This window comes from Gymnoscopelus braueri (genome assembly GCF_963280865.1).
Source record: "Gymnoscopelus braueri genome assembly, chromosome: 18".
NCBI classification, from domain to species: Eukaryota; Metazoa; Chordata; class Actinopteri; order Myctophiformes; family Myctophidae; genus Gymnoscopelus; species Gymnoscopelus braueri.
Window position 1 is genome coordinate 46662914 of NC_137618.1, and position 72089 is coordinate 46735002.

The 72089-nt window shown below is 41.1% G+C and overlaps 2 protein-coding genes across 2 annotated transcripts in view; both read left to right on the plus strand.

Annotated features, from left to right (window-relative positions):
• Positions 1-2415: 2415 nt before the first annotated feature.
• On the plus strand, positions 2416-38023 carry LOC308105683 (methyl-CpG-binding domain protein 5-like). The gene is made up of 11 exons (XM_080456560.1): positions 2416-2517; positions 11393-11786; positions 13154-13673; positions 19619-19721; positions 21201-21360; positions 22716-24908; positions 27981-28201; positions 29349-30449; positions 33917-33993; positions 34738-34813; positions 37601-38023. Exons 3-11 carry the CDS (start codon positions 13561-13563, stop codon positions 37652-37654), a joined length of 4098 nt encoding a protein of 1365 aa, XP_080312686.1. The 5' UTR covers positions 2416-2517; positions 11393-11786; positions 13154-13560; the 3' UTR covers positions 37655-38023.
• Positions 38024-45761: 7738 nt separating this feature from the next.
• Positions 45762-72089, plus strand: part of epc2 (enhancer of polycomb homolog 2) — a 35509-nt gene continuing 9181 nt past the window's right edge. The window contains exons 1-10 of the mRNA XM_080412634.1: positions 45762-46158; positions 51337-51496; positions 57316-57461; positions 58421-58627; positions 60699-60847; positions 63409-63538; positions 64147-64359; positions 66725-66808; positions 67020-67168; positions 69350-69699. Coding sequence (XP_080268760.1) covers positions 46006-46158; positions 51337-51496; positions 57316-57461; positions 58421-58627; positions 60699-60847; positions 63409-63538; positions 64147-64359; positions 66725-66808; positions 67020-67168; positions 69350-69699 — 1741 coding nt within the window. The 5' untranslated portion in view covers positions 45762-46005. The remainder of the gene's footprint in view (positions 46159-51336; positions 51497-57315; positions 57462-58420; positions 58628-60698; positions 60848-63408; positions 63539-64146; positions 64360-66724; positions 66809-67019; positions 67169-69349; positions 69700-72089) is intronic.

Genomic DNA, 72089 nt, shown 5'->3' on the forward strand with positions numbered 1-72089 from the left:
GTTAATGACCAACTCCCGTGAGAACTCCAAATATGACTGTTTGTCGTCTTTTCTGTTGTTTCTAAAGTGCTGACGGTAGCTCTCCGGCACCCTTTCATACACTTTAAGAACAGCAGATTTAACAGTGGCATAATTTAAACTTTCCATTACCGATAATGCCGAATACGCCTCCTGTGCCTTCCCAGTAAGCACGCACTGCAGCATTACAGTCCGGTCTGCATCAGGCCAACCTCTTGAATTAGCCAATCTTTCGAAAAGTGAAAAAAAAGTCTCTGGCTCCTTCTCACTAAACTTTGTCATCAAGCGCAAACTGCTCACCAAATCAAACGATCGCTTTCCTGAAGCTACACTTCCATCTCCTTCCAACAGCTTCTGGTCCAATTTACCCTCCTTGACAAGTTCTACCTTCTCTCTCTGCAGAAGAATTCTCATTTTTTCCATCTCAATTCTCTCTCGCTCTACTTCAACTCTTTCTTTTTCAATTCTAAGCTGCTGTCTGACCCTCTCCATCTCTAACTGAACAAGCATCAGTTCTTTTTGTTCCAAAAAAGACAGATTTTGGGTTGGTGGCGGCACCGCCGCACCGTCCTCCCCTGTTTCATTACCTGGCAAGATCCCAATATCTTCCAAGCCAGCACTTAATACTACCTTAATTGTCTGTAATTTCCGTCTCCTGTCCCCAATGTCAATTTTGTAATGGTCAGAAATTTCTAGGAGCTGCTCCTTTGTACAGCTTTCCAAAAAATCTTCTGACGGTGTCGCAACAAATTCATCAATTTGAGCCATTTTAATTATCACTTGAATGTGTATATAGACACGTTAAATGAAACACTGGTACAAACTGTAACCGACTAAACAGGAGCGTCCCCTAGCTGCCTAATCCAATCTTATATAACTCACCCCTAGCTCTTCATGAGGTGTTGCGGGGGTACTTACGCACTAATTATACGCAGGAGACAACGTAACCAGTTGATAATTATGCCGTCAGCCACGTACCGTGCTCCCGAGACAACTGCTACTACCGCGTTCACCCCAACATTACAAAAACACAAAAAACAAAATCCACGAAAGTTTAAAAACTAAACGTGGCTTATGCCTAACATGGGACAAACAGTAGCCTAGCTCCTATGTGAATATTCAATTACCAGTGTACCAGTGTGTCAAAAACTTAGCCCACATACATTCAAATAACTCCATGCTCAACGAAAAAATACGGGGAATCAAAAAATGTAACTATAACGAAACGTTTAACAAAACACCGCACGCACTGAAAACACTTTGAAACCGCTTTACACAAAGAAAAAGGGAATCCCGAGTTAGGCCCTCCCAAACCACATTTGATTGGTCCAACTTTACATTACGTCACGGGGAATACCCCACTTACTTCAAGACCGGCTTTCAAAAAACACTCAGTAACTGCGCGCAACAAAAAACTTTAACTTAACTTTAAAGTTTGACAATACTCACTTAAGTTCGGAACGAGCCCCCATTTGTCACAGTTTGGCTCTAGGCCGTGACAAGCATTGGGACGGAGACCACGATGAAGTTGTAAATCAAATACATATTTATTAAACAAAAGCTACTAACAATAAACTCAGGAGGAATGAACAGAACATACGGATCCTATGGAGTGTGAAGTCAGTAATCAGTAGTGTAGATGTGGATGTGTGGAGCATGGTGTGGTGCGAGGTGTGTGGATGGAAAGAAAGAACATAATCAAAATGGTAAGGGCATGGAGAGTAGAGTTGGAGCTGGTGGAGATAGGTCTGCTTCTCTCAGGCTTCTCCTAGAGACTGGCCAGGGTGGGGCTTTTATAGCCTCCTGGAGGCACCGGGCCCAGGTGCTCTCCAATGAGCAATCAGCTCCACCCTGCTCCCCTATAGGGCAAGAGTTAGTGCAAGCATCACCCCCACAACCACCCAGACTAATATATGGGGCATCACAGTTGTTTGTTTGGTCTTGTTTCTAAAGTGTATTTGTTTATTTGGGGTTGTTTCTAAAGTGTAGTTGTTTATTTGGGCTTGTTGCTAAAGTGTAGTTGTTTGTTTGGTCTTGTTTCTAAAGTGTATTTGTTTATTTGGGATTGTTTCTAAAGAGTAGTTGTTTATTTGGGCTTGTTTCTAAAGTGTAGTTGTTTATTTGGGCTTGTTTCTAAAGTGTAGTTGTTTATTTGGGCTTGTTTCTAAAGTGTAGTTGTTTATTTGGTCTTGTTTCTAAAGTAAATGAATATGTATTTGTGCCAGGGATCTACAAGCTCATAACGCGTCACATCGCTACGCGTTGAGAGCTTGTAGATCTACTATTTTCAATTAGCAAGGGGGCGGGCTCATGTAGCCATAGTCGCTTCTTTTGGGCTTGTTTTCATACACCTGGCTGCTTATTTCTCCCGCAATATCTGGCAACACTGCAGCCAAGGCAGGAGAAGGAGGAGAAGAAGGCTTTTGGGATTTGGGAAGAGAAGAGAAGCCACAGAGAACCAACCAAGCCTCTGGTGACGGGTTTTATCCTTAAATACTGGTCAGTATCCTGACAAATACACCTTTGACACACATTTATGTCCCTCTTTTAGGAGTTAAATCAACATTAGAAGCATGATTTCACCTGCCAGGGGCTGATTTGTACTGCTTCTATTACCTCTGGTCTGCAGCTGAGCTGTTAGCCTGGCTGCTATCATGTTAGCTTTGGGGTTTGGACTATATGTCTGTCTGCTCCAAATGCCCTCAAATTAAAACACCTTATGTGTGTGTTTTTTGTAGGGCTTAATACATGTGTAAAAACATGTAATTTGTTTTTACATTCATCGTTTCCGCGTTGCTATATTATCTTGTCAAATGCTTTTCCCCGAAACGCAAATATAAGGCGTTGTTGATGTATTTTTTTTTTGTTGTTTGTTTGTGCCTTATTCCCTGTTTGCTACTATTAGCCCTCTATAGTCCTGTTACTGTACAATCTGTCTGAGGAGCAGCCTCCTGGAGAGGAGGCTTTAAAAAAATACAATTATATATATATATATATATATATTACTATAGTCCTGTACAGTCTATATATTAATATGACTATAGTCCTGTACATTCTATATATTAATATGACTATAGTCCTGTACATTCTATATATTAATATGACTATAGTCCTGTACAGTCTATATATTAATATGACTATAGTCCTGTACAGTCTATATATTAATATGACTATAGTCCTGTACAGTCTATATATTAATATGACTATAGTCCTGTACAGTCTATATATTAATATGACTATAGTCCTGTACAGTCTATATATTAATATGACTATAGTCCTGTACAGTCTATATATTAATATGACTATAGTCCTGTACAGTCTATATATTAATATTACTATAGTCCTGTACAGTCTATATATTAATATGACTATAGTCCTGTACAGTCTATATATTAATATGACTATAGTCCTGTACAGTCTATATATTAATATGACTATAGTCCTGTACAGTCTATATATTAATATGACTATAGTCCTGTACATTCTATATATTAATATGACTATAGTCCTGTACATTCTATATATTAATATGACTATAGTCCTGTACAGTCTATATATTAATATGACTATAGTCCTGTACAGTCTATATATTAATGACTATAGTCCTGTACAGTCTATATATTATGACTATAGTCCTGTACAGTCTATATATTAATATGACTATAGTCCTGTACATTCTATATATTAATATGACTATAGTCCTGTACAGTCTATATATTAATATTACTATAGTCCTGTACAGTCTATATATTAATATGACTATAGTCCTGTACAGTCTATATATTAATGACTATAGTCCTGTACAGTCTATATATTATGACTATAGTCCTGTACAGTCTATATATTAATATGACTATAGTCCTGTACATTCTATATATTAATATTACTATAGTCCTGTACATTCTATATATTAATATGACTATAGTCCTGTACAGTCTATATATTACTATAGTCCTGTACATTCTATATATTAATATTACTATAGTCCTGTACAATGTGTCTGAGGAGCAGCCTCCTGGAGAGGAGGCTTAAAAAAAATACAATAATATATATATATATATATATATATATATATATATATATATATATATATATATTAATATAGTCCTGTACAGTCTATATATTAATATTACTATAGTCCTGTACAGTCTATATATTAATATTACTATAGTCCTGTACAGTCATTAATATTACTATAGTCATATACATTCTATATATTAATATTACTATAGTCCTGTACAATCTATCTGAGGAGCAGTCTCCTGGAGAGGAGGCAAAATTTATATATAGAGGGCTATTTTATATTACATATATTACTATAGTCCTGTAGACTGTGAGGAGCAGCCTCCTGGAGAAGGCTATTTTATGTTACACACACACACACACACACACACACACACACACACACACACACACACACACACACACACACACACACACACACACACACACACACACACACACACACACACACACACACACACACACACACACACACACACACACACACACACACACACACACACACACACACACACACACACACACACACACACACACACACTCTCTCTCTCTCTCTATACTCTCTCTATAGTATGTGAGGAGCAGCCTCCTGGAGATGGGGCTATTTTATAAATATATATTACTATAGCCCTAATATTCCTGTAGAGTCTGAGGCTATTTCCTGGAGCACTACAGCTCATATTATGGATTGTGTTGGAAACCGACTGGGCTGTGGGGGAAAAAAGCCACATTCTATGTTCATATGTGTTTTGTTGCAGATGTTACCCTGGCAAGTTTTCAGATGTATTGTATGCGAGCAGCACAGTTGGGCTGATATAACTAAAGATAACTGTTTATAAACAAATGCCAAGGAACTTTCTGTTCCAGAGAGTCAAAACCTGCATTGTGCTTTCATCCCCTAAACACACACACACACACACACACACACACACACACACACACACACACACACACACACACACACACAGCCACAATCTAGTAACATTATATTATACGTCGTTGAGGGTCGATTCTGCAAAATGTCTTCTAAATCCTAACAGTATTCTGAAAAACGTAAAGTATTCCGTTTCTATATCAGTGCCAGTGGTGCTCAAACTTTTTCATGTCAAGGACCCCCAAAATTATATTTATTTGGCCGCCGACCCCCATCTCAAATATTTTGTTCCAGGGACCCCCAGAAGCAAAGATTTGAGTTACAAATGTTCGCTTAAAAGATATATATATATTCAAAGATTTGCACATTTTCTAGATTTTTCAAAAATAGCAGTGATGATGCTTTTTAAGCTAAAATCCAAAAATGACACGGATGCGTTCCAGGTCTTAATGGGTTAATGTTACTGTGTCAGTCTAGGGGTAAACCTATTATGAATGGCTCTTCTTGATATCGTGTGGTACTGATGAGGCCCTCCCAGTGTCACAAATAAAGACCTCGTCTGAATGTTCTGAATGTTCTTCTAGTTTGTCTGGGGCTTCTGGTCCGACGTGCGGCCCGCCACCATGGGCATACATAACTTCTGACAGCCACATGAAATATAAGCCCAGATTTACGAGTCGGAGAGAACAGAATCTTTGCTGCACTGGCTGCTCCCTCAAATAGAAAAAAAAAATACGTGGTGACTTGTGTGTTGATATTCTGAGTGTTCCCATTCTAGGCAATTATGTTTTCTAATCTAGTTAAAAGGTTTTCATAGTATTACCTCACCTGCTTTTCTTTCCTTGGCATCAAAAGGCACAGCCCATACCTATGCTGACTAAGCAACACACTTTGTTATCAATATGTAAAGTTAATTTAGCTTTCATAAGATTGTATGATGCTGTTATAGCCAGAGTTGTAGTTTTAGATCCTGGTTTGATCTGTCTTTAGTTTCAGATCTAAGAGCGGCTGTAGGTTATTGGACAGAGAGGCTTGTCTGGTAATCGGAAGGTCAGTGGTTCAACCCCCTGGTCTGCCTGCTGTACGTGTGGAAGTGTCCATGAGCAAGACGCTTAACCCATTTACCCATCCGGGAACGCATCTGTGTCATTTTAGATTTCTTTGGCTATTCGAAAATAGCAGATCTACAAGCTCATATCGCAGCACTGAGTGCCGCGCTACAAGCTTGTAGATCTATTGCTATTTAATTATTATAAAAAATTTAAAAAGCAAATCTTTTAATAAATATATATATATATATATATATATATATATATATATATATTTTTTTTTTAAGCAAACATTTATATATATTTATTTAAGCAAACATTTGTAACTCAAAACTTTGCTTCTTGGGATTCTACAAATGTCTTTTAAAAACGTAATTTTTTTTAAACGTATGTTGCTATAATCAGTGGTTCTCAAACGTTTACATGTCAAGGGCCCCCAAAATTATATGTATTTGGCCGCGGACCCCCATCTCAAAATATTTAGTTCCAGGGACCCCCCAGAAGCAAAGATTTGAGTTCAAAATGTTCGCTTAAAAAATATATTCAATGATTTGAACACATTTTCACGATTAAAAAAAAATAGCATATCTACAAGCTCATAGCGCGGCGAGCTTGTAGATCTGCTATTTTTGAATAGCCAAATAAATCTTAAAATGACACAGATGCGTTCCCGGTCTTAATAGAATAATACCCTCCCAGCCCTCATCTGTGTAGGGTTGGAATCCGGAATCCAACATTTGGAACCGTTTCCACTAGAACCGGGTTCTATCACACTGTCAGAGCTGGTTGTGTGGGACTTCACGTCTGCTATACAATTACAATACCGGTGGTTCTCAAACCTTTTAATTTGAAGGACCAACCATAACTCTTGAGAGTGTACAAATGTAACGGGGTCCATTTGGTTCCATTTGTACTCTGTCAGAGTTACAGACCTGTAACTCTGTTGTAAATCCTAAAGGATCCCAACTCTAGCGACCATCTGAGCAGCCGTCAGCTGGTTGAAGCTGAAACAGAATTTTCCCCGCAAGGGTATTACATAATCGTCTAATCGTAATTATTTGAGATAATCACATTTATTTTGCATAATCGGCAACATTTAAAGTAGTAGAAATAGCAGATCTACAAGCTTACAACGTGTCACAAAGTGACGCGTTGTAATATTTGTATGTTTTTCAAAGTATAACATATGACAGTCATTTCTTTGTATATTTAAGTTATTTGTCAAATAAGTTTTGATTACGAAGGCTAAAAAGCCAAACAGAAATTACGTTTTTATTCGTTACGTTCCGATGTTCGATGTCAAAAACGCAATGAAATCGTTAATCACAATTGACAATTAATCGTCAACTTAAATCTGTGTAATCGTGACAGCCCTACGCAAGGATTAATAAAGGTATGCCCTTCTTGTGTGTGTGGGGGGGGGGGGTCTGTTTTGTTTGTGGCCGTTATTTCGTCATTTCTGGACATTTTCTGTCTCTTGGCATTTATTAGTCCGTCAAATTTCTCGCCTCTGGCACGAAAGTCGTTGTTTGTTCAGCGTCACAAACGGAGATGTTGCCCTCATTGTCTAGAAACCATATTCATTTACAAAAATATTTTGGTGCTGGCTGTTGAATCTACTACTACCTATCCTCTCCACCCTCCTTTGGGACCCACAGCTACCTTGCATCCAAGACAGCCTGTCCTATTTTTCAACTCGGCCCGTTTGGCTCCAGGCTCCATGGTGCACCACCACTACTACTGGTGAAAGGGGCTGGAGAGAGAGACTCTCCCTGCTCTTTTGTGGCTGAGATATTGTGTTATGGTAGAGAGGGTGTTGCGTCATACAAAATGTGCCCTCCTTTGGCTTAAAGCCATATAAACTGATGACGACGACGAGGGAATAATCACTGTTACGTATTGGTAATGGAAAAGGGTGTAAAAAAAAATAAACAAACGGATAAGCCATTTTGTTTAGCCGTTATAGATTATAGATTTGAGCTATAACTATTATTTTTATACTTAGGCTATTAAAAAATAGCAGATCTACAAGCTCATAGCGCGGCAGCTTGTAGATCCGTTGTTCTGCTATTTTATGAAAAAAGTTGAAAATTTGTGCAAATCTTTGAATACATTTTTGAAACAACATTTGTAGCTATAATCTTTGATTCTGGGGGGTCCCTGGAACAACATACTTTGATGGGGATCGGCGGCCAAAAACATAATTTTGGGGGTCCTTGACAAGAAAATGTTTGAGCAGTGCGCACCGCTGATATACTGTAGCAACAATAGTTGCCAAACTTGCCATATCAGAAAAATTAAGACATTTGTCGAGACAGTTGACAGTTACAAATGTTCGCTTTAAAAATATATATATTCAAAGATTTGCAAAAATGTTCATGATCACGAATTTCACAAAGCTCACTGCCGCGCTATGAGCTTGTAGATCTGCCATTTTTGAATAGCCAAAGAAATCTAAAATGACAGATGCGTTCCCGGATTGAATGGGTTAATTTATTTATATTGCCTTTTTTTTGTATTACTGTTAGCATTCCTGGTTGACATTTACCTTTTTGGTACCTTTTTGGCAATATTATTCAGCAATAATCTGTTAATGACAATCAATCAGGAATTGATCCATTTAGCAAACGCCAATCTATCAACAAGCACAGTGAGCGTCTGTTGAAGGACAATATTCCTGGTGTATTTATATTGTGTCACATTTTGCCATGTATGACTCATCCTCCATAAGACTGGAGGAAATGCACAGCGAGTATGATTCACAATGTAATGCTATAATAATGCAATAGCAAGAGTGAGTGCCACACTGCCTTCTGCAGACCAGTATAGGTAAGGGTTTGGATCCGGAATCGGAGGAACCGGATCCAACGCAGAGGAACCGGAATCGGTCCGTTTCCATCACATTTGGAACCGTATCCAGAACCGGTTTTATCACACTGTCAGAGCTGGTTATGTGGACGTCACGTCTGAAATACAATTACAATATCGGTGGTTCTCAAACTTCATAATTTGAAGGACCAACCATGACTCAGAGTGTACAAATGGACCCTTTTAGGAATCGTAACAGGGAACCGTTAACTCTTTGACTGCCACGAAATAAACACATCGTTTGCCACGCCACTGCCAGCGATATTCGAGTGTTTTTTTACTAACCTTTGAAAAATCATGGAATATTTTCCGTGATCCGCTTCATTACAATGCTTTTTAACTCAAATCAAAAAATGACACAGATGCGTTCCAGGTCTTAATGGGTTAATATCCGGGACCCCCAAAATGTATATATTAGCCACGGAAGATTTTGTCCCAAGGTCCCCCATTTGTCCCACAATTTGTTTTGTCATTTTTTTTCAAAAATGGCCGATTGACAAGCTCACAAGCTTGTAGATAGTAATTGTTCAGCTATTTTCAAATAGACGAACAATAAAATAGGTTCAAAACTGTTCCTCATTTTGCTGGGGGACCCCCTGGAACTTCCTCCCCCGGACCCCCACTTTTGAGAACCCGGCGGCCTAGATATACAGGAGCATCCCACTGTCCCCGGGGATTTTTTTTGTAAAGAATCAAGATATAGGAGAATCCTCCCACCCGGGGAATTCATGTGGTCTTCAAAGTATTTCAGTCTATATAATTGTTGTCGGGCAGAAACCTCTTATCTCCATTTTCGTAAATGAACGCCCTACGTTTTTCAGGCCAAGGACCACCTAGCTGAGAGAGAGATGAAGCAGGGGACCCCCTCTATATTGTGTTTCAGATTAACATTTTTTTTTTTACTTGGTCTGCTCTTTTTTCCCCTCTACAACTATACCTCTTTGCCAAAAATAGCCGATCAACGCCTCGCACCGAAACACAATTTTATACATTATAGAGGGGGGTCCCTGCTTCATCCCTCTCTCAGCCAGGGGGTCCTTGGTCTAAAAAACGTTGAAGACCCCTGTAGGCCTGTCACAATTATTACATAATCGTCTAATCGCAATTATTTTATATAATCGCAATTATTTTTGCATAATCGATTCGCTATGAGCTTGTAGATCTGCTATTTTTGAATCGCCCATAGAAACCTAAAAACGACACAGATGGGTTCCCGGATTGAGTGGGTTCATCCATGTTAAAAAAAAGTCAAAAATAGTGGAAATAGCAGATCTATAAGCTCACACGTTTTGAGCTTATAGATCCTGATCGCCTATGTCCACTATTAATGTTTTTAAGTATAAAGTAATTAAATATGTGTTATTTGTCATATCTGCCCTGTGCAACTTTTGTTTCCAAAAGCTTAAAAGCCAAACAGAAATGTAACTTTTGTAAATGTAAAATGTAACGACCGAAACACAAATTAAATCGTTAATCGCAATTATTTGAGTGATAATTAATCGTCAACTTAAATTAGTAATCGTGACAGCCCTAGACCCCTGGCTCACACATATTTTCCATTCCTCCTCGTGTGCCACTGTTTGTGAAGTCACGATGGCACCAGCAGCACTCTAAAAGGCACGGTCCTAGCTTCATTGTGAATGAAGACCGCTCGGGGGCTTAGTCATACCTTAGTCACCGCCACAGCAAAAAGAAGAAGGCCTGTCTATCATCCATCCCCCCCATCCCCCATTTTAATCTAGCACTTGGCTTGGCCAGTGCCTTTATGATGAGATCACCAGTGGCAACAAGATGGTAATATTCTGCTGTGTATTTCTTTATTGCATGTCTGTCAGAGCCACTACAATGTCAGAGCCGGCATCTTTTGGAGCACCTGCTGTTTTTTTTTTCTTCTGCTTTTTAGCTTCTTTTATTTTGCTTTATCAGTCAGGCAAGACTCTACATCTTAAAGGACAACTTAGTTTTTTTTACAACTAAGGTTTATGTTTTAGCTTGTAATTAAAGTGAATAAAAGATGGGTGTTAATTTTTTTTCATTTACTGCTTTCTATAGTTTTAGCAATTTTCGCGATCTTTTTTTACAGTGGGCGGGCGGCATTCGGGCAGGTGGCTAAATATGTATTTTTTTCCACAATAACCCGGCGATTTCTTTATTATTATTTACAGTAGCTCTTCTAGCCCCCAATAACTCACATCTGGCCATCAAAGACCACGGGACCTTTTTTATTGTGTAAAAATAAAGACATATTTAGCCTATATAGACATATTTAGGCACCTGCCCGAATGCCCCCGCCCACTGTAAAAAATATCACAAATTGCTTAAACTATAGAAAGCAGTAAATGAAAAAAAATTAACACTCATGTTTTATTTGCTTTTATTACAATCTAAAACATAAACCTTGGTTGTAAAAAAAACAAAGTTGTCCTTTAAATCTTCTGCCATTTCTGACAGAGATAGGAAGAGGTGAAGATTCTGTAAAAAAACACATTTTCTCTTTTTAGGATTGAAATGTTATATTACAAGTAATGTTAATTGCCGTTTTCTCTGTCTCATTTCACAGAAGTGAACTTGGAACGGGATGCGATGGTTTCCTTCCTTATCATCTAGAAGACCACTGTGTGGGGGTGATGTCATGCCGCCTGAATCAGAGACGACGTCACCTAAACAGTAGAGCGACGCTTGATGTTGTTGTTGCCTCCTGTCCTGTAGTCCCATTTCATTAGTGACCAGACCCATCGGCACATCACTGACTCGGGGCCTATAACCGATCGCTGTCCTTGGGATTGGTTAGCAGCCCGTCCTGGGCCGCCCTGCCCTGCCCTGTCCCCTCCTCTCCAACGCCATCTCCAACATGAGAACTTTAATGTCAGCAGGATGGCCATGATGGTGGACATCACTACTGGAGTTCCACTGTGAGGCTAGTCTCCTCCTGTGGACGGCGGAGCAGATGACAGGTACATGGATGAACCCACTCAATCCGGGAACCCATCTGCGTCGTTTTAGGTTTCTTTGGCTATTCAAAAATCTTGAATATTTTTGCAAATCTTTGAATATATATATATATATTTGTTAAACGAACATTTGTAACTCAAATCTTTGCTTCTGGGGGGTCCCTGGAACAAAACATTTTGAGATGGGGGGGGGGGGGGGGGGGGGGATTCGCGGCCAAATACATGTCTAAAAATGTTTTCTAAATCCTAATAGTGTGTTGCTATATCAGTGGTGCTCCAACTTTTCCATGTCAAGGACCGCCACAATGATATGTATTTGGCCGCGGACCCCCATCTCAAAATTTGTTGTTCCAGGGACCCCCCAGAAGCACAGATCGGAGTTAAAATGTTCGTTTTAAAACATATATATATATATATATAAGTTCTCAGTCGCCACGACTGATTTCAGCCATTTGTATTCCATAGAAGCCAGCATAGCATGTCTTCTATGGAAGCACGTCGCGTACCGAAAAGCAGATCTACAAGCTCACAACACGTCGCGCTGCAACATGTTGTGAGCTTATAGATATTTTCGGTTGTTAGTCATTTGAAAGATTAGACTATTAGTTATTTTAACTCTCTCAGTGCCAATGAAATAAAAAAATATGTTCATACTGTGCCAGCAATCTTTTTTTTTCTACAAAATTCTACAAAATATCTTCTAAATCCTAACAGTTTTCAGAAAGAAAGTAAAAAAAAGGTGCTTAGGAAGAGAGATACAGCCTTTTTCAGTTATAAGTTAAACAAAGAGTGGATGGAGCTGCAAATCTTCAGATAATGATATCTTTTTTTAAAATATTTTTTTACTCCTTTTTTTTTTTACTTTTCGTTCTGGCACTGAGGGCATTCAGAAAAAACTCGGGATAACTCGGGGCTTGGCACTGAGAGAGTTAAGATTATAAAGAGTATTTTAACTCATTGAGTGCCATTGATGTGTTCACGTGTTTTACCGCTATGGCGCAACGTGCCAATGACGTGTTTGACGTGTTTTTGAAAACAAATGTAAAAAACAAAATATATATATATACATATATATTTCTTATTATTTTTTTATTTTTTTTCAAAACGTTCAGAACCCAAGATATCATCATTTGAAGATTTGCTGCTCCATCCACTCCTTGTTTAACTTATAACTGGAAAAGGCTGTATCTCGCTTCCTAAGCACTTTCTTTTTACTTTGAAAAAGATAAAACAAAATAATAATGCCTCAAATCTGTGATTTCTTCAACTGGCTGTAGAACAGCAGCAACATAAGGTTTAGAATGATGGATAGAATGATACCTAAAAACATCATCAATAAACTGATTATATTTTCGCTTTATTCCACGCAGGTGCAGAATGGTGGGGGTCGGAATCGTATTCACAAACACAAGCTGTTAACGTCACAACAAGCACCCCCCCACCCACCTACCCGCCCACCCTCCCTCCCTCCCTGTGTTACCCGTGGATTTTTAGGATATAAAGCCACAGTATAAACGGTAAAACAACGAGCTTTTTCAGGCCGCGTCATGCCTGAAGTTCCCGATGGATTTCAGCACACGCACGAGAGCGCACGACAATTTACCTACCGACCGCCGTCACCACCCCCACCACCATCATCATCATCATCTCTTGGTTGGTCAGTTGGTGGCTGATCGGGGCCAGGATGACACGCAGGCAGAGCGGCTGCTAGTCTGACAGACTTGTGGTGATAATTCTGGCAAGGCGGAGTGTGTTGGGACCTTGGTGGAAGGACAGAATGGACAGAACTATGAAGTACATGGGCCACTGTCCAGATGACATGATGCCATCGGCGGAGGTCCCGATAGGCTGGCAACGGAGGATCCACCAGGGCGGGGTGGTCTATATCAGGTAAGAGTTTTTCTCTGGGGGAAACGGGACTTTGCTTTTCTCAACTGTTCATGTTTCAACAGTTTGGATGCGATTTTCTTTTAACCCATTAAGACCTGAGGCCGATTCTACAAAATATCTTCTAAATCCTAACCGTTTTCAGAAATAAATTATGTTTCTATACATCCACACGGCATAGTGTCATCAGTGGGTTGTACCTAGGGGGGCGGAGTTGCACTCGGGGGAAAACACAGATTTCCCCCAGCTGGTATAGACGGAGGGATGTGGGGTTTTCAAACTCATATGCTGTAAAAGTATACTGATCTAAAAGCAGGCGTCATGGCTTGCCAGATCACAGGCACAGAACCTTGTTGCCACTCGACAAGGAATGCTACATTAGCAAATTAAACAAGAGTCCAATTGGAATGTTGTCCTGACTGAACAGAGGATCCAACACAACACAATGGCCCGAGGTTATCGGATTGAATCACCTGGTAAGAGACACTATTACATTTTCTATAGATATGATCAATTAAACTTATCATAATATCAAAAAGCAAAAGCCATTCATTCATCAATGATGTTTATAGAACACGTTTTAGTGAATTCCAAGTACAGGAGACATCGACGCCATTACAGTTTGTAAACACAACATGCAGCGATTTACACACAAAACAAGCCAAACCCTAGACTATCCTTGTTTAAAAACCTACAGAAAACACAATTTTTAATCTGGCAATGAACACGGAGCTAAAGCAGTGTGTAAATCCTGCATGATATTAAATGACGCACTTCGCCAAATGGTAATGGAGTCGGTACGTGCCTTTCACAAAACAGTCTCTAAACTGTACTTCAAATTCACTATACACATTATTGATGACTTAATGGCTGTTGGGTTTTGATATTATGGTAAGTTTAATTGATCATATCTTGTAATAGTGTCTCTACCAGGCGATTAAACACAGTGCATATGTAAACATGTTTTGTAACAAGGAGCGAGACAAGAGGTAACCAGAAGACTCGCACCAAAACACGCTCGCCCCCATTTTTCTCACCGACCAGCGGTTCTTTTATTCTTGTAATTGTTTTACGGTTTGAAATAAGGGTTAGGCATAGTTTTACTGAGGTTCAGTTTAGGAATAAGGTTATGTTTAGCAGTTTAGGCATAGTTTTACTGAGTTTAGGAATACCAGGTGAATACCGGCGGGTTTTCCCCGGGGCGACTGTGTTTTGGGGCGAGTGTTTTGATATTCAGACGGAGCTGGAAAGAGGGAAACAGATCTCCGGTCTCAGTGGTGCTTGTGCTGAAACTTGACTAATGCAATAAGATATAAGGATAATCTGATAAACCACATGAACCCCAGTTTACGTATTCTGGGGGGAACATAAACCAAACATTGCCAATCTAGCTCACAGTTACAACGCGTTCCGACGCGCTGTGAGCTCATAGATTGTCAATGTTTGGTCTTTTTAGTCACATATATCTTAATAATAAGTCAACTTTTCCGGGGGCGAGTGGACGATTGTGTTCCAGCTGTCTGTGTCCTTCTGATGGATTTTTCTTGGCTGACAATGTCTCTATCGTCCATAAAATAGCTCTGAAAGTGATCCAAACGATCGTGTATGATGTAACTCTATGAGGCAGATCGTTCTGTTTTCCCCCGGGACAAAATCGAATGGGCGTTCCTGGGCGTTCCCGTCTATCTCCGTGTGTATCTATATCAGTAGGCTGCACTAGCCTTCCTGATTTCATGTATAGAGGGGTGGGTTTAAAATCAGCACGGAGAGAATGCGCCTGATTCCATTGGTTCACCGATCTGTCCGTCAGCCCCCGCCCCGTCAACACAACATTACGAGCGACGCCCACTGCACTCTGGTTGGTTGGGGAAATGAAACACTTCCTATACCGGGTACACCGACGCGCTGGTCCAGGCTTTTATTTTTTAGCAAAACTAAACAATAAAAGCCTGGAGATCGAGGCTACTATATCAGTGGTTCTCAGACTATTTCATGTCAAGGACCCCCAAAATGATATGCATATTATTAAGATTTGAGTTAAATACATTTCACTTTAAAAAAAAAAATATATGCAAAGATTTGCACAAATTGTTCAAGATTTTAAAAAAAATAGCCGCTCGATCTGAGGAGTCGGACCCCCTAAAATAATGGGGACCCTCGATTTGGGAACATCTGCAGTAAACCACTTGAACCCTAGCGTACCTATTTCGGGGGAGAACATTCGGTGAAAATAGCAGATGTACAAGTTGTGAGCTTGTAGATCGGCTATTTTCGACGAAGATATTTAGTGGACAGCAAAAAGTGGAAGGGGCCTTATTATATTATATAGCCAGTCAACTAAGTAGATGATTTAAGTGGTTATCTGTGCTGTGAAACTTCCCACTGTATCATTTCCATCTGTTCTACACTTTAATTGGCCTTTATCCTTACCGGTCAGTTCAGTTTGATAGTTCTGTCATGTAGAGACCAGTCAGACCACATGGATTAACCCATTAAGACCGGGAACGCATCTGTGTCATTTTAGATTCTAGCTATAACCATTATTTTATACTTTGGCTATTCAAAACTAGTATACAAGCTCATAGTGCCGCACTATGATTCTTGTAGATCTGCTATTTTTTAAATACTTGAACATTTTGTGAAAATCTATGAATTTCTTATTTTTTTATGCGAGCATTTGTAACTCAAATCTTTGCTTCTGGGGGCGTTCCTCGAACTAAATATTTTGAGACTAGGGTCAGCGACCAAATGCATATCATTTTGGGGGTCCTTGACATGAAAAGGTTTGAGAACAACTGATATAGCAACATACGTTTTTCAGAAAACTGTTAGGATTTAGAAGACATTTGTAGATGTGTTCCCGTATTGAATGGGTTAAAGTTCTCAGTCGCCACGACTGATTTCAGTCATTTGGATTGGTTAGAAGCCAGCAGGTCTTCTATGGAATCATGTAGATAGGCTATTTTTGGTCTCTTTGTTTCTTTTAGTTTAGAGCATTTGAAGTGGTCAAACTATCAATATGTTCAGAAGCATCTTCCATAAAATCTTAATAGTCAGATATTTCATATAAAAGGAAAGCCTCAATCTGTGATTTCTTCACCTGTTTGGCAGTATGAAAAACTTGTTGTTTGGCTTTTATGCCTTTATTGATAGGATAGTAGGTTGACAGGAAATGGGTAGAGAGATGTGGGGTGACATGCAGCAAAGGCCGTCTGGATCGGGACTCGAACCTGTGACGCGCTGTCAGGCTACTTTGGAGCCTAGGTGCCTGGACCGCTACGCCAGCAGTCTGGGCCCAGCAGGAACAATATTACTAAAAGATCATAATTTGTGCAAATCTTTGTGGGAAAAAAATATTTATATATATATATATATACACACATACATACATACATACATACATACATATACACACACATACATACATACGTACGTATGTATATATATATGTGTATATATATATATATATATATGTGTGTGTGTTTTAAAGCGAACATTTGTAACTCCGATCTGTGCTTCTGGGGGTCCCTGGAACAACATATTTTGAGATGGTGGTCCTTGACATGGAAAAGTTGGAGCACCACAGCCACCACTGATATAGCAACATACTGTTAGGATTTAGATTTTTTTTATTTATTTGTATTTGGCTGCGGACCCCCGTCTAAAAAATGTTTTGTTGCAGGGACCCCCCAGAAGCAAAGATTTGAGTTACAAATGTTCACTTTAAAAATGTATATAGGTCTATTCGAAGATTTGCACAAATCTTCAAGTTTAAAAAAAATTGCAGATATACACTATTTTTTAATAGCCAAATAAATCTAAAATGACACAAATGTGTTTCCGTATTGAATGGGTTAATATCTAAGCAGAACACAGAGTGACATTGCACGGCCTGGCTTTGATGAGAGCAAAACCTGAACACATGAAGCATTCCATTTCCATGTAGAGAAAATTGAGTCGTTTATCTGAAACCGTGATTGTTAGTTTAATATGGGCCATGATGGTGATAGATGTATCCCAGTAATATGTTAAGTCTAAACAATGCACATTTATATTTATCTCAGGATGATCTAAATGATGTAACCTATTTGTAAACGTGGTTATCATTTATGGATGTACTACTGTAATGATCATGTACCCAAAACCCCACCGAAGCAGTGCTAAGACTGTACCTGGCAGAGTTCCCATCAGCGTTGATGACCAATCTAGACTGAGATCATCAGTTTGGGGGTCGCTGTACAAAGAAAATGGGACTATAATTGACTTTTCTCCCATCAGAGAGCATCTTCTACAGTATGTATTACCTTAGACAAGCCCTGTCTGGCTCAAAGCCCAGCAGCATCTTCACTGTCTTCAGAGCGTGGCCAAACCTCGCTGAGCCAGCTGTGTGTGTGTTTCACGTCCTGGCCAGACTCAGACAGTCCGGGAACGCATCTCTGTCATTTAAGATTTTTTGGCTATTCAAAAATAGCAGATATACAAGCTCATAGTGTGGCGCTATGAGCTTGTAGATCTGCTATTTTTGAAAAATCATGTACATTTGTGCAAATATCTGAATACATATATTTTTAAAGCAAACATTTGTAACAGTCAAATGTCTCAACAAATGTCTTAATTTTTCTGAAAAACTATTGTTGCTATATCAGTGGTGCTCAAACTTTTTCTTGTCAAGGACCCCCAAAATTATGTTTTTGGCCGCCGATCCCCATCAAAATATGTTGCTCCAGGGACCGCCCAGAAGCAAAGATTATAGTTAAAAATGTTGTTTCAAAAAAATATATGTATTCAAAGATTTGCACAAATGTTCAATATTTTTCAAAAATAGCCGATCTACAAGCTCGTAGCGCGGCACTTGGTGCCGCGCTACGAGCTTGTAGATCTGCTATTTTTGAATAGCCAAAGTATAAAAATAATGCTTACAGTACATCTAAAATGACACAGATGCGTTCCCGGATTGAATGGGTTAAAAAAATCGAGGCTTACTGTCTGATTCTAATGTTCCCTGGTCATAGTAAATAGCATTTTAACCTATTTAGACCTGAGGCCGATTCTAATGCCTTCTAAATCCTGTTTTCTGAAAAAAAACTAAATCTATATAACTAAATCTAAAACGACACAGATTTGACCCGGATTTAATGGGTTCAATCCAAATACATATAATTTGGGGTGGTCCTTGACATGAAAAGTTTGAGCACCACTGATTTCAGAAAACTTTTAGGATTTAGAAGACATTCGTAGAATCCCCCCAGAAGCAACGATTTGAGTTACAAACGTTTGCTTTAAAAAATATATATATATATATTCAAGATTTGCACAAATTTAAGATTTGTCAAAAATTAGCAGATCTACAAGCTCATAGCACGGCACTCGGTGCCGCGCTGCGAGCTTGTAGATCTGCTATTTTTGAATAGCCAATAGTGATGAGCGGGCCGACCCGTAACCCGCGGGTCCCGCGGGTCAACGGGTGGTCGAGTCAGGATTTCAGAGGCAATTATGCGGGCTGCGGGTGAGCGGGTCAGCCACTCTCACAGGCAAAAAAAAAAAAAAAAAACTATTTTGAACAACATGCTTGTTTATTTAGCCCATGACAATGTTGTGCTACTGTAGACATTTAAAGCGACTTTGGGCACTTAAAAGAGCGCTATATAATATATATATATATATTCCCACCGCGGGTTGCGGGGCGGGTTGAGCCATAGATTTATATATGGGTTCGCGGGGCGGGTTGAGGCGGGTTGGGTTCCGTGGCGGGTTGGGGCGGGTCATGAAACAACCCGACCCGCACATCACTAATAGCCAAAGAAATCAAAAAATGACACAGATTCTGTCCCGGTCTAAATAGGTTGAAGTTAGTTAGTTAGTGTGAAATAGAACATGATGTAATAGCCCTGATGGTTGTGTGTTGCCCCAAGTGTTCATTCTGTGTTCCCTGCCCTCTCTGCCCACAGCCCCAGTGGATCGGTGCTAGCCTGTCTCGAACAGGCCAAGAGTTACCTGTTAACCGACGGCACCTGCAAGTGTGGCCTGGAGTGTCCGCTCATCCTCCATAAGGTCAGTCTTGTCATTTTGTCCACCGTGCTGCACAGGGATCCGTCACAAACGGGAGTTGTTGTACCGATCGATACCAGTATCGGAAAAGCTGCCGATATACTGCCTAAAATGCTGGTATCGGCGAGTGTGTCAGTCATGTGATTTATTAGCCTGGGATCAGTGGTGTAAAGTAACTAAGTACATTTACTCAAGTACTGTACTTAAGTACAGTTTTGAGGATTTTTACTTTACTGGAGTATTTCTCATTTTCAATACTTTTACTTATACTCCTCTACATCTCAGAGGCAAATATTGTACTTTTACTGCACTACAATTATTTGACAACTTTAGTTACTTTGCAGATATAAATTATTACATTATAAAACATACATTAACCACTTTAGCCCTATTTTATACCTAGGCTACAGTATTTGAAAATAGCCGATCTACAAGCTCGCGTTGTGAGCTTGTAGATCTGCTATTTTCAAACATTTTAGTACTTTTACTTTTGGTACTTTAAGTACATTTTGATACCAATACTTTTGTATTTTTACTCAAGTAAATTTTGAATTCCGAACTTTTACTTGTAACGGAGTACTTCTACATTGCAGTATTGATACTTTTACTTAAGTAAAACCTTTGGGTACTTTTTCCACCACTGCTCCCTACACAGTCTGGAAAGCCTCCTGTCTCCGTGCACAAACGGGAGAAAACGACTCGCAGCTTCTGATTGGTCTGTAGGAGGGAGGGGGGGGCTGGCCAGACTGATAAGCCAAGTGAGAAAAAGAAAATCAGCCGAACGTAGTGAATCAGGCTGGATCCCAGGCTAGTAATTTATCACTTGATGATAATAATTATGTAATTTACAGTAATCAATCATTTTGTCTTTTTAATGCTTCCGTTGATGTTGCACTACTGTTGCAGTGGTGGAAAAAGTACTCAAATGTTTTACTTAAGTAAAAGTATCAATAATACGGCAATGTAGAAGTACTCTGTTGCAAGTAAAAGTCCGGAATTCATCTACTTGAGTAAAAGTACAAAAGTTTTGGTAACAAAATGTAGCTAAAGTACCAAAAGTAAAAGTACTAAAATATTGGAAAATAGCAGATCTACAAGCTCACAACGCGTCGCGATGCGATGCGTTGTGAACTTGTAGATCGGCTATTTTCAAATAGCCTATGGTATAAAATAGGGCTAAAGTGGTTAATGTATGTTTTATAATGTAACATATTTATATCTGCAAAGTAACTAGTAAGTCAAGTTTTCAAATAATTGTAGTGGAGTAAAAGTACAATATTTGCCTCTGAGATGTAAAAGTAGAGACAATTGGAAATACTCCAGTAAAGTAAAAGTACCTCAAAATTGGCCGTAAGTACAGTACTTGGGTAAATGTACTTAGTTACTTTACACCACTGCCCGCATACGTGCACATAAACACGTGCGTGCGCACAGTCATAACTCGTCCAGTCATTCCTGTCATCGTTCCTCTTCTCCTCCCAGGTGTTTAACTTCGACCCCGGGGCCGTGGTCAGACAGAGGACAGCCGAGGATGTCAGAGCCGACGCTGACGTCACCAAGCTGTGCATTCACAAGAGGAAGATCATTGCCGTGGCTACCTTGCACAAGAGCATGGAGTCCCAGCTTCCAGGCGCTGCCACTGGTATGACATTGTGCTTTTATTCTCTCTCTCTCTCTCTCTCTCTCTCGCTCGCTCGCTCGCTCGCTCTCTCGCTCTCGTCGAAAGTAACTAAGTGCATTTACTCAAGTACTGTACTTAAAGGACGACTTCACCCATTTTCAACGTATCTTCATATAATTGGTCCACACTAATGCTCATTATAATACGGTACAATTTTTGTCTACCGCATCGGTAAATGTAATACATTTAGATTTTTAATTTTATGCCAATACTTTTGCTCACGTACATTTTTGATACCAAACTTTTACTTGTAACAGAGTATTTTTACATTGTGGTATTGATACATTTACTTAAAGGGATACTTCACTTTCACATAAAATAAACATTAAAAAAATATATAAAAACAAAATTAAAGAAGTTATGGCAAAATAAAGGCCCCCTCACACATTAGTAGGACACTCTAATGCGTGAGGGGGCCGTGATTTTTCCATTACTTTTTTCATTTATTTTTAATATATTTTTAAAATGTTTATTTTATGTGAAAGTGAAGTATCCCTTTAAGTAAAATAATTTAGTACTTCTTCCATCGCTGCTCCGTAGTACGATGGAGTCTCTTGCGAAAAAGCACAGATCTACGAGCTAACAACGCCTTGTTGCGTCGCGTTTGTTGGCTTGTAGATCTGTTCTTTTTGGCAAGCGCCTCACCCCATGCAATACACCAGACCGGCAAGTGCGTCACTCACCGCCAAAAGCGTGTCCCTTTTTGGGGGCTTCATCGCCATTGTAAGCCTACGATATGTGACCTACATTCGCTTACAGCATTTGACATCTCTATCTAATATTACCCATTCAATCCGGGAACGCATCTGTGTCACTCTGGATTTCTTTGGCTATTCAAAAATAGCAGATATACAAGCGGCTTTTGAAAAATCTTGAAAATGTGTGCAAATCTTTGAATATTTATATTTTTAAAGCAAACATTTGTAACTCAAATCATTGCATCTGGAGGTCCCTAGAACAAAATATTTTACACATCTTAAAAAAAATATATATATATATATTCAGATTTGCACAAATTTCCACGATTTTTCGAGCTTGTAGACCTGCTGACAGGTCTGATGTCTTCCGCATGTCTCCCGCGTCTTGTTGACATCTGTTCCTTCGGATTTATTGATTGATAGACAAGCACACAGAGTTAGATGGATACAAAGATTAGTACATTGATTATTAGATTTATTTAATAAATCCGGAGCAACAGATGTCAGCAACGCGCCGGATGTGGAAGTAATGTGACGTCAGGTTTCAGAGTCTGTGTATTGTTCCCTTTGTCACTTTGTCTCTCGTTTCTGACATTGAATTTGATGTTTGTCCCACAGGTGGCGGCCATGGGGGGTCCCTGAATCATCAAGCAATAAGGAATGACATGCACAACGGTCTATCCAACTCTGTCACTCCTGACAGTAACAGCTCCTACAAAATAACAATGTCTGGTCACCAACACTACCAGCACGACCTGGGCTCTCCCCCTCAGAGGGACCCGTACGCAGCAGCGGCTCAGAGCATGTTGAGGCTCGGCGGCGGCGCCGCCGCCCGAAGATCGCCGTTCAGCGGCCGCCACGGTGGCTTGCTCAGCCCCCCGTCGTCCACCTCGTGTAGCTCGCAACATTACGGCGACGGGACCCCGTCTCCGAGACCCGACTCCCTGAGGAGCCCCGACCCCTCTGTCCTGGCTTTTCACGGAGCCCTAAGTCCGGGCTCCGGTCATATGAATGGCGGCGAGCGCTTCACCCCTCTCTCGCCGCCCAACATCGTGGTCCACGGCTCTCCTTCGGGCACTCAGCCACCTTGTGCCATCATGGCCGCGAGGACCAGCGTCTCCCTATCGCCTTCGCTTCACACCAAAAGCCCCGGCAGACGGAAGTCTCCCTGCAACTTCAACGCGCAAATTGTAGACTATCAGCAAAAAGCTTCGTCCGCCTGCCACGCACAGCAGCACCCGGCCCTGTCCCAGCTTCCTCCCTGTGTCATACAGAAGAAGCAGGTCACCTCGTCGGAGAAGGACCCCCTCGGTATCCTCGACCCCATCCCCAGCAAGAGCCACCACGTTCAGGACCAAATTGTCGCGCCGCCGCCCCACCTCCAATTTAACACTCAGCCTCAGGTGCCATCTATGAATGTAAACGTCCCTCCCGCCATCGTCCCGTTGCCTAGCAACCTTCCCATGCCGACGGCTAAGCCCGGAACGGTCGGGCACGGCCTGAGGCTTCAGCACGTTAACGCGTCGTCCGTTTCGCCCTCGCCCATCATCACGTCTCCGGCGCACATGGCCCATGGCCGGGCTCTCATCAGGGCAGAGGAAACGTCCCATCATTCGCACGCCTCCGTTTCCTTCGCTCAACACGCGAGTTTTACTCTTGCCGCGGGCCCGCACGTCTCCAAGCTGCATTCTCGGTCTCGGCGGCCCTCCGTGCCGCTGCATCACCTAAAGGAGCCCGCCGTCCACCTGCGAGCCGGGGTGAGCGCCGGCGTGAGCAGGAACCTGGACTCCATGTGCCCGCCCCCCCCAGGCCCTGGGTCTGACGGCGTCGGTCAGAACAGCCAGTCATCAAAGGGGGGCGTGGCCTCTCACCAACTGCTTAATCAGCAGAACCCCTCGTTCCCAGCCAGCAGTCTACTGTCGGCAGCAGCCAAAGCACAGCTAGTCAATCAAAACAAACTGACCGACTCCATGCCAGGAGCGGAAAGTCAGCCGAGCGGCCTGGGGCCTCCGGGGCTGATGGGCGGCGGGGAACAGATGTACATGGAGGGCGGCGGGTACGGCGTCTCTGGTCCCGCACTGCCTGCGCCGCGCGAAGGCCAGCAGAGTGGAAGAGCGGCGCTCCGAGACAAACTGATATCCCAGCAGACGCAGAGGGAGGCCCTCCGGAAGAGAAAACAGCCTGACGAGACCGGGGGCGACGCCCCTTTCAACATGAGCCTCCAGCGCGTCGCCGGTTCAAACCCCTCCTCTCGCTATCCGGATCCCATTAAGAGAATCCTGCAGCAGGGCGGGGGACTGCCAAGCAACACCCCGATGGCCCATCTACTGCAGTCCATGAGCCACCAGAGTGCCCAGAACGGCCTGAGCCACGCAGGTCACCACCACCACCACGCCGCCAGATCGGGCAAATCGCCTTTCTTCGAAGAAAGCGCTCCTCCGATGTCGACGCTGCAGAGCAGCGCGCCACGGTCGTCCCACCATCAGCTCCACGGCAGACTGGACGTCCCCGCCGGCTTTCAGGACCTCAGCAATAAACGTAATCTGAATCCAGGCGCTCCTCCTCCTCCGCTAAGCATGGATCAGTTCACGGACACGATGAGTCAAATGTACGATCCTAGTTTCGGTGGGAGCGTGGGGGGCGTGGGCTACGGCGGACTCAAGGCCATGGGATCCATGGACAACCTTAACCCTCAACGGCAGCAGCTGGGACCCTACTCAAAACCATTCCAAGGCAACCCCCCTTTCAGAGAGAGGACAGTGTTGCCTTCAGTGGTGTCCAATGGTGGTTTCCATGCATTCTCTGAATCAGGTAATCCACCACCCCATGGGGGGGGGTTACCTTTTTAGTTATTTTTTTCTTGGCGTCATGTCATATCAGTCGAGCATTTTAACGCTAGCAAAATTAAATGGATTCTTTTTTTCCACCATGTGGATGCAAATGTACTGTAACTGGCCAAATGAATGTCACTATTTATTTATTTAATTTCACCTATGCCAGGTGAACTACAGAAGACTTGTTTTCATGTCATTCAATATGTTGCATGTAATTAATTGCCATCCTGTTCATTCCAAGTCTCTCTAGACAACAACACAGACAGGGAGGGGTATCTGGCATCAACACATGCTTTTTACCGTAGCTGTCGGGCTCGGGCAGAAACCTCCTATCTCCATATTTTCACTTTTAGTGTTTTTGGTAAAAATCCGCTACTTTTGAATTCAAATCCTGAAAAGTAACAGTTTTGGACATATGAGGTTTCCACCCGACATGTATTCTTGAAAACAAAGCAGTTTCAAAGTGTCTATGTGCATTTTTTTTCCCCCAACTTAATTCTCTCATTTACATAATTTTGTTTTTTATTTTAAACATTTTTCAGGCCTATTCTATCCAATCTCCCATCTTCAATTATTTTTTGATTAATAACCATATTACTGAAGTAGACTATCAGACTAAATAGTGTGCTGCTTGATTCAAAGAACAAGTGAGTTACTAGTAACTTAAGTCTTAGTAACTCTAATGTAATTATAGCACAGCAATAATGCAAGGCGTTTTACATTTAGCAATCGTCTTATTGTCGGCCAGCAGAGATTTTAGTTGTGTCAGAAAGTCTCGTCGTGGTCCATGCACATGCCTACGTTTTATCCAAGGGTGACATTCCGTACAACAGGCCCAGCATAAAAGCAAATAGCCATGTGTTGTGTCACTAGTCGAAGGTGTCAGGTGGCTAAACTCTTTGGCCGAAGTGTCCTTGAGCTATCTTTTATTAACCTCCATTCTTAGAGAGGTGGGAACTGGGAAAGACGTGGGGTTGAAAGGGAGGTCACACTCTATAAGAGACCCAACGGCTTTGGTAAACAAGTTGACATGTTTTATTGATCCAAATGCTGCAGCCGGAGGCTTGACTCTAATGTTCTTTAGCTGGTTGGGGAGGTTGACCGGGATATGTGCTTCGCCACCAGATGAATACAATCATCACTTGTGACAAAATAATTTGCAATGTAGCGATAACCAAGGTCAGCGAGGTCTTTTTCTGTATTCATAGCAATGCTTTGTGCTTGTAAATCAGCTGGGACTCAAGTTATTAACCCATTAAGATCGGGAACGCATCTGTGTCATTTTTAAGATTTCTTTGGCTATTCAAAAATAGCAGATATACAAGCTCATAGCGCGGCATCGAGTGCCGCCCTACGAGCTTGTAGATCTGCTATTTTTGAAAAATCGGGAACATTTTTGCAAATCTTTGAATATATATTCTAGTTTTTTTTTTAATCTTTTATATTGCTATATCAGTGGTGCTCCAACTTTTCCATGTCAAGGACCCCCAAAATGATATGTATTTGGCCGCGGACCCCCATTTCAAAATACGTTGTTCCAGGGACCCCCCCAGAAGCACAGATCGGAGTTAAAAATGTTCGCTTTAAAACGTATATATATTTTTTAATAGCCAAAGAAATCTAAAAATGACACACAGATGCGTTCCCGGTCTTAACGGGTTAATATATAGAAGAAATCTGACCATTTATATCACACTAGGTTTGTTTTTTGTTATGACTGTTTTTTTGTGTACAACTGTAATGCTATTGATGTCAAGTAATTATTGAGAACAGATTGGCTACCCCCGGACATGAAGCAAAAGATCCCTTGCAGTGCCAAGTTTTGATTCACACACATATTCCTCAACGTAGGCTGCATTTCTGTCTCAATACAGGAGCGCCACACAAATGATCACATTCACTTCGCGTCCAAGCTCTGGATTCAGCACAATGTCGTCCGAAAATCCCCAGTTAGCGGATCATGGTGGCCCACTTTGTTTGAGGTTTGTCATCTGCTTTTGTAAACGAATCTTTGAATAGCAGCAAAAAGCTCACGATCTATCCCCTCTCTTATATATCACACTGCTTGTTGTTGATTGCTTATTGGCCACTTCTCCTGTCCTCTGTCCTACAATGAACGGCCTAGAGATGCTGTATTGAAAGGTAAGCTCTGGATATACCTTTGTGGATAAAGAGTTCCAATAGGCTTGTTTTTGAAGTTGCCAAATGAGCCACTCCTGGGAGTTTTCAGTTTATATTTTTTTTAAAGAAAATGACATTTGTATTCAGTCTCATATTACATGAGTTTTTACATTTGATTTATTTACCCATCCTTTCATTCAACTGCATTTGTTTTTTAGTCTTTAATTTGTTTCTACCTCTTCTACTTCGCAAACAATTCTTATAGCTTGTAAACGTAGAATCTCCTGTTTTCTTCAACAGTTAAGATACAAAAAGCTCTTCACTTCCACGTTGTGCAGGTTTGTATTAGCCCAAAAAGTCTAGGTAGGCTTCTACTCACTGTTCCTGCTCCCGCCTTCTATGCCAGTGGTTCTCAAACTTTTTTCGTGCCAGGCAAGGACCCCCTAATTGATATGTATTTGGCCCGCGGACCCCCATCTCAAAAATATTTTGTGCCAGCCCAGAAGCAAAGATTTGAGTAAAAAAAAGATTGCTTAAAAAAAATATATATATATTCAAAGATTTACAAATGTATTTATAAAAAATATAACGGATCTACAAGCTCATAGCGCAGCACAAAGTAAGGCGCAATGAGCTTATAGATCTGCTATTTTTGAATAGTGGGTACCCCACTTTGAGAACCAATGTCCTTTACTGATACATTGACACACTCATCCTCCTTATTATAATGAAACTTCCAACACCTGTTCACAAACCCCCCAAAAATTGGACTGTGATTATCATCTCACACACCATTCCTGGGCTTGTCTTTTGCACCTCTATCTCTCTCTCTTTTCTCTCTCTCTCTCTCTTCCGTTTGGTGATTCTCCACACCCCTCCTTACTCCTGTGTCTCCCTCTATTTTCTGTTTGTCTTCCGTTTTCCATAGGTGATGCTTGTTCTCTGAGCTCCAGTCTGAGGCATCACGCTCAAGAAGAGGAGAGAGTGCTGTCCCTGGTCAAGGCCAGCCACCGGCGTCAGCAGCAGCAGCAGCAGATGTCTGGTCAGGGTGAGACCCGTGGCAGCCAGCCAGCCTGTGGCTCTCATCCTGATATCCTAGCCTCTTCTTCCAACAACCACCCCATGGATAGACTCCTGCACAACTTCCAGGTCAGAATGACTGAAGTGTTTTAATCCTTTAAGACCGGAGAATTTCTTTGGCTATAAAAAAAATTAGCAGATATACAGTACAAGCATAGCACAGAGTGCCGCGCTACGAGCTTTTGTGCAAATCTTTGTCTGTTTTTTAAAGCGAAAATTTTCAACAAAAATCTTTGCTTCTGGGGATTCTGCAAATGTCTTCTAAATCCTGACAATTTATTTTGGAAAAATGCTTATGTTGCTATAATATCAGTGGTTCTCAAACTTTTTTCATGTCAAGGACCCCCAAAATTATATGTAATTTTGTCCGCGGACCCAAATATTTTGTTCCAGGGACCCCCAGGAGCAAAGATTTGAGTTAAAAATGTATATATATTCAAAGATTTGCACACATTTTCACCATTTATTTTTCAAAAATAGCAGATATACAAGCTCGTACTGCGGCACTCGAAATCTAAAAGAAATCTAAAATGACACAGACGCGTTCCCTGATTGACTGGGTTAAGCTCTATTTTTCCCCCATGCCATTTTCATCATTCAGGTGGTTGATTAATATATTTCTGCTGTCCGGCAGAAACAGCTAACTCCAAAAATAAGATTTTCAGGAAATGGAAAAAAAAATTGAGTTATGAGGTTTTGTTCATAATTGATAAGAACCGCTGAATGGACCTCCAATATGGAGATAAGAGGTTTCTGCCCGACAGCAACGATATACAATAGATCAGGAGTCTTCAACAGGGGGTCTGGGACCCCTAGTGGGTCGTCAGAGTTACTGCAGGGCGGTCCGGCAAATCTTTGTGTGATATGATTTTTTTTTTTTACCTTAACCACTTGAACCCTAGCATCCCTTTTCTGAGGACAACTTTAGCCAGTTGTGAGCTTGTAGATCAGCTATTTTTGGCAAAGAGGTATAGGTGTAGAGGGGGAAAAAAGAGCAGACCAAGTAAACAAAAACAGTTTAATCTAAAACACAATTTTATACAATATAGAGGGGGTCCCTGCTTCATCTCTCTCTCAGCCTGGGGATCCTTGGCCTGAAAACGTTGAAAAAGACCCCTGCAATAGATATTATAATCATTTCTTGGCTAATGTTTTTCCTGCTCTTTTTTAATTTCCTGCTTTTTTTTCCTCTGCTTCCCTGTTTGGTCCCTGAAAGGTGGGCTTCCCTGAGAGAGTACTGCATCCTCCCGGGACGTCCTCCTTTCTCGGTCGACCAGAAGAAATGTCCCTCCCCCCCGGATTATTCCGGGACGGCCAGTGGGAATATTCTGCCATCCACGGTCTTCGTAACGGTAGAGAAGTAACCGTTGCCAGCCAATGGGCGGAAGCGGCGGGCATGAGCAGGGAAACCATGCCCTGTGTCATAACGGCCAACAACAACCACGGCGGCGGCGACGCGTTTGCGGCGTCCGCCGCAGAAATGCCCAAAAAGCTCTCTCACTCCGTCATCCACGGGCCGCTTCGCTCCTACTCCGAGGAGTCGGCGGCGGCGCGACCCCGACCCAGGGCCGGCCGGCCCCGCAAAAAGCCCGACCGACCGAACAACAACAACAACAACGGCATCCCCTCGGAAGGCACTGCCGCGGCGCCGGGAATGCCCGCCGTCCGCTTGCGTTCGCCCCGGCGCTGTAACCCGAAAAAACAGTGGCTCAAAGACGCAGAGGCTCCGGAGCACAATCCGTGGCAAGGAGGAGGAGGAGACAGACTCCTGCAGTCTCCTGCCGCGGCGGGACCTCCTCCGGACCTCAACGGAAACTACGCCGAGATGCTCAGGAGGCGTGGCTTCTTGTCCCACCAGGAGTGCGCCGCCGGCGCAGCCGCCCCGCCGCCTCAGTTCAACGGAATAGACTCCAACAGCTTGTTCGCCCACATGAACGGAGGAGACGTCGTCCTAGGGAGGCCTCCTCTCGCCACGAACACACATTCTGCTGTGCCTTCTTCCACGGGCTCTGAGGGCAGGGGAGCGGGGTTCGCCGGTGACTACGGTCACTACAACGGGCATTTGAATGGTCAGCTCAATGGGAACTACAACGGGCAATGCAAAGTGAACCTCGGCGCGCCCGACATGACCGACAAGAAGGTGACGACGGAGGAGGAGAGGCTGCGATCTCCCGAGCTGCTCCAGTACAAACCCAGATCGCAACACGCCAGAGAACTGCTTTGGGCTCAGGCTCTGAGCTTGCACTCTTGGCCAAGCAAGCTGAAGGAGGAGGGACAAATGTACCTCCCCGCTGTGTCCCACAGTGCTCAAGGCAAGGTGAGATGATTCCCCAATGCACACAGTGTGGATTTCTATCTTTCTTTTTATTTTTTTTATTTTTTGATCGAATGTTTATCTTCCTTTTAACCCATTCAAACCGGGAACGCATCTGCGTAACCACTTTATCCATACATTATACTTTGGCTATTCAAAGATAGCAGATATACAAGCTCAAAGCTTGTATATCTGCTATTTTTGAAAAATCTTGACCATTTGTGCAAATATTTGAATATATATTTGATTTTAAAGGGAACATTTGTAACTCAAATCTTTGCTTCTGGGGGTCTATATTTTGAGATGGGGGGGGGGTCTGCGGCCAAATACATATCATTTTGGGGGTCCTTGACATGAAAAAGCTTGAGAACCACTGATATTACCTAATTTTTTTCAGAAAACTGTTAAGATATAAGACATTTGTAGAATCCCCAGAAGCAAAGACTTGAGTTACAAATGTTTGCTTTAAAAATATATATATATTCAAAGATTTGCACTCATTTTCATGATTTTTTTTTCAAAAGTAGCAGATCTATGAGCTTGTATATCTGCTATTTTTGAATAGCCAAAGACATCTAAAAATGACACCGATTCTTTCCCCGGTTAAAACAAGACACGGTCACTGACCCACGCCACCACACCCCCATCCATACAAAAAAACGTTGTAACATTGAAACATGTGCAGACACATAACACTAAATGTTCGTGGCTTGTGTGGCCACAAAACAGATTTATGATATTATACAAAGAATGATGGAACAAATGGATTTTTCCATTCATAACCTCGCTTTTAATTCAAACGCAGCAGTCTGTTGCTTTGTTTCATAGATTTAGTTTTTGTGCATGAGGATTACTGTGCGTGTCGACAGTGGTGGAAAAAGTACTCAAATGTTTTACTTAACACATTGATTGCCAAGATCGCATTGATGCGTTCTTTCAAATCCATCGCTTGCGTGCCAGCAATTCAAAAGAACGCATTGATGCGTTCTTTTGAATTTTCATTGTTTAATCTGTGATCGCACGGCTCTGTTTATTTCTCATCACCACTTTCGTTTTCCACTTACGTCACACTCACCCGGAGCCGGATGTATAACGCAGATTTCACATTGTTTTTCTCCGGTAATTTTCGGCCAGAATAGGGAAAAACAATTTTTTTCACACGGTATAAAAAACGAACGGACAGCTCAACTTCTATTTTCTTTGGTCCGGGTGACTAACAGTCATCGTCGTCGTGTATCACATCGTTTTCAGGCCGATCAGCGGATCAGGGATTGTCGAAAACATAACATCCGGTGAATGACCGGATGTGACGTGGGCCTGTTTGGGAGGGGGCGAGCGAGGTGATCATGTGTGGATTTGCTGCTCTCTACTGGTGGAACTGTCGTATGTGCTTAACACCACAATCAGAGAATTTATTTGAATGAAAAATTACATAATTTTTTTTTTAAAACACGCAAATTGCTGGCACAGGGGTGAGTACATTATGAATAAACTCTGGCAGTCAATGTGTTAAGTAAAAGTACCATACTGCAATGTAGAAGTACTCCGTTACTGTTACAAGTAAAAGTCCAGAATAAAAAATTTACTTGAGTAAAAGTTCAAAAGTATTGGCATCAAAATGTACTTAACGTACCAAAAGTAAAAGTACTGAAATGTTTGAAAATAGCAGATCTACAAGCTCACAACGCGTCGCGTTGTGAGCTTGTAGATCCGCTATTTTCAAATAGCCTAGGTATAAAATAGGGCTTAAGTGGTTAATGTATGTTTTATAATGTAATAATGTATATCTGCAAAGTAACTAGCAACTAAAGTTTTCAAATACCTCAAAATTGTACTTAAGTACAGTACTTGAGTACATGTACTTACTGTAGTTACTTTCCACCACTGCGTGTCGATTCTTATTTTGTTAAGTGTTGCTGTGTCTGAAGAAAGGTATATTTAAAACAGGACTGCATGTTCTGGAAAGGAATTGGAGAAGATTTTTTTTCCACAATAATATTATGACAGACAAACAAATCATTTGCTCCCCGTCGTGCCCTTTGGCACGCAGGTCGCCGTCTGAGATGTGAAAGAGTCAAGTGTTTGGGTGACAACGTAATGGATTTGACACTCCCAGAGGTCACTGCGACATACTGCCTAGGTTTTACATTTTTTTATTGACTTTTACTTTATTTATCCTAAATGTAAACATCGCGTGATAGTCATAGGTCCAGTAGTGGAATGTAACTACGTCAATTTCGAGGTACTTTTACTTTACTGGAGTATTTCATTTTTTTTTATACTTTTACTCTACTACATCTCAAAGGCAAATATTATACTTTTACTCCACTACAATTATTTGAAAACTTTAGTCGCTAGTTACTTTGTAGATTTTGATTATTATTACAAAACATACATTAACCACTTCAGCCCTATATACATTTCGGCCATTTGAAAATAGCCGATCTACAAGCTCACAATGCGTCGCATCGCAGCGAATATGTGAATAGTTTTTCCACCACTGCAAAGGTCATACTGTAGGTTCGGTATTTGTAGTGCGCCCCCCATCCAGTTATTACCCTGGCCCGGGGCGCAGTTCTGGAGAAAGAAAAACATAAGGACAAGACAAAGAAGACTAGACTAGGAAAACAAGAACTCGGTCACGCTGTCAGTCACAACAGGAGGGAGTAGAAACTAAACACACACACACACACACACACACACACACACACACACACACACACACACACACACACACACACACACACACACACACACACACACACACACACACACACACACACACACACACACACACACACACACACACACAACCCACAAAACAACAAGTGAGTCCTCTACAGTGCAAAATCTGCTTCAGAGATTTTGAATTCTTATTTTGTTAAGTGTTGCTCTGTCTGAAAATGGGTATATTATTAAAACAGGACTGAAAGGAATTGAGAAGATGACAGGCAAACAAATCATTTGCAGCATCCTGGTCTGTTCAAAAGCTCCCCGTTGTGCCCTTTGGCACGCAGGTTGCTGTCTGTGTGTGAGAGTGTTTGGGTGACATAACATAATGGATTTGACAGGTCGCTGCAACATACTGCCTACATCTAGATGTTTCCCAAACTGGGGGGGGTCCCCAAATTATTTGGGGGGGGGGGGGTCCTCAGATGATTAGCTTAATGTGCAACATTGTTTTCTCACTCAACAGTAAACTAACCCAACAACATACTGTGTAAGTGTATACATGGTGTCTGCACATGTCTAAAGTTACAATTTAATGACTTTTAAGACCTTTTTATCTCAAACTAAATGTAATGCCTACAATTCCAAGTGCTTGTCAGGGTGGGGGGTCCCCAGCTCAAATAGGATTTGAAACGTTTGGTAACCCTTGGCCGAGGTGAATTTCATTGCTTCTTGCACTATGCTATTGTCCCAGGCAATTTAATCATTTTGTATTGAATGGTATGTTTCCTGGTTCGCAGGTGGAGCCGGAGAGATTCCACAAAACAATTAAAGATGACCTGGAGTCGCTACACAGAGCAAACAGAATTCACCAAAAGTAAGCGTGGGCTTTGAATTTCTTTAATCCATTCAATCCGGGAACTCATACTGTGTCATTTTAGATTTTTTTTGTTGCTATAACCATTATTTTATATGCGCTTGTAGATCTGCTACTTTCTTTTGAAAAATCGTGAACATTTGTGCAAATCTCTGAATATATGTTTTTTAAGGAACATTTTTAACTCAAATCTTTGCTTCTGGGGGTTCTACAAATGTCTTCTAAAACCTACGTTCTTTTTTTTTTTTTTACTTATGTTGCTATAATTTCAGTGGTGCTCAAATGTTATTATGTCAAGGACCCCCAAAATGATATGCATTTGTCCGCGGAACCCCCCCCATCTAAAAATATTTTGTTCCAGGGACTGCCAGAAGCAAAGATTTGAGTTAAAAATGTATATTATATATATTCAAATATTTGCACACATTTTCACGATTTCTTTAAAACAAATAGTAGATCTACAAGCTCCTTTTGTGGCACCGAGTGCCGCGCTATGAGCTTGTATATCTTCTATTTTTTAATAGAAGAGACTCTAAAGTGTCTAAAGAATCTAAAGTGACACAGATGCGTTCCCGGATTGAACGGGTTAATGCCTTTTTCTTGTGGTAGGATTTGTTAATCCCATCTTGTTTTTTTTCTCTTCTGAAGAAGCAATATGCAGTTGAGAACACTTATAGATATGCTTAATGAGCCAGGTTGTAGTGATGATGACTTCCCTTGATAAGATATTGTTTATCTTGACAGTGGTGGAGATTTTAATAACTACCTTGAGGCTGCTATAGAGAATGCAATGAGCGAGCTGAACAAATTGACGGGCAACGTAAGTATTAAATACATATTTAAGAATTGTGTGCAAGGGCGTCAGGGTGACTTAGAGGTAAAAAAAAACATCTGGATACAAGAGTGGGCACCTCGATGTAAAATTTTGTATTTTGTCCAAAATGTTAAAAAATTACCGGTAAGTAATGTAAAAAAACTAATGTCATGTAATACATGATGTGCACATGCACGGTACATCACTATCAGACCTACATTTACTTTACCTTCAACTTCTTGTTTATGCACAAAATGATTGGATATACAGGTATTGTTGCAATTGTAGAAATATTTGGCCTTAATTGTCAAATGTTCAAAATCATGTATACTTTACATTACTTAAGACCGCTTTCCAAATATACCATTTATTTTACATTTTTATATCGATGTGCCTACTCTTCCTTACTAAGTGCCCACTTTTTCTGTTACCAAACACCTGCACCCCACCACAGATAGCTGGGTTAAATTAACCAAACATCTGCGGTTTTAATTCCCACCAGTGGTGCCCCCCCCCATCCCAAAGAACACAATAAGCAGTGTTTTGTAGGTGGTAAGTCTGTGCTGGACCGGGACTCCCTCTTTCCTTGGTGTTTCGCCTTGATTGCGCTTAAACCCTAACATTTAACTTCACTAAAACTATGCCTAAACCTAACCCTAACCTCACAGAAAGAATGCCTAAACCCAAGGTGTAAAGTAAGTACCTTTACTCAAGTACTGTACTTAAGTACAATTTTGAGGTATTTTTTACTTTACTGGAGTAATTCCAATTTTCAGTACTATTACTTCTACTCCACTACATCTCAGAGGCAAATATTGTACTTTTACTCCACTACAATTATTTGAAAACTTTAGTTACTTTGTAGATTTTTATTATTATTACAAAATATACATGAACCACTTCAGCTCCGTATACATTTCGGCCATTTGAAAATAGCCGATCTACAAGCTCGCGATGCGAAGCATTGTGAGCTTGTAGATCGGCTATTTTCAAAAGATTTTTATACATTTTATAACTTGTGAAATGGGACATTCTGCATAATGACTACTTTCTACGTTTGGTACTTTAAGTACATTTTGATACCAATATTTTTTGTACTTTTACTCAAGTAAATTTTGAATTCCGGACTTTTACTTATAACGGAGTATTTCTACGTTGCAGTATTGATACTTTTACTACTAAAAAAAAAATGTAGTACTTTTTCCACCACTGCCTAAGCCTAAGCTCAAAACCCTGTCCGCCTAGTCGAAACACCTGGGAAAGACACCCTCCCGTGCTGGACCGTGTCCTTGTCCCCGCACTAGTGACCCCTGCTGGTTTGTTGGGCCGCCTGGTCTGCATTACGCAGCTGAATAGAAGTTGGATGATGCTTAAAACCAGCGTCTCCATGTGTTTATTTCAGTTCAAGTGAACCTGTAACCATGTAACCATGTAACCATGTGACAACTACCCTCGGGTGGTTACAGGTTCACTTTCATTCATAATACCGTGTTTACATACATAAACATACGTTCATCTCCATTGAAACAATGTGTGTACTATTATGTGCACAGAGAATTATCACATTTCAATAACAATGCAATTCAATGTGCTTTACACAAAATACAATTATAAAATGATATTAGGATGCAATAAAACAAAATAAGTAAAAAATAACAAATACAATTTCAGTTCAGAAGAGAAAGAAAGAAAAATAACTCAAATCACATGCATTAATACTACATAATGTTAAGTCTACTTTAAATAAAGCTTAAAATTATATATGTATAATATATATATATATATATATATATATATGCATACAGTGTGCACCTGGGAATTGGCAAGTTAGAGTTACCTTGACATTACGAATCTTAGTTATTCACTGTGTAACTATGGTATATATCTTGTGGCATGCAAGTTCCTATCCATTTGAAGGAAAAATCTTTACAAACTTTGGGACGATGCTAATTAGAGAGGGTAGTATACAGTATGTATGCGTGTGTATATAGTACGTATGTACAGTATATGTAATTAATGCAAACACGTTATCAGTGTTGGAAAGTAACTAAAGTAATATGTAACTTAAAGTAATATTATTACTTTTTCCAGTAACTAGTAAAGTAACTAATTAATTTTGTCAGGGAGTAATAAGTAAAGTAACTATATTACTTTTTAAACAAGTAATATGTAATAAGTAATATATTATTATGTTTTAGTAACTTTTCCAACACAGTGTTGGAAAGCAACTAAAGTAATATTTTCCAGTAACAAGTAAAGTTACTAATTACTTTTGGCAGGTTGTAATAAGTAAAGTAACTATATTACTTTTTAAACAAGTAACATGTAATAAGTAATATATTACTATGTTTTAGTAACTTTTCCAACACTGCACGTTATCCCCTTAACCCATTAAGACCGGGAACGCGTCCGTGTCACTTAAGATTTCTTTGGCTATTCAAAAATAGCAGATATACAAGCTCATAGCGTGGCACCGAGTTATTTGGCTTTCTTTGGCTATTCAAAAATAGCAGATATACAAGCTCATAGCGCGGCACTGTATATCTGCTATTTTTGAAGGGAAAAATATATATATATTTTTTAAGAGTAACTCAAATCTTTGCTTCTGGGGGATTCTACAAATGTCTTCTAAATCCTAACAGTTATTATGTATTTGGCCATGGATTGTAGATCTGCTATTTTTGAATAGCCCAAAGAAATCTATAAAATGACATACAGATGCGTTCCCGGTCTTAAAGGGTTAAATACATTCGACTAGGTTCTCAACATGTTCATGCCTCGTCTCTGTTGCAGAGAGATGGACAAATGGATGGACCCAAGTCCAAGCGGAAGAAGATTCCCAGATGACAGTGAATGTTAGGAGGCGGGGGTGTTCATAGCCTATTGTAGTTTTCTGGTGCTTCAAAAAGAATCAATGAACCCTTCCTCTCCATCACGACCCCTGCTGATACCCTGATGAAGATGAAAATTAGCACATGTACACAGATTTTAAATCAGGTGCCTAACACACACATGCGTCAATGAATTGGACAAATATTAAGTCAATTACTTCCCAACTCCCCAAACTGTAATATACATTAAATGCAAAAAAATATTGTATATTTCTCTTCTGGATTTACGTCACTCAAAACTGTATTTACTTGTATTATCATAACTACAGTACATGTTATATTCATATTATTAGCGTGGTTCTTGTAATAAATATTCTTGTTTATATTCACATTACCATATGTTTTCTATAGATGAGTAACAGTACATGGCAATATGTCCTACATACAGTACATCTAATAATGTTTTCAATTTTTCAATATTATTTTGGAATGTATATTGTTGAAGTTTAAGGGATGTAAAATGCTCAATTTAATTATTTGTATTTCAAAATTAATATTTATTTTTCTTTAATTATTTTTGATAAAAACAGATTTACATCTGCAAAACTGAGTGTTTGAGTTCATTCTGTTGAACCTAAATGTGGACAGTTGCATTTTGCAAGGATGGGTCATATAAGTAAATACTCTGTGCAAGACCATGACACGTTGCTTCCCCATATAGATTAAATGTGAAATACTGCTGAAAATCAGCCAATGTTTTCCAGCCTCACTGGATACTAAATCTTAATACCCCGCCGGAGATGTCCCTGATTAAAGAACTACAAGGAGTTGTGAACTAAGCTCCACAAACTAGAGGAGTAACACAGTGGTTCTCAACACTTTCAGGCCGCGGCCACCCAAAATAATCTTATTTGAACTGGGGACCCCCCAAAATAATCATTTTTGAACTGGGGACCCCCCAAAATAATCATATTTGAACTGGGGACCCCCCCCCCCACCTTGACAAGCACTTGGAATTGTTGGAGGTGAGACATTACATTTAGTTTGACTCTGTTCCACAGATAAATATTGTGAAAATAGCAGGTCTACAAGCTCACAACACCTCGCAACACGAGGCGTTGTGAGCTTGTAGATCGTCTGTTTTAAAAAACAATTACCTCTTTGTTATATTGACAATTTGGCCAATGTTTTACCAGTTTTATAGGATAGTCATGTATGTAATGTAATGGTCTTTTTAATTTCATTTATTTTTGTAGGTATTCAAACGGTCTTAAATGACGACCCATTTTCAACTTTTAACCTATCTCCACTAATGCGCCTGATAAAATTTAAAAATAATTCCCTACTCAATCTGTGTCTCACAAGAGGGTTGTGGACACTTCAGAAACCTGCCTTCCAGTGACATCATCGTTAGGTATGTTTTTTTTCATTTTCTTTTTTCAAGATTAGAATTTTTTAATTTTTATTCTTATTAGCGCTAGAACAATGGCTTCCATTATAATGGCATGCTAACTTTCCAGGAATAGAAAGCCTGCAGTTTCTATTAGCTTGGATTCCCCATCGATGATGTCACTGGTAGGCGGGTTTCTGAACTGTCCACAGCCCTCCTCTGAGACGAAGACTGAGTAGACAAAAATGGTGCCATATTATAATGAGCATTAGTGAGGACTTATATGAAGATGGGTGAAGTCGTCCTTTAAAAGTCCTTAAATTGTCACTTTACTGTCATCCAGGGACCCCCAAAAAAAAATCATGTCGGGACCCCCCTGGGTGTCCCGACCCACAGGTTGAGAACCACTGGAGTAACATGCTCCTCCTAAGTGTTGACTTGTGTCGACGTCAGTTTAGGAGTGAATGGATGGAGCTGATTGCATCAGAATGACATCGTCCACCTTTCAAATCTGAACACTGAGGATTTTACTGTGTTGGTTTTGGCAAGAATCCACAATCCAATCTTTTAACCGGTACCTTAAGATGGCAAGGCACACAATTACTATCTTTAGGATTCTTGGTTGGGAGGTTGTGCTTCCTAGTACACAACAATGTGATTAGCCTTCATGTACTGTTTGTTTTATCATGAATTATAAACACTGGAGGGGTTAAGTTTGTCTCTAAAGCCAAGTTGGTCACTGGAACAAAACAATAATCATATGAGTGGGCGAAACAGAATATTAAATCATCATATGATCCTAAAGTGCCGGTAGGCACTTCCAGTTGTGTATTCTCTTTGGTTGCACTAAGCTAGGTCTGTCTTGACAGATTTGAGCCCTACTCTGTGTGGTTTTATAATGGAGAACTCCTTGGAAGTTTATTTAAACAATAACATATTTTTTCAGGAGAGTACTGAATGGTCAATATGCAGAATATGAAGGGATGGGACTGCACTTTCCCCTGAGATTTGGATCACCTGTCCAAATTAACAAGGATGGAACCTTTTTCCTCAAATACAGGGCGTGACAAAGACGATTAAAGGCACAATCATATTTTAAATATTACTTTGACCACTGATTTTGGGCAGAATAGTGTGCTTTAATTTTCTCTGCCTTCACTTGTTTATTCAATTCTGATAAAAAATGTTATAACTGTTAGCTGTCTACGCAACTCTATAGGTTTAACATGTTTGATTAAATATGATCGTTCTTGCGTGGTTGCGCTTGGTTTATCAGTTTTGAGCAGACTCATTGCATCAGGCTGCTACTGTATAAAAAAAAAGATGACCTCAAAAATGCAGAATTGCTACCATTTGATGGAATTGCAGTGCAAATGTTTACATGTATCTGAAACTGGCTGCACTGCACCAGTAATGTTGGAAAAATGACAACTTTGAGAAAAAGGGACATTGCACTGGCATTGCATTTTAATCAAATTGTGTATTTTCTGTGTTTTGGGTTGGCACAATTCCAGATAGGCTACCTTAAAAGTCTAAGATAGTTGGCAAAACCTGAACATTAGATATCTCAATAAACTAATATACAGTAATACATAGCAGTCTAAATAATGTATCAGCTGTTTTCTTTTTTAAAGGCAAGAATGGCAATGGATGCATTAAAAATATTTTGGTTTTATTTTAGCTGATTTGGTGACAAGCCTGCTAAGGATTAGGATAATGATTAGCAATATGTGTTACACTCTAAAAAGCCTTAGAAAAAAAAAATATATATATATATATATATATATATATATATATATATATATATATATATATATATATATATATATCTATATATATATATTAACCCAGTTGTTTTAAGAGTGTATATATATATATATATATATATATATATATATATATATATACATAATTAAATTAACATTTTGAGAAAATCAATGGCCTGTTAGTGTTTATAAATGATGCACTACAAACCAATGTTATTTTTCCCCCTTTCCCCCTGTTTAAAAAACCTAAATAATACTAGTTATTGCTACATGACACATTTCCCTACGTGCACCTGCTGAATTTGTTTTATAAGTAGGCTTGTGAATATGAGAGAATATGGGGGGGAGGAGTGAAGTGATTCCACCCATAACTTCACCTATGTTGAAGAGGTGAAGGCTGTTAAAAAGGCGGCTGTTAGTTTGTGAATAAAATCCAAAGTTACTTTTTCTTTTTTCTTGTGAAATTGCCAGTGGGGCTAGCAAATGCAGTTTGTCATATTGTACAATTTATTTTGTGGCCTGTTCAGCGTAACCTGGCTCGTGCCCAAGTCGCCTATGTATCTGTGGTCTTTGTTTTAGCAAGGTTCTTTATCAAAATGTTCTTCATCTGTTTCAGACTTTTTTTGTTATGAGTGTGTACTTTTACAAAGTATTCTGGATGTTGCCTCATATCCTGGCTAAGGTCTAAAGCTGTGTATATGGATTATCTTATCCTATTTAAATATACAGTACCGGTACATGAAAAGTATATTCTAAGTATTACTATGTAAAAGAACGTACACAGACCTCAAAAACCAACAATAAAAGGGATCAGTAGGCCTGACCAGGATTGGCCTGATGCTGTTATCGCTATCTGTCTTTGCAAGGTCACGTCAAACTCAGACATGGCAGTCTAATGGGATTTTGGAGATTTTTTGACAAAATGTTTAATGAAGAAAGTGCTGCTGTGTTCTGAATTGAAGAATGAGCCCTATACCATTCAGATAAAGAGTTAAGTAATAAGGAGTTAATATAGCTTAAACAGTACTATTAACAAAAAGTGAATACTTGAATAAATCATACATAATAATGGAATATGGTTGCGCATGGAAACACTGAATGACTTCCACTGAATTGTAGTGTCTGCTCTCTTTGCAGTTATGAGTTTAAATGAATATTAAATACATATTTTTGCTATATGTTCAAATGAATGTTATATGCTATAGGTTGACTAATGTATGTGGCAGGTGGTGCTGTGTAAAAAAAATATTTATATTGTAAATAATTTCTTCTACCTAAGTGGCTATAATGTACAAAATTTATGAAATGTTCAGTGATTTTTTTTTCCTTCTCACGTCATTTTAATGGAACGTCATCCGTAATATTTAAATTCTTTGACATTTCAAGTATCATCCAAATGTTTTAAAAATGTGAAAACTGCCTGATCTTACAGGAAGAGAACAGTGGCTCTTAGGCCTATATTTTGTTAAAGAAAAATGTTCCTGTGGAATCTGTTCCAAATCTGTTTTATGAATCAACAACAAAAATCTATTATTTTTATTTTATAAATAAAAACTAAAACTATCACTCATTTAATGCTCATTTTGTCTTAATTACACAAACCCATGTTTAATTCTCACTCATGACATCTTTTCAATTTGCCTGTAAATAAAGCTGCAGAGCTACAGGACCACCCAAAAACTGGCCTATTTGATCTGGGTGCTGGTACAGTGTTATGCTATAAGACCTGATACCGATTCTACAAATGCCTTCTAAATCACTAGTTCTCACACTTTCAAGATTTTTCAAGAATAGCATACAATATACAAGCTCACAGCTGTGAGCTTGTATATATGCTATTTTTGAATAGCCAATGCAAAAATCTAAAATTACACAGATGCTTTCCCGGTTTTAATGGTTTAATTCAGCAACAAAAGAAACTAACCAACATTTTTATCCCACGATTTTGTAACCCATTTTTCACCCAGTGACTGCCAATGCCTAAGCTTGTAATCCCGGGTGCTCCTCTCCCTCTGCCAACCTGGGGAGAGCCCCGAACTGAGTTCATGCTTCCTTCAATGCATGAGGAGAGAGCAGGCCGCTTCTTATCACCTGACAGGGGGGAGTTTCCCCGGTAGGACGTAACGCGTGGAAGGAACACGTTATTCCAACCAGTTCCTTTCCCCTCCATCAGGCACCCCAGCTGACCAGGGGGAGGCAGTATAGAGGACATGATTACTGCACCTACCCTAGGGACACGGGGAGAACATGCAAACTCCACACAGAAAGGCTCTTTCGCCAACCCCACCTAGGGTATGGGCACTGATGACGCGGAGGAGAGGACACGCCCACAGTGCCCACAGCGTCCCCGGCGGGAATCGAACCCAGGACAGGTTTAATACAAATTTAACAGATTCACCTTATACGTCTGAACTACACTGTTGAGTAACCTACTAGGCTATTAACAATTAATTTCACCACTTGATGTGCACTGAAGTCAGATAATTATCATTATCAGAAGCACAATGTGTAACAACTATTAGGGCCGGTTCATGTTCTATTCTATGACCTATGCCCTGGGCTTCTGTAATACTTGACCCCAAGTAACTAACTACATTTATCCCAACGCAGTTTGGATCTAATGAGCAGTTTCATTGCGGCTTCAATCAATGTTCTCTAAAGATCAATTAATTAAAGCAGTGTATGGATTTTTAGACAGGTGCATAAGCAGCAGGGCAGGGCTTACTGGCAGTGGTGGAAAAAGTACTCAAATGTTTTACTTAAGTAAAAGTATCAATACTGCAATGTAGAAATACTCTGTTACAAGTAAAAGTCAGGAATTCAAATTTTACTTGAGTAAAAGTACAAAAGTATTGGTATCAAAATGTACTTAAAGTACCAAAAGTAAAAAGCTTGTGAGCTTGTAAATCGGCTATTTTCAAATGGCCGAAATGTACAGTATATAGGGCTGAAGTGGTTAATGTATGTTTTGTAATAATGATCAAAATCTATAAAGTAACTAGTAACTAAAGTTGTCAAATAATTGCAGTGGAGTAAAAGTATAATATTTGCCTCTGAGATGTAGTGGAGTAGAAGTGAAAGTACTGAAATTTGGAAATACTCCAGTAAAGTAAAAGTACCTCAAAATTGTACTTAAGTACAGTACTTGAGTAAATGTTCTTAGTTACTTTACACCACTGCTTACATGGGTGTAAAACATGTGCTAAGGCAGTGAGTGACCCAGAGTTTGGAAGCAGCAAAGCAAACACATAAAATGTGTATTATGAGGATGTTCAGTAATAAATAACACACACAAGTTTAGTACAACAGTGCCATCATCGTCATTGTGTTCATACATGTTGTAAATGTGTATTATAAGGATGTTCAGTAATAAATTGATTGATTGATTGATTGAATACTTTATTAACAGTTTGCACAAAAAGCACAGAAAGTACAGTTCTACACAAGGTCTGCTACAAGGATTAAAACCCAAGAAAGCACAATGGCTTGTTTCCATCGGGGTCCTGTGTATTCAATTCATCGAAACATTTAATGACATTTAATGGGTTGAACTCGTTCTCCTGCTATGCCACAAAAATGTGGAATACAAAAAGCCGTGAAGGAGTCTAAAACCCTACTCTTCTTCAAAGCCGTCCTAAAAGAGTACCTTTCTTTTTCTTTTTTTTAAACTGTTTTTATGATGTTCTGCATAGTAGTGTATATCTGTCTATCTTTTAATGTCTCTATGAATTGAGTGCAAAGGACCCCAATGGAAACAAGCCATATGGCCGTATGGCTTATAGTTGACCTTAATAATCCTATTAGCTGACCTTGTATTGAACTGTACTTTCATGTGCTTTTTTCTGCAAACTTCTAATAAAGTATTCAATCAATCAATCAATTAATGACAGACAAATATACAATACTATGCAAAAAAAACATCATATAAACGAGTAGTAATCCAAAATAAAAATATGTACAGTAAACAGTTCGGGGTTGGGGGGGGGGCATTTCTGGTGATAAGCTTGGACTTTTTACAGGGGCCAGTTCCGAGTTGCAGGCACCTGTACGTGCTTTTGAGTGGAGAGTAAGGATTCACACTCTTGTATAACTGTTGGTATAGGCATTCCACATTTTTGTGGCATAGCAGTAGAACGAATTTAACCCCTTGTTTGAGCCAAATCTGGGTTGAACATGATTTGTGGAGCTAGCTCCCTCTGGTGTTGTGTTTGTGGGCGTCTTTGACGTTTTTGAAGTAGTTTGACAGGTAGCCTACATGGCTGTCTTTATGTTTGAGGTGTAGTGCAGTGGTTCTCAAAGTGGGGTCCGGGGACCCCCAGGGGTCCTTGAGGAGGTTCCAGGGGGTCCCCAGCTAAATGATGGATAGTTAGGAACCAAATTGGACCCTTATGGGTCTGTGACTTAGAGTGTACAAATGGACACTTACGGGTCCATTTGGTTCCATTTGTACACTCTCAGAGTTAAATTAACATTGATTTTACAATATAAATTGGGGTCCCAGAGATAGAAATGCCGTTAAATGGGGGTCCGTAGCCTAATGAATGTCAAACTGGGGGGTCCTTAAATTTAAAATGGTTGAGAATTGACTGTTAGAGCCATGGGGGTCCGCGGGCTAAAAAGTGTCAATTTGGGGGTCCTTGACATGAAAAAGTTTGAGAAGCACTGGTGTTTCTTGTAGACCACCAGGGCCCAATGCAGGTTGCTTTACTCTGTCCTCTACCCTGAGACATCCCACCCTAGCAAAATGAGCAAGGATTCATACATGTTACACTAAACTTACGTGTATTATAGGGATATTCAGTAATAAAATAACACACATTAAGTTTAGTATAACATGATGAGTGCCATCATCATCATCACTGTGTTCATACATGTTGTATGAAGCTGCGCACGCAGCTTTCCAACGACGCACTGGCCGACGGGAAGGCATCGCTCCGCTCGAGCCGCTACAGTGTGGACCAACATGATGTCCGCCATGTTTTCCATGGCGCAGCGAGCAGAGCGGCCGAGGAAAACGGCCCAAACGTCGAGCTAAACCCCACAACAAATGGCTTTTCTCACGCAAACTCGACGGAGGGGAAACCGATGAGCTGCGACTTGGCGAAAACGGCCGCTTCCCCGGTGGATTTATACCGTTATTTGGAGCTCAAACTACCGTCTAAGGGGGGGGGGGATTCATGTTATTCTGTGTGATTAAAAAGGGCGCAAACAATGAGTAAATTATCGTTCCGAGCGCGAGCGCTAGACGCCGCCAAACCTCTGCCCGTGTACCGCAACAGAGACCTGCCGGACCTCAGCGACTGCGTGTCCATCAACCGCGCGGTGCCGCAGATGCCGACGGGCATGGAGAAGGAGGAGGAATTGGTACGTTTTTTAGGTGTTTTTACAAATACAATATAATCTGTGGGGATGATCCGGGGCGCCCCCTAGCAGGCCAACGGTATGCACGTAGCCGTTCTACGCAGGCTTTTTTTGAGCGTACGTTGCGTGCGAACCGGCGTTGCCAGGTTTCGAGAGGGAAACAAGCAACCGGGGTCTGTGAAAACACAGACCAAAAAGAAGCGAGCCCTTCGCCTTCGGCCCTCTAAACTTGTGCAATACATTGGCTATTTGAAAATTGCATATCTACAAATGTACTTGCAGAACTGCTATTTTCAAAAAAAATCTTAAACATTAAAAAACATTAAAAAGAAAAAGAAAAAAATGAATATTCTTGAATCATTATTTTTAACACAAATCTTGAATGGGGGTCCCTGGCACAAAATGTTTTCAGATGGGGGTCCGTGGACAAATACATATTAATTTGGGAACCCTTGACTGGAACATGTTTGAAAAACACTAGAAACAACAAACAAGCCCAAAAAAAAATAATATTTACAAGTAACTTTACAGAAAAACAAGTCCAAAGTCGCTTATAATAAGCGGACATGGCAACACTGCGATCGGGCCCTCTCTGGTTTTACTCTTTGTGCGTACCGTGCTACGTCAACGGTTACGCCATTAGCGTAGCGCCACGGAGACTCGGGGCGCTTTCTGGTGTCTGTGACGTAGATGTTTTTGCGTAGTTTCTCTTGGCGACTGGCGACGCAGAACAGCTGAACAAGGCGTGCGTCGCCACCGGCTGCACCGGCATTGTTTACCTATCGAATTGTGTGGCGAAAGAGGCCACTGTTTTATTTTATTTTATTGAGACTGCCATCGTTTGCCGTGGGATCAGTGGTGGAAGAAGTACTCGCATTTTTTAAAACTTAAGTAAAAGTATCAATACTGCAATGTAGAAATACGCTGTTACAAGTAACAGTCCGCAATTAAAAAATGTATTGAGTAAAAGTACAAAAGTTTTGGCATCAAAGTGTACAAAAGTACCAAAAGTATAAAGTACCCATTAAGCAGAATGTCCAATTTCACAAGTTTTCAAATGTGTAAAATGTATAAAAATCTTTTGAAAATGGCAGATCTACAAGCTCCTGTAGATCTGCTATTTTCAAATGGCCGAAATGTATGTAGGGCTGAAGTGGTTAATGTATGTTTTGTAATAATAATCAAAATCTACAAAGTAACTCAAGTTTTCAAATAATTGCAGTCCAGTAAAAGTACAATATTTGCCTCTGAGATGTAGTGGAGTAGAAATAAAAGTACTGAAAATTGAAAATACTCCCCTGAAGTAAAAGTACCTTTAAAATTGTACTCAAATACACTACTTGAGTAAATGTACTTAGTTACCTTACACCACTGGATTGGAGGATGTCACACAAAAATAGTTTAATATTGTGTTATTGGTTGTGGGTTACAGTCAGGTCAGGTGAGGTCACATATTCCCATCACAATAAAGTAATCACTGGGGATGTTATTGAAAAACGTGTGAAAAGGGATTACAGTTACTTCTCGCCCTTGAAGCTTCCAACACGGTCCTGCCAAGTTCCACAGGGCACCACTTTCGTTGTAACGCCGTTCTTACACTGCTTCTATCAACTGGGTTGCCGTTAGCTCTGCTAGCCATTAGCCACATGCTAAGTCAATTATGACTGACTGTCAAACTGTGGCTGACGAGGTGTGTCAGTCAACAAAGCACATTGGAGGCATAAACACCTGCCCTCCATTGTTATGTTCTAGCATTAAAACTTCTTCGCTAGCTGAGAAATGAACATATTTTAGTAGCTGCCTGCAATTCAGAACCCACACACTTAGTAGTCAGTGATGGAAGAAGTACTCACATGTTTTACTCAATTAAAAAGTATCAATACTGCAATGTAGAAGTACTCTGTTACAAGTAAAAGTTGGCCGTATTCAAAATGTGCTTGAGTAAAAGTGCAAAAGTGTCGGCATCAAAATACACTTAAAGTACCAAAAGTAATTGCATTGAATTGTAAATCCTGAAGAAAGCAAAAAATACCTCAAAAATTTACTTAAGTACATTACTTGAGTAAATGTACTTAGTTACTTTCCACCACTGCTACCAGTCCACTACAAAGTTTCATTTCCCATTTAACGCCAAATATAATCTAACAAACTGCACTGCACAGCGTAGTGTCAAATAATGTCACCTTTTTGATGTGACAACACAACTTTATTTTAAATTATAAATTATACCAACCTGAACCGTGTCAGCTGTCCCACGTTTTCCAAAGTAGTAGTTCTCAAACTCTTTCGTGCCAAGGACCCCCAAATTGAGACGTATATTAGCCCACGGACCCCCTTTTGAAAATATATATGCCATGATGGACCCCCATATAAGAGAAGATTTTTACAGTGTGGTTATATAGCAGTGATTCTCAACCTGTTTTTCATTTCAAGGACCCTCAGTTTGATAATATGCATTAGAGACCACGGACCCCTATTTGACACCATTTTAAATCTCTGGGACCCCGAAAATCCCAGTGTTACTTTAGCTCTGATAGTGTACAAATGGAACCAAATGGACCCGGAAGGGTCCATTTGTTTCATTTGTACACTCAGAGTTACAGACCCTCAAGGGTCAATTTGGTTAACTGTCAATGATTTTGCTGGGGACCCCCTGGAACTCCCCCTAGGGGTCCCCGGACCCCACGATGAAAACCACTGTTCTAAAAGAGTGATCGTTCAGTTGCAACAAAGCAGTGTTGATTGAATGTAAAGGCATGTGCATTGGAGTCTTGGCAATAAATAGGATGTTATTCACTAACAGAATTGTTTGAGCACACGTGTGTCTATATATCGGCGGTTCTCAAAAGTGGTGTCTGGGGACCCCCAGGGGTCCTTGAGGGGGTTCCAGGGGGGCAGCAAAATGTGTTCTACGGCATCAAAAAATCTGTTCAAATACAAATCAATTTGGGGGTCATTGACATGAAAACGTTTGAGAACCACTGATATATGACCAAGTAGAAGTAATTAAAAAAGGAACGCCAATTTCACGCTCGGATAGACTAAAGTTAACCGGAACGGCGTCGGTACAGCAACCTAGTCTGGAGGGCGGAACGCTCTGCCCCAGTGGTTCTTAGATTCTTGTATTTGTTTTACTGAAGTTAAGGTTAGGTTTAGGCATAGTTTTACTGAGAATAAGGTTCGTGTTAGGCATAGTTTTACTGAGGTTACGGTTAGATTTAGGCATAGTTTTACTGAGGTAAACTTTAGGAATAAGGTTAGGTTTAGACATAGTTTTACTGAGGTTAAGTTTAGGATTAAGGTATGGTTTCGACATGGTTTTACTGAGGTTACGTTTAGGAATAAGGTTAGGTTTAGGCATAGTTTTACTGAGGTTACGGTTAGATTTAGGCATAGAAAGTTTTACTGAGGTAAACTTTAGGAATAAGGTTAGGTTTAGGCATAGTTTTACCGAGGCTACGTTTAGGAATAAGGTTAGGTTTAGGCATAGTTTTACTGAGGTTATGTTTAGGAATAAGGTTAGGTTTAGGCATATAGTTTTACTGAGGTTACGTTTAGGAATAAGGTTTGGTAGACTCAAGGTTCAAGGTTGTACTTTATTGTTACATCTTGTGTACAGGTACATACGAGTAAAACTTATTTTGGTTTGGCTTCCTTCAGACAATGCAGCAGCATAGGTAATAATAGAAAAATGATAGAAAACGTAAAAAGATTTAAGAAAGAGAGAGCAAAAAGAGAATAAAAAGAGCATCATCAAATCAAATGTGCATAAAAATAAATAAAAACAACTTGGTATGTTGTATATGTCACAGTACGTTTGGAGAACCAGTACGATTGAAGACAGAGCGCTCGTTTTTAGGCACGGGGCTCCTTCGGGGCGAGGCGGGGCTTTTCGAGACAGGGTTTATTAGCGAGGCTCGAGAGGAGGAGAAGGAGGACGGCGCTGCGATGCGGGGGGTTATTACGCGAGGCTCGCGAGGAAGAGGAGCCTCCTCCTCCTCCTCCTCCTCGCGTAATAAACCGTCCCGTCCTCTCCTTCTCTCCTTCTCCTCCTCCTCGGAGGAGAAGGAGAACGCAGAGAGGCGGGGCTTTGATGCGCCGAGCGGACCTGTCTTTTGTTGTTCCCCCCCACATAGCAACCAGGACGCTACGCTAGGGGAACCATAATATCTATGAGGGGAACGCTGAACACGCGTTCACACGCACACGCTTGTCCATGACGGAGGCGCGCCGATTTAGTGGAGCTTGAGGCCGAGGAAGCGCGCCCTCGCGCCTCGAGGCGCGAGTGCCCGCGCTGACCGGCCGACGCTCCACTAGTCGACTCAGCGCCGTTTGATTTGTAAACCGATAGGGACAGAATAGTTCTTTTCATGGATCACTGTGTGTGTGTGTGTGTGTGTGTGTGTGTGTCAGGGAGAAAGTAAAACAAAAGCCAGAACACAATAAAAGTATCTAAACAGTCCTGCTTTCAATAAACCAAAAAAAGCATGAGCGCGTGCGCGTGTGTGCGTGTGTGTGTGTGTGTGTGTGTGTGTGTGACTGTGTGTGTGTGTGTGTGGCCATATATGTTTGTGCACAAGCCTGGCTTGTGGCTCCCTCTAGTGCTGGGTGGGTGGTAAAAACGAGCGCGCTTTCTTCAATCGTACTGGTTCTCCAATCATACTGTAACATATACACCACCGGCATTTTTTCTTCAGTAGCTGCCACCTAACATAGTGTAAACAATTTCATAGTATATTCTATATACAGCAGATTAGGTACAGTAGGTGCAGTTCAGGCATAGTAGTGCAAGAAAAGGATGGATGTTGGGCAAGGGGGGGGGGCAGGGGGGCAGCTTAGCATATCCCTTTGCCCTGGTTCGTTCTGGTTCTTGTCAGATCGCTCATGTACCTGATTGTACGACATAGTTTTACTGAGGGAGGAATAAGGTTAGGTTTAGACATAGTTTTACTGAGGTTACGTTTAGGAATAATGTTAGGTTTAGGCATAGTTTTACTGAGGTTACGTTTAGGAATAAGGTTAGGTTTAGGCATAGTTTTACTGAGGTCAAGTTTTAGGGATACCTGGTGGCGACCGTTCCGAGGTGGCCGGATTTGACCGGGTCCGTCCGACTAGGTTGTTGTATACCGACCGTTCTTCTATTCACGACGTAAAGGTGAATATTCCGTTGTCTTCCCCCAGGAGCACCACCTCCAGAGGGCCATCTCTGCCCATTCGGTGTACAGGGAGAAGAAGGAGAATATGGGCATCCCGGTGCCAGAGTCCGAGAGCAACATCACCTACTATGACCGCCTGTACAAAGGCGAGCTGAAGGTTCCCAAGCAGCTCATCCACATACAGCGTGAGTTCAGTCGTCTTGGCATGTTTTTCTCAGATGTCTTTGTCTGTCATGGTCCTTCTGCCTGTCGCACACCTCAGTTCCACTGGTGGTCTCGCACAATTTTCTAATGCTTCCGTTCATACAGTCTGGAGCAACGGAAGCTCTGAAAATGACCTGAGGATAAAGCGGATGTGACGCCTAGGGCCTAGTTGTTGAAAAATGTTCACCCATTTTCAAATATTACAAAAAAGAAGAAAAAGCAGATCTACCAGCTCTACCATCTATATAGCATTCGGAGATTGTGGAATAGTTGTCTGGCTACGCGAGACTATTCCACTGGTAACAACAACAACATGGCAGTGTGCCTCAGTTTTGTCAGTCAGTGGGCAGGACCCTGACACTGGCAGGATTATAGGTTTGACCACGGTCAACCTGACAGCCCTATTTTGGACATTACAGGTGGAAAAATATATTTTATGCATAAAATAAAATCCACAATTGTAAAAAGCTTTGAGCTTGTACATCGTCTACTGTTGAATAACATGAAGTATAAAATATAATTTTTGGTGGGTTTACCCTAAGTACCAATACCAAGAATATATGGCAAAAATAAATACATGATTATTATAATAATAATTTGACTGCATGATAATGGCTAAATGACAAAGCCCACGGTTTTGACATAAATGACTCTCATATTAATGTGCTAAATGTGGTGGACCTGTAGGTGCACTGTGCCTGTGGGAGTTGATAAAACACTGTAGTGTTCCGTTGTTCCCACAGAGTGCTACAGTGGCCTTGTCTGTGTCATTGTAATGAATTTGGTGATAATTACTTGAGGTGCTTGAATGCATGAATGAATGGTCCCTGTTATGGCCCCGGTGCATCAAATCCCCCAAGGTCAAGTTTGTTTTGATTTGTACTCGTCTCATATTATGTCAGTTGTAATTAAAATCTCAACTAATGCCACTTGGGGCTACTTTGTAATTTGCACAGACAGACAGATTTGCTTTTATTCTGGGCTGCCTGTTGCAGCCCCTCAACGGGCCCTACAGTATCAGTATGGGCCTATGGGGCGGCAGTGGCTCAGGGGTAGAGTGGCCAGTAGAGCGGCCGATCCCGGGCTCCCTCAGAGTTGGTGTCGAAGTGTCCTTGAGCAAGACGTTGAACCCCTAATTGCTCCCGATGAGCAGGTTGGTGCCTTGCATGGTTTCCTCCACCATCGGTGTATGAATGTGTGTGTGAATGGGTGAATGTAATGCACAATCTATGTAAAGCGCTGTGGATAAAAGCACTATATAAATGCACCATTTACCATTTATCTTGCATGGCGCCTTATGCCTAAACCTCTTGGACATTCTTTATTATTTTGATAAACATTTTTAAATGGTGAAAATGGCCGCTCTACATCTACGCGTTGTGAGCTTGTAGATCGGATAATTTCACCATTTCAAAATGTTTTTCAAAATACGAAATGCCAAAGAAGTTTAGGCATAAGGCGCTGCGCAAGATAGGGCCCAAGGTGTGGACTGTGAACATTGAGTCGGTAGATAGCCTGACCTGAAGTGCTCTCTGTTAATCCAACCCGATCGCCAGAGGAAACGTTCTCTTTGAACGTTTTTGAAATTCCGTGAATAGACAACTGGAAAACCTGAAATTCCGTGCATAGCCGCCTCGCATCTCCCCCATTGTGACTAAACCATTTCAGAGGCGCGCAGTCTCAAGGAAATTGTCGCCACGTAAGGGGCCACCGAGCGAGCTAAAGCGAGCGAGTTGCCGTCCCGAACGTTGCGACATTCCCTTGTGCCTACTCAGCGCCGTTTGAGTTATGTACCGATAGGCACAGAATCGTAAATTTTGTTGTGGGGACTGCTCTGCTTCCGGGTTTTTCAGGGTTGCGACTGGTTACGCCCACCGCGGGACTCGCCGTACATATGCACGGAATTTCGGGGTTTCTAGGCGACTATGCACGGAATGACGTGCACTGGATCCGTGCAATGTATACTAATTCTCTGGCGATCAGGCTGGTTAATCCATTAAGACCGGGAACGCATCTGTGTCATTTTAAGATTTATTTTGTCTATAAAAAAAAAATGCAAATATACAAGCTTGTACGAGCTTGTAGATCTGCTATTTTTGGAAAATGTTTTTAGAAAATGTGTACAAATGTGTGTGTGTGTGTGTGTGTGTGCATTTTTAACTCAAATCTTTGCTTCCGTGGAATATTTTTATAGCAACATAAGTTAAAGAAATGTACCGGTAATAATTAACTATTAGGATTTAGAAGACATTTGTAGAATCCCCAGAAGCAAAGATTTGAGTAAAAAAAAAATGCTTTAAAAAACATATATTCAAAGATTTGCACACACATTTTCATGAAGCTATGAGCTTGTAGATCTGCTATTTTTGAATAGCCCAAAGTATGAAATAATGGTTATAGCTATAAAAATATAAAATGACACACATATGCGTTCCAGGATTGAATGGGTTGAGGTACTACTCAATGATGTAGCTATAGGAAAGGGTGGGTTTTAATGGAGGATAGTGCAGGGAGAGAACAAACCATAGCTAAGGCTCCTTGTGACCCAGGTTCAAATACGAGCCCCCTTTTGTCTCATATTTATCTCCTCTGTCAGCCCTTGGTTTCCTTTCTCTCTAGTACACTGACGTAAATGAAATAAAGCATACAAAGGCAAAAAGAAAATACATCTTAAGAAAAGAGGATTGTGCATATTTTGCACTGAGGAGCTGTGATTCATTGGTCTCAGCATTTATTGTGAATAGCAATGATAGATAGGATATTTCATTAGGGAAACGCCAACGTGGACTATGCACAAAAAAAGCCGTAGCTTGTTTCCATTGTGGTCCACCCTGAGACATATAACAACACACAAACACACTGCACAAACAACCATGAAACAAAGATTTGATCCGTATATAAAGCAAAGCAATACATATAGGACAAGAAGGTACCCTGAGAGAAGAATCCAAAGCAGAGGGGGCTGTCCGGGGTAGAGATCTAACTAAGACCAGTTAGTGTTAAGATGGAGCCATGATTTGACTTACTTACTGCCCTTTATGCCGGCTGGCATGTAGGGCAGCAACAAAGGATCTCCACTCCCGTCTGTTCTGGGCCAGCGTCTTTATAGAACCCCAGGTGTGATGCAGGTTCTTCAGCTCTCCCTCCACTGTCCTGCGCCAGGTGTTCTTGGGTCTCTTACGTTTACCGTCTGGTGTCCAGTGAAGGGCAGTTTGGGTGATGTTGTCCTCTACGGATTACATGTCCAATCCATTTCCACCGCCGCCTTATAAGGATGGTAGCCATGTTGTCCTGTTTACACAGGCTAAGAAGGTGTTGGTTGGAGATGGTTTTGGGCCAGAATATTCGTTGTATTTTCTGTAAGCTTTTGGTGTGGAAGGTTGACAGTTTGTAGAGATCACTTTCTGTCGTTCTCCAACATTCAGAACCATAAAGCAGGGTAGACAGGACGCAGCTCTGGTATAGTCTCAGCTTGGTGTTGGTGCTGTACTGGGCCGACTTCCAGACGTTGTTACGCCATGATTTGAGGTCATTCTCAAATCTTGCAAGAGAATTTAGGGATTTTAGGGCTGGAGGGAGGGCATTCCACAGAGTGTAGTGGCTGCGTGATAAAACGCATTTTCCCCCTTAAGCGTCCCGAGACTAGGGGGAACCAGATCATATAAACTTCACCTGGTTGAGTACCTGTGAGCATCCCTCACTCTGGGCAGGTAATCAAGCAAGTATTTGAAAAAGAAAAACAAGAAGTATTCTTGATGTGAGAAAGCCAGCTTTGTCAGTTATCCATTAGACACCCTAATATTTCCAAATTTGACATCGATAAACACCCATTTAATTCCCAGTAATCTTGACAGCAATTTGACTTGGTGGAGGTGCCCATAAGGTGACACAATGATAAATACAATTATATATGATTTATTGGGCAGACCCTGCCAATATGAATCAATTCAATTCAAAGGCGATTTATTGGCATGAGAAAACATACATTTACATTGCCAAAGCAAGTGTCAAAATATAATAAAAACAGTTGGAAATGGAGGAAGTATGTACAGAGGGGGTACAGCATTGTGTAAACAGAGCTATGTCACATTGCGTCGTTATATACATGTTATATGTACAGTATATAAAGCTTTTTGAGACAAATAGTACAGGTTATAAAGCTTTTTGAGACAAATAGTACAGGGTATAAAGCTTTTTGAGACAAATAGTACAGGTTATAAAGCTTTTTGAGACAAATAGTACAGGGTATAAAGCTTTTTGAGACAAATAGTACAGGGTATAAAGCTTTTTGAGACAAATAGTACAGAGTATAAAGCTTTTTGAGACAAATAGTACAGGGTATAAAGTAGGGGTGGGACGATATGGGTACCTCACGATACGATATATATCACGGTATTAGGCCCACGATAACAATATATATCACGATATTCGACGATATTCTATATATTGCGATATCACGATATTCGATATATATTGCAAGAAATTTCACCAACGATATATCACGAAAAATATCGATAAATTGCGATATCACGATATATTGGATGAAATTTCACCAACGACATATCACGATAGTCCTTGTATTCAATTCATAAACACTTAAAATAGCACCAAACAGTTCAAAATCATCATTACACAAATACAGAGTAGGAAAAACAACGTATCACAATTTTTTTTTTAAATTAATCGTTTTTTTCCGGCAGTATATCGATTATTTATCGTGGGAGAAAGTATCGCGATATATCGATATATCGTCCCACCCCTAGTATAAAGCTTTTTGAGACAAATAGTACAGGGTATAAAGCTTTTTGAGACAAATGGCAGCAATCTTTTGCAGTCTCTTTGGGACAAATAGCAGCATTCTTTCTCAAAACGATTTAAATGGTATACCAAAAGAAAAGCCTCAGATTTAAAATGTGTTTAAAGGTAGCAGCTCTGTTTATATGTGCAGTAGGTCTAGAGGTCTACTCGGTACACTCAATGAATCAGGTCACATTCATTCTACTGAGGTCACACTTGTACCTGTATGAAATATAATCTGAAGTTCCATACAAAAGCTGAGATATAGGCACTAAATCTACAGTATTTGCCCATGGTGTTGGATAATCCCATAGAGAAACCCCTGCCAAACAAATGGCCTCCATATTTAAAACATCAGTTATTTACCAGGGCATTACGCATGTCTCCATATTCTAACTTTTTGTTCCAGGGACCCCCAGAAGCAAAGATTTGAGTTACAAATGTTCGCTGTAAAATATTTTTTTTAAAAATAGGCTTAGCATCCCTACCAACCAGGTTAAATATGAACCCCAGTCAGTTAGGTGAAGGCTGGTGTTTGCATCCCCAGCAGGTTAGATATGAACCCCAGTCAGTTAGGTGAAGGCTGGTGTTAGCATCTCCCAACCAGGTCAATATGAACATGTGTGGCATCCGTTATGTAGACAGGTTCATTTGTTGACCTTGCATCGTATAGTTTGTATAGTTTCAATGTACAGATTATTAATAATTAATAGATTAATTAATTAAATTTTTGATATTATTTAGACTGATAGGTTCTTGGTTTACCTATGATCCTAGATTACTATTTCTATGCATTTGATGTATTACCTCGTGTTTACCTTGCTTACTGTAAGTCGCTCTGGCTTTTAGCGTCTGCTAAATGCCTAAATTGTACATTTAACCTCAGTCAGGTATATAAGGAAGGGTGGTGTCCTATGGACCAGCATTCCATCAGTAGTTTGCTATATGCTGCTGGTCCCTCAGCTCCAGCTTGTCCTGACTCTTTGTTTTGCTTCCCCAATAGCTCTGGGTCTGGACAATGAGCAGCCGGACTACGACATGGACTCGGAGGATGAGACACTCCTCAACCGGCTCAACCGCAAGATGGAGATCAAACCACTGCAGTTTGAGGTCATGGTGGACAGGTTGGAGAAGGCCAGCACGAACCAGGTACTCCATCCACGTAACAACAAGTAGTGCACTCATACATCGAGCCAATCCGATAATGTATGATTTTAAACCATTCAATCCGGGAATGCATCGGTGTCATTTTTGGCTATTCATCGCGCTATGAGCTTGTAGATCTGCTAATCTTTATTAAATCATGAAAATGTGTGCAAATCTTTGAATATATATATATTTTTTAAAGCGAAGCATTTTTATAACTCAAATCTTTGCTTCTGGGAGTTCTACAAATGTCTTCTAAATCCTAACAGTTTTCTGAAAAACCTATGTTGCTATAATTAGTGGTTCTCAATCTTTTTCATGTCAAGGACCCCCAAAATTACATGTATTTGGCCGCCGACCCTCATCTCAAAATATTTTTGTTCCAGGGACCCCCCAGAAAGCAATATATCTTCATATTTTGTCTTAATTTACTGGTGAATAACAAATCAAAGGGGAAGCAGCGTAGAGGGTGAGAAGGGATGATGGTTATTGAAGGATATCGTGAAAATAAGAATTGGTTGAATTGGTTGGATACATCTGTTATATTGGAGGGTTCGTACAGTACCCAGCCTTACCACTATTCTCCCCTGTGACCATTGCCATCCCATATTTCATCAGCCATATTTCTCAACAGACCTAGTAGACCCATGGCATAATTATATGGTAGTCCATGGGAATTCTCTGTTTTCTTCTTCATATATTGTGCCTTTGTAGAAGAAATGTTTAAATAATATTTCATAATTCCATCTAATGTAAGAACTTTTTGAACTAATGGATGTAAGTGTGGAAAAAAAGTAAGAAAAGCAAAGAGTTAGAATATAGAGATAGGAGGTTTCTGCCAGACATGCTAAATGTTTATATTGTTGTTGTGGGGTGGGACGGTTCTTGAGGCTTGTTTGAAATAGTCTATATTGGTTGGACCACTGTTCTCTAACATCCTGTTCTGGTCCCATCATGTGCAGCTGGTGTCTCTCCCCGAGGCCAAGCTGCTGCTGAACGAGGACGACTACCTGCTCAAGTCTGTGTACGACTACTGGGTGAGGAAGAGGAAGAACTGCCGCGGCCCGTCGCTCATCCCGCTCATCAAGCTGGAGAAGAGGGACGGCTCCACCAATAGTGACGCCTACGTGGCCTTCAGGCGCCGCACGGAGAAGATGCAGACCAGGAAGGTGAGTGTGCTGCCTAGAGATGCACCCATACAAGGTTTTCCTTACCGATAGGGCTGTCACGATTACACATTTAATTGTCACTCAAATAATTGCGATTAACGATTTAATTGTGTGTTTTGCATTCAGCAGTGGAACATATGAAGCCTGTTAGGCTTCGTAATAAAACATTCCACAGGGCAGATATGACAAATAACTGAAATATACAAAGAAATTATTGACATATTTAATAATTTGTATGCATGTAAAAATAGTAGAAATGGCTGATCTGCTATTTCTGCTTTTATTAAATATTTGAAAATGTGTGAAAATCTTTCAACATGGAAATGATTATGAAAATGATTCAAAAATAATTGCGATTATCTCATTTGCGATTAGACGATTATGTAATCATTGTGACGGGCCTACACCACGGCGTGGCGTCAGTATTTTCTTCACACGCACGCACAGGTGCGGTATGGATGTGCACGTGCGTCCACGCCAGAACGTGTCCCCCTCGATTCATGAGCCAAGTACCCAAATGGCTACTTTGCATAACAGGTTTACAAGTGAGTGTGCCAATGCACTCCTCGCATCTATAGGCTACACGGTAAGCAGCACAGCATTTTGGCTTCAGTAGCTGCTGCTGCCAGTATTCTATCCGCGCACAACAATGCCTCAGCCGAAAAAGAGAAAGATACTTGTTCAAAGCAAACGTTTAGTTTCAGCTCCTACAATTCAAGGAATTCCTTGAGAAGATTTACAAAGACTAAAACTAAGCTAAAACCTAGTCATTTCCTATACAAACATGTTTCCTACTATGTATAAATAAATTAAATAAAATGGGGCTTATGATGGAGCCAGTAGCACATCTACACAAGAATGCTACGAATGGCACTAGGTGTCACATGGACGGACCACATCAGAAACGTGGTCCTCTACGATGACCTACCACGGGTCACAGACAAAGTCAGAGAGAGGAGGATGAGGCTGGCTGGGCACTGCGTCAGGCACCCAGAACTAGTGGCAAGCAAACTGACACTATGGGAGCCAACCCAGGGCAAAGCCAGGAAAGGCAAGAAGCGCATCACCTACGTAGATGCACTGCGGCGCGACGGCTTAGCTAACAACACTGTAGAGCTCAAGACCCTGATGCTAGATAGGAGAGTGTGGAGGGCAGCGATTCAGGAGTCCCGAGTTGGTGTTTGCTAGACCGCACTCTTGCATCGCATTGTGCATCGCAGTAGCACATCTTTGTTTTAGCTGTGTTTGGTATGCCCAATAGACCAATTATTTGTTTACAAACATTGAGACTGGACGCTCAGGTGACTGTTTCATGTAATCAATTCCCAACATATCCCCAAACCTGTTGTTTTGGGGTGCACTGGATTCAGTTAATTCAACCCTCTTGTGTGTTGGCTAGTGAGGTGCGCCCTAGCGAGACATACTATGTACTTCAACCCGCAACGGTATTGCGCGCCGAGAACAGCTGACATACAAGCTCACAACCGCGTTGCGGATGAGACCGTTGTGACTTTGGAGGTCTGCTATTCTCGGCCGTTCTCTGCATGCGACACCTTCGCGGGACGGAGCATAAATTAGACTTGACGGGCTGCAGCTGCGCGAGCAAGAGCAGGTTCTGGTGCCATGATCATAGAGCGCTCCCTCCGTTCTTATGACAGCCACTGGGGGCGGGGTTTGGGGGACAACTGCTTTGAATTGCCATTATTGTTTACACACAACAGAAACCAAGGATTATATATTTAAAGAGCGAGAGATCACAGTAAAAATCCTAAGCATTCTTCCTCCATACTGGGAGAAAAACAGCATCTGAAAGTTTGATGGGATGCATTTTTACACGTGAGGCTGGGACCACTTTTACCTTGCATCTTATGAGCGGTGGGGTTCATTTGGTGCCGGCCTGCGCGCGCATACTGGTTCTTATCAGTGTGACGCTGTCTGTTAAGGCATCTATAATAGTTTGGTTGTTAATTTGATTCATTACTTGTAACATGATAGCCTAAATGTGATTGAAAGGGGGACAATTTAAGAAAAAGCTCATCTGAATTTTCCACCACGTGTCTCTTGTGTCCAGAACCGTAAGAATGACGAAGCGTCTTATGAGAAGATGTTGAAGCTGAGGAGGGAGTTCAGCCGGACGGTCACCATCCTGGAGATGATCAAGAGGAGAGAGAAGTCCAAGAGAGAGCTGTTGCATCTCACCCTGGAGCTGGTGGAGAAGAGGTGGGCACACATTCATAACAAGCACTGTTTTTTTTTTCAAAAGGTAAAAATAATTCACTGTTGATTGAAGAAAAGTAACTGCTTTTAAGGGTTAAACCACTAAAGCCGTATTCAAGCATTATGAATGAAATGGTGACTAATTATTGTCTGGGATTTTGGATATCGTTGCTGTTTGTTAGAAACCTCTTATTTGTTTGTGTTTTTTCGTAAAATGAATGCCCTTCTTGATCACACCACAGCGTCACGCAAAAGTAGCAGATATACAAGCTCGAAACGCGGCGCGAAGCGTCGCCGCGTTTTGAGCTTGTCGATCTGCTACTTTTGAATCCTGAAAAGCCGTTTTGGACATATGAGGTTTCCACCCGACAGCAACGATATGCAGGCTAAGAAAAATAATGGATTCATTTCGAGCCCCTTGTCGGTGGTGGTGTTCTTCTTGCGCTCCGTTGGTGTCCCGTCGTGTCCTGTGTTGTAAACGCAGCAGGACTTCCTGTTCCAGTGGAGAAGTGACCAGATGTCACACTGGCTAATTTATTACTGCAGCTCTCACTGGGCCGCTAACGGCCTGTCCTTTTAACACACTCACACGCGTATATGTTCATTAACGGGATGCCTTGACATTGGTACAATTTCACTCCACTGTCCTAATTTTGTCTTTGCCTTAACTTGGCACGTTGTTGTGAAAGGAAGGTTCTTTGCTCTGCAAATGTACCACGTTTGTGTTTATCCCTGTTCAGAACGGCTTGTTAGCACAGTGATTTTGGGGTGATTTTCGTCGCTGAAACCAAAGGTTACCATTGTTGGCATCAGCCCGGCTTGTGTTTTAAAACCTGAATTAGAGTTGTACCGATACCTGTATCGGAAAAGCTCCCTGGTTGAGTGTCTAAACGGACGTACCGGAATTTGGCGGAAGTACCGCCCAAGGAAATGACGTTGGCGCTTAACAAATCTCTCTGTTGTGATTAGTTGAAAAAGATTGTTCCCGGGGGAAATGCGTACACCGGAAGTCCTATAGACAGTCTCTGTCTGCATTAGGTTGTGTGACCAGGCTTTTCTCCTCGGAGATGAGCAAAAGCAGGAAAATGGTAGATCTACTAGCTCACAACGTGTCGCTTTGTGACTTGTTGTGAGCTTGTAGATCTGCTATTTTCGCTGTCTTCGAAGGTTTTTGAACATGCAGAAATGTTTGAGGACGAAGTGAGGAAGACATTGAAGAGGATGAAGTGTGGAAAGGCAGTTGGTCCTTATGATGATATACCTGTAGAAGTATGGAAGTGTCTAGGAGAGGTGGCAGTAGAGTTTTTGACTCGGTCGTTGAACAAGATCTTGGAGAGTGAGAGGATGCCTGAGGAATGAAGGAGAAGTGTGCTGGTGCCGATATTTAAGAAGGGTGACGTGCACAGGTGTGGCAACTACAGAGGAATCTGCTGATGAGCCATACAATGAAGTTATGGGAAAGAGTAGTGGAAGCTAGACTTAAGGGTAGAAGTGAGCATTTCTGAGCAGCAGTATGGTTTCATGCCAAGGAAGAGCACTACAGATGCAATATTTGCTTTGAGGATGTTGACAGAAGTTCAGAGAAGGTGCCTTTGTAGATCTGGAGAAAGCGTATGATAGGGTGCGAGAGAGGAACTGTGGTATTGTATGAGGTAGTCTGGAGCGACGGAGAAGTGTGTTAGAGTGGTGCAGGACATGTATGGAAGTTGTAAGACGGTGGTGAGGTGTGCTATGGCCGTGGGTCTGCATCACGGATCAGCACTGAGCCCCTTCTTGTTCACTATGGACAGGCTGTCAGATGAAGTTAGACAGGTATCTCCATGGTTTGGACATGTACAGAGGAGGGATAGTGAGTTTATCGGTAGAAGGCTGCTGAGGATGGAACTGCCAGGCAGGAGGCCTATTAGCGGAAGACCAAAGAGGAGATATTTATGGATGTAGTGAAAGAGAACATCATGAAGTTAGTTGGTGTGAGAGAAGAGGAGGCAGAGGACAGGGTTAGATGGAGCCAGATGATTCACTGTGGTGACCCTTGAAGGGAATAGCTGAAAGGAAAAGATGATCGATTTTGTTTTTATAAATGTATAATTGATTAAATCAGTGGTTCTCAAAATGCTTCATGTCAAGGACCACCAAATTGATACTTATTAGCCCGCGGACCCCCATTTGAAAAGATATGCCAGGGATCCCCATAAGAGAACATTTTTACGGCTCTATAGCAGTGATTCTCAACCATTTTAATTTCAAGGACCCCCAGTTTGACATGTATTAGGCTACGGACCCCCATTTAATGGCATTTCTATCTCTGGGACCCCAATTTATATTGTAAAATCTATGTTAATTTAACTCTGAGAGTATTCAAATGGAACCTAATGGACCCATAAGGGTCCATTTGGTTCCATTTGTACACTCTCTGAGTTACAGACCCATAAGGGTCCATTCCTAACTATCCATCATTTAGCTGCGGACCCCCTGGAACTCCCTCAAGGACCCCTGGGGGTCCCCGGACCCCACTTTGAGAACCACTGGATTAACTGTTGTACCCTACCCGTGTGCTCCTGTAGGTATCAGATGGGAGACTATACCGGAGAGGTCCTCAGCGAGGTGACGCTGCCTCTGGCTGAGATGCCCGTCTACACGGCACCTGTCACGCTCACCAACGGCAACCGGCACAAAGCTGACATCAAAATCAAGGTAGAAAATAATCAATGGTGTATATAGAGCGGTCACGATTATGACATTTTACTCGACGATTAATTGTTGCTCAAATAATTGCTGTCAAATTGATGCTCAAAACACGTCATGGTGTGACTCGTTTTGAGCATTTACATCTTCCATTTCCACTATGTTTGAAAATATATATATACATTTTTCAACATGGAAATGATTGACGATTATCCCAAAAGATATTGCGAATAATTTGTTTTGTCCAAAATGTTAAAAAAAATAAGATATTTGAAAGATGGTCTTAAGTAATGTAAAGTATACATGATGTGAACATGCACGGTACATCATTATCAGACTCAATTTTATCCTTCAACTTCTTGTTTATGCCCCAAAATGACTGGATATACAGGGTTTGTAGCAATTGTAGAAATATTAGACCTTAATTGTGGAATGTTTAAGCATGTTCTATTCATGTATACTTTACTTAAAAACATTTTCCAAATATTTTTTTTTTTAACATTTTGGAAGCATTCGACTCTTCCTTGGTGCCCACCTGTCCTACTCAGTTATCGGGGTATTGTATGTACGTAAACGCCCTCACTGACCACCAATCTTCTCTCCCCGTCCTCCCACAGACGCACAAGTCGGGCCTGCCTCACCAGGTGATCGTGAAGGACGAGCAGCTTCCCTTTGACTTCGTCCGGCCAAAGAAGAAGTACACCAAACGGGACAAGCTGTACCCTCCGCGCCGGCCCGGCCGGCCGCCCAGCCAGTACACCGTCAACAAGGCCGACATCAAACAGTACGACTTCCACAGCTCAGGAGAGGACGACTACCCCGCACCGCTGGTTAGTGGAAGTCGGGCCGCGTTCGCCCGGATGGTCGGAATTAGAGCCAGGCTGACGTATCATCGGCCATTATTTGACTTTTTGTTTTTTTTTCTCATATAATTTGTTTAGATTTTTTCACGAGGAATCAAATGCACATCTCAAACGGTGCAAAGTCAACATAATTGAACTCCAGTATGCCCCACCCTTCTCCCTTTACCCACCTTTCATCATCCCAACCCAACCCTACCTCCTTCCACCATCCTATTAATTGAGCAACACGACACATCCATTGCAGCATCAAGTCAGAAGATCTTTCAGATCTGACATTGACCCATTAAATCCAGGAACGCATCTGTGTAATTTATTATTTTAGCTATAGCCATTATTTTATACTTTGGCTATTCAAAAATAGCAGATCTACAAGCTCATAGCGCGACACTCGGTGCCGCGCTATGAGCTTGTAGATCTGCTATTTAAAAAAAAGAAAAATCATGAAAATATTTGCAAATCTTTGAATATATATATTTTCAAAGCAAACATTTGTAACTCAAATCTTTTCTTCTGGCGGTCCCTGGAACACAATATTTTGAAACGGGGACACTCTACCAATTACATATCATTTTGGGGGCCTTCGACATGAAAAAGTGTGAGAACCACTGATGTTTTTCAAACACTGGTGTTTGGGAAACGTCATGTGGAGGTTTCCAGCTTTGAACTGTTATCTTTTTTGGCTGCTGAAAGTCCTGCCAGCCAAACTAAGGGACAATTTAGAGTCATCATTTAAAAGATGTACAAACGGGTCCATTGGCAGTTGTACTTCCATTAGGTCCGTTAAAGTCCCCATAACCTTTCCCCAGAACTCCAAAATCCCTGGACATTGCCATACAGCATGGGCAGACGAGCCCAAGGTTCCCAGTGTGCTAAATCTGCAATACGGGTCAGGTGCCAATCCCATTCGATGCCTAATTCTGGGTGGTGTTATCCTCTATGACCAAAACTTCAAGTGTATATATTGATGATTTGGATTTTTCCAAATTTACGTGGTAAATGTGTTAAAATGTGTATTTTCATTGTTTGCTTGTTAATTGTATAATTAAACTTAAATGTTATTTTCATATATTGATTTAATATACTGTATAGTTGATTTAAAAAAATATATATGTCAAAAAGTTATTTGTGTTTAGTTTTATTTACAGTAATGGTTTGCAATTACAAATTAAATGTTCTAAAAAAGATAAATCAATTTGATTACAAAGTGTTGGTGGTCTAGGACTCTCCAACATCGGGATTGGCATTGGACCCAAAAATATGGCATGGGTCGGGCTCTAGGTGGAATGGACTATAAAACCTGGCATGGTTCGGCTCTAGTTGGAATGGACTATAAAACCTGGCATGGTTCGGCTCTAGTTGGAATGGACTATAAAACCTGGCATGGTTTGGCTCTAGTTGGAATGGGACTATGTGTTTGGTAGTTGGTGTAGTGTCTCATGGAGTGGCAGGTTTCATTTGAGAAGGGCAAATCCGGAGACCTCGGAAAGGTCGGCCACCAGGTGGGGGCGAGTGTGTTTTGGGGTGATCGTTCCGGTTACCTTTGAGAACAGTGTCTACATTAAGGTGGTTCCATTCAGATGCTCCCTATCAGCAGTGCTTCATCATGTTACGTTTTAAAATGATATAAGCTTTAAAGTTGTATATAAGCTTTAGGAACAGCTGAGATTGATGTTAGAATTAGAATAGCTGGTCCACCTTAGGTCATGTCAGGTTCAAGTTTTGGTCATGAGTTCAGGTTTGCTATTTTCATGCTGCGACACAACAAGCGCAAAGACGGAGTTGGAGCAACAAAAAGAAAATAAATTGGGATATTTGGGGTTCAAACCTGAGGAAAAGGGAGAGAGACGAGAGATGGCAAACTGTTGATTTGTAATTAAATTATTCAAATGAATCATTCTGATTAACAAGGCTCCCTGGGCAGACATGCAGAACAGTACACACACTGCACTGCTACCATCACAGCTATAGCTTCATTTATACTCTATCGTTTCCAAAAAGAATAGATATACAAGGTAACAATGCATCACCATGCAACATGATGTTGGCTATTAGATCTTTTTCTTTTGGGGGGGGGGGGGGGGTTTGCAAGCCATGCCGTCGTACTTTATACTCTTGTCACATCTTCTCTTTGTGCGTCCACTGCACAAAACCTACGTGGACTGGACCACACAGCCAGGAGCTTGTATTTTTTTTTATGTTTGGATATTTTTCCACAATAAGGAGATGCCCCAAATGTGAAAATGTGTTGGGTTTACAAACCCTGACTTCCAGAACCCTTTGCTGTACTGTATGTTTGTAGTCTAACGGTGGTCTCTGTCTCTTGGACCCACAGTCTCCCCCATCGGAGCCGGATGAGGAGAACGACCCTGACGGAGTGTTCGCCTTCAGAAGGAAAGCCGGGTGTCACTACCTCTCTGTAAGTCCCTTCACCTCAATGGAGCTTTGACCTATCATTAGGTTGTATATGAATGTCTTTATCTTGACATAATGGACACCAGTTCATCATCACCACCATCATCCACTGGGACGGGCATGCCAAATGTTTTGAGCACGTTTTTTTTTAGATCTTCAGAACGTTTGTGTGTGTGTCTTCTTTTTTTAACCCCTTCCTCTGTGCTGGTTGTCAGCCCCACGTGGACCAGAAGGCAGGGCTGCTATGGGAGCATCCCGAGCTGGCGGGCATGGACGCCCTGCGCCACCGGCACTCTGTCACTGCCCTGTCTGTGCCACGCCGCTGTGTGGGGCTCGCCCGCCGCCGGATGGGCCGAGGCGGCAGGTCAGTACCTTAAACAGCTGTTGACTGTTTGGATACCATTCTGACATAAAGTTCGACACTACAGAAGCTGTTCCGGCTGTCAAAGACGGATTTATACCACCCTTTTCGACAAGGGGGGGGTCTCGCGACAAAATGGCGTTGCTTTTAACTCTCTGCCTGCCAAAAACGTTAATAAACGTTTTTGAGAATTTAGCTATTGCCTGCCATAACATTTCTAAAATTATTCTTTATTTTTTTGGTTTTTCCGTTTTTCCGTTCTTCACAGAGAACTAGGAGATAACATTTTCCAAAAAGTTGCTGCTCCATTCACTTCAATGTTAAACAAGTGAAACCAGGAGACCTGGTTCTGCCAGACCCCTAGTTGTTATAACGACATTATGATGTCGTGTGATGATGACATCATTACGTGGAATTCGTGGCAAAAACTGTGGTTGAAAAAACTGTGGTTGAAATCTGAATGGCTGGGTAGGAAAAGAGGGACAGGCCGACAAAGCCTCATGTAGGCCGACCCCCTGGGTCTGGCAAAAATAAACGATAGAAATAAAGAGAAATAAATATCATTTTTCCTATGTTTTACCATGTAAACTGCTGGCAGTTTTTGAGTACTATTTTTTAAAAACCCTGGCAGTTTAAGAGTTAACTGGAACGTGTCACTTGAACAAACGAGTCGGTGTTGAAAATACGTAATTTTTGTCAAGCCTGACGAAAAAGTTGTGCAGAAAAGTAGAGATTAGCCTTTAGAGGTTAACAAATAGTCTGTAAGGCCAGTGTTGTGCCTCAACACAACTTTGACCTCTGCGTTTATTATGATACTGTATGCAGAGAAGTTGATTAAAGACAAAAATAAAAGTGCACTCATAGTGCGTGACGGACAGAAAGCCTCGTACTGAATGGTTCAATGTGAATACACGTCTCGTTACACGCCTAATTAATGTATTATTTATTGTTTATTTTTCATTGGGCAATAATATTCTCCAATGCCTAATCCGTCTCTTTTTACTAGGATTCTGATCATGTAGGCTTGGCTCCTCATGTTGATTTCAGATAGGCTATGGATGTAGGCTGTTATAATGTTCTTTTTTGCCATATGATTGACTACTATAAGTAATGTAATGGAGCCTTCATAGGCTGCCTACTGTGACTGTGCCTTCTCTTAGCTTACTACTGCCACAAACTGAAACTCATCACGAAACAATTGGAGACATTAACATACTGTTGCCCCACGATGTGTTGAAGTGTGCAAATCAATTACATCTGTTGCGGGCACACACACATTCAACTTTGGTCTACAAACAAGCTGGCCTTTAACACCAAAATACACATTTATATAAAGACAAAATAACTTGAACCCCCTTCAAATTACACGAGTCTGAAGCCCAATGCGTACTACAGCCGACGTTCGTTCGGTAGGGCTGGGTCCGGACTACAATATGACGTAATTTCAGAGGTTCGGGTGGGCGGGATCAGTATGTCCAGCAAGCAGAACATTAAGGCGGAAAGGTGGCTTTGTGCTCTTCTATATATAAAGTTTCACTTTTGTTTTGAATAGCTTGGCTTCTAAAATAAACCAAAGGCTGTGACAAATAGGAAACCACAAGGCGGTGAGAAGCATTTCCAGAAAGACAAATGACTGTTTAATTTTATCTGAACACTTGCCTGCCTTGTAGGGTCTACGGCCATACCTATATGGCCGGCGTGCATTCAAGCACTGATGTCCGTTGCGATACACACAACTCGGAGATGATGACTCTCGTGATGTGCACTGCAATGGAGTGGCGCGCTCAACTCAAAGGGCAGTCTTGAGTTTAAACTAGCTGACAATATGCACAAAACAAAAGAAACGTTTTGGCACGTCGGCCTTCCTCAGCGTTTCTGCATTTTTATGACCTCATGCTATGGTTAACAGCGGATAACCGACAACATTAAAAAAAAACTGGGTTGGCCTTTTTTTTTCTTCTTTTCGTTGCATTCCTAAGCCAATAATTTGAATAATTTGTGTCCCCTACCGGGACCACTGCCGGTCATCAAATTATTGGCTTAGGAATGCGACAAAAACAAAAAAATCCCTTTTAACTAAACGAACCAATCCCAGCTATTCCTAATCATCTCTGAAATGTCCACTCTTCCCTCTCTCCATCCATCCCTCTCCTTCTCTCTCTCTCTCTCTCTCTCTCCTCTCAGGGTGAACCTGGACCGGGCGTCCTCCGGCCTGGACGCGGTTCTCAAGCAGCTAGACCCAGAGGTCCTCTCCTCCTCCTCCTCGCCTTGTCCTGTGTCCTCCTCCTCCCGTACCGGAGGAGGAGCCACGGACCTGCCAGACTCCTCCTCCTCCTCCCCCTCCTCCAGCACGGCCGCTGCGGCCTCTTCCCTGGCGGACATCCTCAGCAACATCCAGGCGTTGAGGTGGCGCTGCTTCAGGCCGCGGCCGCCCCAGAGCCAGGCCGTCGGCGACAGCAGGACGGGGAGACCCCCGTTGGACGGCAGGCCGACCGGGGGTCCGTTGTTGCCAAACGTCAAGAACGGTAGCTCAGGTGAGTTGCCGTGACTACTCCCAGGAAGCATTTAAAACAGTGGTTTTCAACCTTTTTCATGATATAAATCTGAAAATGTTTTGTGCCAGGGACCCCCAGAAGAGAAGATTTGTGTTGAAAAATGCTAAATGATATAAAATTCGTAGATAGCGGATCTATTTTTGAATACGTATACAGTATGGATAAAGGGATGAAAATGTATTAACACCTTTTGCTGGAGACCCCCTAGAACCCCCCCGGACCACTGGTTGAGAACCACTGATTTAAACGGCAGCGTTAAATGTCAAATCAAAGGAAAACAATGAATTAAAAAAATGTCATGTCCCTATTCTAGGCATGTCAGAGTAGGCAAACATTCTGTGCAAAAACAGGCGAACATTCTGCAAAATAGCTGATCTACAGTACAAAGTCAATCGGCTATTTTCAGCAAAGCGATTAGGTGTTGGGGGGGAGGGGGAAAGAAGGGGACCAAGTAAGGACCCCTGGGGTACCCCAACTAGATGAAATGAACTAATCCCAGCTAACCTGACGTATCACAATGCAATTTTACACGATGCACTCGGTTCTGTAGCAAGAATCAAAAGTATTGTATTTGATGGAAGCCCTTGTCTGTCCATTTGTACCAGTTCTATTCGTACAACTGAAGTTCAGTCTGAAATAGCATGTCCTCTGTTCTTTATCTCAGAAAATGTGGTCTTCCACTTGGCTTTGATCACTTTGCAAAGGTAGAGCAAATTCTTACTTCCAGTGGTGTAAAGTACATTTACTCAAGTACTGTACTTAACTCACTGAGTGCCAGAATTATTTCTGGCTATTTCTGGCCAGTACGATTTTTTTTTTTTTTTTTTCAAATAAAAAAAAAGTGCTTAGGTATAATTTGAGTTATTTTTACTTAGTATTTCCAATTTTCAGTACTTTTACTTCTACTCCACTACATCTCAGAGAAAAATATTTTACTTTTTCTCCCTAGAATAATTTCAAAAACATCCATATTTTATACCTCTACAAGCTCACTACAAGCTCACAACGCGTCGTGATGCGACATGTTGTGAGCTTGTAGATCTGCTATTTTCAAACATTTTAGTGCTTTTACTTTTGGTACTTTAACCCATTGAGACCTGAAGCCGATTCTACATGTCTCCTAAATCTCAACAGTTTTCTGAAAAACGTATATTTCTAAATCAGTGGTGCTCAATCTTTTTCATGTCAAGGACCCCCAGAATTATATGTATTTGACCGCGGACCCCCATCAAAATATTTTGTTCCAGGGACCCCCCAGAAGCAAAGATTTTAGTTAAAAATGTTCGCTTTAAAAATATATCTATTCAAAGATTTGCACACATTTTCACGATTTAAAAAAAATAGCAGATCTACAAGCTCGTAGCGCGGCACTCGGTGCCGCGCTATGAGCTTGTATATCTGCTATTTTTGAATAGCCCAAAGTGTAAAATAATGCTTTTTAGCTAAAATCTGAAAATGACACGGTTCCAGGTCTTAATGGGTTAAGTATATTTTGATGCCAATACTTTGGCACTTTTACTCAAGTAACATTTTGAACACAGGCCTTTTACTTGTAACAGAGTATTTTTATATTGTGGCATTGCAACTTATATTTAAAGGGGTAGTTCACCCCCAAAATAACTTTTTTTCTATTGATTACTGACCATCTGGAGCCTTGAATTCATAGATATTTTTTTGTTTTTGTCACATTCCTAAGCCAATAATTTGATTATAATAAATGTGTCCCCATTGATTCCGGTAGGAGACACAAATGCATTTGTGTCTCCTACCGGAATCAATGGGGCTAAATTTATTATAATCAAATAATAAAGGAAGGAATGCGACAAAAACAAAAAAATATCCATGAATTCAAGGCTCCATGGGGTGAGTAATCAATAGAAAAAAAGTTATTTGGGGGGTGAACTACCCCTTTAAGTAAAATATCTGAGTACTTTTTCCACCACTGCTTACTTAGATTCAGACAACATTGTCAATTTGTCAGGCACTTGTACCACACTGCAAAACACGGTCATTTCATGCTTCCCATATCTACTCAAAGTACATGGAGATGTTCTACATTCTGTGGTCTAGGTCAGAGACAAGAAGTTAGTCGAGGTCAGGCGTTTGTCTGTGGTTTTCCTGTTCGTATCGTTCCAGTCAGCCACCGCTGGTTTAGAGCTGTCGTAGCATTTTTATTGCACTGAAACTTCCCTCTTATGTCAGCCTTGGTCAATTCACAGCTCCGAGACCAGACGAGCTTTGTGCACGGAGGTGGAACGGAGCTGTGTGTGTGTGTGGGTGGTTGATGCTGGGTGCTTTTGAAGAACGCACTCACTGAGTCAGATTCTATGGCTGGAAACACTCCAGGGAAAACAAAAGTTTTAATTTGT

What these genes read in the sequence shown, in the direction of transcription:
- LOC308105683 (XM_080456560.1), top strand. Translation starts at nt 13,561, where the DNA reads ATGGACAGAACTATGAAGTACATGGGCCACTGTCCAGATGACATGATG. An exon ending in CCATGCATTCTCTGAATCAG is followed by an intron (nt 24,909 to 27,980) that starts GTAATCCACCAC and finishes CGTTTTCCATAG; the next exon opens with GTGATGCTTGTTCTCTGAGC. An exon ending in GACTCCTGCACAACTTCCAG is followed by an intron (nt 28,202 to 29,348) that starts GTCAGAATGACT and finishes GGTCCCTGAAAG; the next exon opens with GTGGGCTTCCCTGAGAGAGT.